Genomic DNA, 72,089 nt, shown 5'->3' with positions numbered 1-72,089 from the left:
CAGTGTATACGCATTTTAAATATAAATCTTTGTATTATATACTAACATCCATTTGGAAAATCAAGTTTACTTTTTGTCAATTCAAACATTTTAAAATTAAGATTTGAAGAAAGGTACAAAGGTATCCCATCCTGAAAGAAATAATGGATGGGGTCAGTCAGACTCAGACAATCGTTCAAGACACATGTTAGATCACATATCAACATGTTGAACACCTTTCAGGAACTGAACTTCCTGCTTGTTTGGTTCATCACACAAATATGAAACATATAAGATCAGTTTTCAACTATTTTAAGCCACTGCTGACTGCAACTTGTATTATATCTGATAAACAGGGGCCCTAGTTTTTACTACAATATGCACCCACTCACATGTTCAATCTCAGTTTATGCTTCCTGCAAGAACCTAAAACATTTAACCATAGAATGCGCGCCATGGCTCTCCACCACCACCACTTGCTGCCTTTGCTGTTGGAATCCAATTAGTTTTGGTTTCTTCTCCCTGGAAGTATGTCCCGGTGGCACTTGCCACAAGCTCGCCAATCTCACAGAGAGTCTGAAAAATAATTTCCCAGAGCTAGATTACGTATAGATCCATATTAATCTAAAAACCCCCTTAGTATGCGAAAAGAAAAAAAATGAAACCAATTAACAAGCAGAGCATGGTATGAATGAATAGGAATCTGCTTTTTAACATCATTTCTAGCTTATTCTATTCAAGCAAGCCACACTTTAAAAACCACATTTGCTTGAAATTGGAAAAAAGAATGAAAACCTGTATGTCCTCAGTTAAAGCTTGATTAAATGGGCTTTGGCTTCTTTGGCCTATGATAATAGAAGTTGGCAAGTTTGCAGCACGGACCAGGTGAAGAAAGCAGGCTAGAGGCTCGTAATGAATTTGCAAAGATGGAGATGGCTTCTGAGTTTTGGAAGCAATGACTCGACTTACATTAGTCTCTGTAACATCCCGAAAGCCGGGTCAGTGACTAAAATGTAAATTTTGGGAAATTTAGTGCTCAATTTTGAAATAAGTTAAAAGTGTTGGGATTTAAGCAAAGAATTTTGATGATGGATTGAATAGCATAGATGGATAATTAAAGGGGTAATTTAGTCTTTTCAGATTAAAGGATATTTGTATTTTTCCTTTAAATACAGGTGATATACGTGGGTTTTGGGAGAGTTCTGGAAGCCTTCTTCTTGCTCTTTTCTTCTTCTTCGTAGCCCAGCTTAAGGTAAGTTTGATTTTTAACTGTTAATTTCTGGAATTATAAGTTGGTTTGAATCTTTGGGGGTTATAAGCTTAAGGAAAGCTTGTATAAACTTAAACATCAAGAAGGGAGAATTAGAAGGGATTTCTATTAAGAGAGTAGAAATGAAGTTTTGATATAGAAAGGTTTTTGAAATTCTAAGGATGAATTTGACTTGTCATCAATCTAATAAGAAGTATAAGGTGTTAGAATTGGAATTAGAACACATTGAAAATTTGGTATGATTTTGAATCTCGTATGGAATATAGGATTTGAGGTTTAGATGAAATAAATGAATATAGATTGGTTTAGTATGTGTACTAGAGTTAAGGATGAAAAGGGGATATATATGAAGTGTTTGAGAGGAAATGAAGTAATTTTCGGGTTGAAAATATGATTTCTGGGCAAGGGGAATCGGTACCCATTCAAGGGGAACCGATACCCTTCAACGAACAAGAATTTCCAGTATGTCATAGGGGAACCGATACCCCATGGGGGGGGAACCGATTCCCCTAAATGAAAATTGGGATTATGGGTTTAATAAGTTCGTTTAGTTGCTAGTATCCAATTAGAGGTGTAGGTATCTAATGATTGTCACGAAATGTACATTTATGAGATTCTACGCATAAAGAAATTCCGGAACGTTTGGCAAGTAAGATCGATCAAGGGGAAAATAAGAGATGGAATTGGCTAGTGAGGCCAGGTGAGTGCATATTAGTTAGTTGATGGTGCTAAATGGAAACAAGACTTGCGACAAGTATTTCCTATGTTAGAATGCATGAATATGATATACGTTTATGAATGACATGAATTGTATGTAGGCATGAATATATGTGTTGACATGCTTTTGAATGTAATGTTATGAAGTATGTGCTATATAAGGTATATATATACATATGTGAAACTGAACTATGTGACTGCATGAGAAAGATATGAGCCATATGACATGATATAGGTGAACATGAGCAAAGTATGAGATATAAACTATGTGAGCATAGTAAAATATAATTATATTTTTATGATAAGTGAAATAAACTGGATAATATTGATCTATAGGATGAAGTGAAATAGTACACCAACTAGGGGATTTGAACATAAATGATAAGATGAACGTTAAGATAAGTAGATGGGAAAGATTCATAGGTTTAAATAAAATATAACAATGGGTGAATGATGGAAATTTGTGAAGTTATATTAGGATAATCTTGAGGATATATATATATAGATAGATATGAATGAAATGAAATGAAATGAGTTATATGAATACCCAATTATGTGATGAAATGGTGAATTACCTGAACATGTGAAATATATGTTTAAGAGAAGGCATACGATTAAGATATAAGCAATGTGACTATAAATATATGTGCTTTAAGTGATATGACTATAAGTATTTCTATATAATGTTACATGATATTATGTATGTTAAAGGAATTATGTGATGGTATAAGAATTGATAGGAATATATATATGTGAAAACAAGTATATGTTACGAGACAAAACTTATGACTATAAGCTACGGGAAAGGGTTCTAGGTGTTTCGATATATTATATGAAGTATATGATCTTATGTGAACAAGATATGATAAGTATGTTTATATGAATAAAGGTGATGGGTGAGAAATGATAGAAATTATATGAAAACATGACATATGTGACATGTGAATTATATGGAAATGATCTACGGTTAAGTGAACTACGTGACTATGTGACCATATGAAAAGAAGCTATGTGATACGTGATATGTGAAAGTGAATTACAAGTTTATGTGTATATTGAAATGAAATAAATGATAACGCCCATGTTATGTGTCATGAGAGTAGGGGTAGTGGCATGCCAAGAGCGAGGGTTTATTCGGTTCTTTAGGACATATGATATCTTTGGAACCTGTGTGAAGTCTTGAAAGACACATACTGATCATAGTATATGTATATGATTCTTAAGGAATCTACGGGTCCTTATGGACATCATTTACGGGCACTACGGGTGCAATTCTACGGGCACTTCGGTGCAATTCTACGGGGCACTTCGGTGCATTTATACGAGCTGTGGTGACAGCATAGTGCACAACCTCTATAGACTCACATATCGATAGTTCTCACATATATACATGGGTTAATCCAGAGATATGAACAAATATAAGTTAGTGGTATGATAAATGCTATAGAAATTATATGATGTTGTGTGTATAGTGTTTGATTGAAAAAGTATGTGATTATATGATAACATGTGAATGATGAATTATGTGTATGTATGAATTACTGCGATTAATCTGATATGATTCTATACGATATGAAAAATGCCTGGAATTGCTTATAACATGATAGAAAGAACATGCATGTATCAATATATGTTTAAAGTGCATTATAAGTGGTTATGCCTCACTAAGTCTTCGACTTTAGCGTGTGATTGTTTCACACGAGGTTTCGAGAAGAGTAAGGAGTGATGCAGAGCAAGACAGGTCAGTTTCCTTACAAAAGATCAGATCAGAAATATTTGATAAGTAGTTTTTTTATGTATAAAGTGTTGGCATGTAATAAGTCATTAAGTACGAGCACTCTGATAAAGTCTTTTGTTTTAAATAAAGTTTTAAATTTCTCGGGATTTTCTTAAGAGTCAAGGTTTGAAAAGTCAAGTGACACTTCGGACTCGTATCAGGGTCGGATACGGGTTGGGGGGTGTTACATTTAATGGTAGAGCTATGGTTTAGCGATTCTTGGCATAAACGAAGTCCAAAAGGTCAAAAGGTGTACATGCAACATAGCTTGAAAAAAAAATTTCTGATCTGATAGTGTAAGGAATACGTTGTCTTGCTAATAAAATAAGAATAGTTTAAACACAGTAGAATCCGATCGTGATAATTTCGAAGTAAGTGAAAGGTGATATTCTGATTGTGATAGCTATTCACTTGCCCTGGCCAGGCAGGATGAAGAGCGGACACCTCAGGAAATGCCTAGTAAGATCAAAAGTTGATTTCAGAAAGCTGAAATCATATTGAATAATGATAGAAAATTTTCAGTGTTGGAATTGGAAAAACGATGTAGAGTAGTTTTGCTATTATGTGAATAAGATAGAAGATGGTGAACGGGTGTCACCATAAGAATGTTAAAAAGATCTAATGACGTGATGATTACGTATAGAAGAATTCAAGGATAAGTGCATCAGTGACAAGCGTATAAGATATATATGTCAGAGCTTATGAGTTCGAAATGAAGGAATAACATTGTGTATAAGCCAGAGCGTTTATATGATAAGGATTTGCAGTTAAGACGGAAAAGTTAGCGTTAGCTAACAAAAATATGCGATGGAAATGTACTGGAATTATAAGATATAAAATATTGTCAGGATATGATAACCAGATCTGCAATGGATCTGGATACAGTTGCATATTTGGATCATAGTAATGTGGTATAGTAAAGGAAAAAGGAAGTAAGAATTGGTATCTTTAAATAAAGCTGAGGATGATAGAAGAGTTGAGAATGTGTATATCGATGATCAGATTATAAGACACAGGAAGTCAGAATGTTGAGTTGAGCAAAAGAAATTTCAGGATGTATGAGAATAGGGGTGAAATTGATAAGTTGAGTAAGCGAATTTTTAAGATAATTTCGATTTGAAAGGATGTATGTGTTTAGTTGATTAGGGTTTTGTACCCTAGATTGAACATATGTTATTGACTAGCTGTCAGAGTAAAGGTGATAGAGTTATAAGACTGAAGGAAAAGACAAAGTGGAGTTAATTGATTATGAGTGAATTTGAATATGATTGTATATTCTGAGCAGATAGCTATGATGTAAAAACTGAGATAAGTATTTGCATGGAATCTTCAGGAAGGAAAATACAAGTATAAGAAATGATAAATAATGAAGTTATGTATAAGAAATAGGTTATTAAAGTAATGAGGATGCAATGAAGATTGGTACATAAAGATGAGTATAAGTAATAAGACAAGAGTATGTGAACATGAAAGGAAATATATGATTAATGTATAAGGAATAAGGAATAAGAAATGAAAGGGATTGATTTAAAGGATCATATCGATAAATATGGAAGTACAGAGGACAATTTTGATATGGAATAAGACCAGTGTGCAAGGTGATGTGAAAATATTGTTTGACTCCTTAAAGTATATGTTTAATCACATTGAAGAAGTTTAAAGTTGAGTTTTGGTCAAATGATGACGAAATACAAGTTTGGTATGGTTATAAGGTAATTAGAGAGTTATGAAGAAATAGATGGATTTATGATAGAGATGGATGTTACTGTCAATGTGATGAGTGACATTATATGGAATTTTAGAAAGGTCAAAGGAAAATGCATAGTCGAATGAGAGAAGACAACAATGGATTGGTATTACTGGTTATTGTTTATATGATAAGCAACAGAGATGATTGTATAAACGAAAAAGATAGTTGAAAACTTAAGGATTGAAAAGTAAGTTTCGATGATGACGAGAAAGAATAAGTCAGGGAAGCAACATAAGAACATTGGAAGATATGTTCTACTAAGATGTTCAGTGAAATTCGAGGGCGAATTTTCTATAAGGAGGGAGATTTGTAACATCGAAAGCCGGGTCAGTGACTAAAATGTAAATTTGGGAAATTAGTGCTCAATTTGAAATAAGTTAAAAGTGTGGGATTTAAGTAAAGAATTTTGATGATGGATGAATAGCATAGATGGATAATTAAAGGGGTAATTTAGTCTTTTCAGATTAAAGGATATTTTGTTTTCCTTTAAATACAGGTGATATAGTGGGTTTTGGGAGAGTTCTGGAAGCCTTTTCTTGCTCTTTCTTCTTCTCTCGTAGCCCAGCTTAAAGGTAAGTTTGATTTTTAACTGTTAATTTCTGGAATTTATAAGTTTGGTTTGAATCTTTGGGGGTTATATAAGCTTAAGGAAAGCTTGTATAACTTAAACATCAAGAAGGGAGAATTAGAAAGGGATTTCTATTAAGAGAGTAGAAATGAAGTTTTGATATAGAAAGGTTTTTGAAATTCTAAGGATGAATTTGACTTGTCATCAATCTAATTAAGAAGTATAGGTGTTAGAATTGAATTAGAACACATTGAAAATTTGGTATGATTTTGAATCTCGTATGGATATAGGATTTTGAGGTTTAAGATGAAATAAATGAATATGATGGTTTAAGTATGTGTACTAGAGTTAAGGATGAAAGGGGATGATATATGAAGTGTTTGAGAGGAAATGAAGTAATTTTCGGGTTGAAAATATCTTTCTGGGCAAGGGGAATCGGTACCCATTCAAGGGGAACCGATACCCCTTCAAACGAACAAGAATTTCCAGTATGTCATAGGGGAACGATACCCCCATGGGGGGGAACCGATTCCCCCTAAATGAAAATTGGGATTATGGTTAATAAGTTCGTTTAGTTGCTAGTATCCAATTAGGTGTGTAGGTATCTAATGATTGTCACGAAATGTACATTTATGTAGATTCTACGCATAAAGAAATTCCGGAACGTTTGGCAAGTAAGATCGATCAAGGGGAAATATAAGAGATTGGAATTGGCTAGTGAGGCCAGGTGAGTGCATATTAGTTAGTTGATGGTGCTAAGGAAACAAGACTTGCGACAGTCTATTTCCTATGTTAGAATGCATGAATATATGATTATACGTTTATGAATGACATGAATTGTATGTAGGCATGAATATGTTGACATGCTTTTGAATGTAATGTTATGAGAAGTATGTGCTATAAAGGTTATATATATACATATGTGAAACTGAACTATGTGACGCATGAGAAAGATATGAGCCATATGACATGATATAGGTGAACATGAGAAAGCAAAGTATGAGATAAACTATGGGAGCATAGTAAAATATAATTATATTTTATATGATAAGTGAAATAAACTGGATAATATGATCTATAGGATGAAGTGAAAATAGTACACCAACTAGGGATTTTGAACATAAATGATAAGATGAACGTATAAGATAAGCTAGATGGGAAAGATTCATAGGTTTAAATAAACTATAACACATGGGTTGAATGATGGAATTTGTGAAGTTATAGGAAATTATAAGAGCTATATGAAATTGAATTAAGTAACAGATTAGATTATATATAGAAATAATGAAGTGAAATATGTTATAAGTCTGCCCTAGATGATACGAAATATAAGAGTGCTATATGATTTATATTATAATCTTGAGGATATATATATATATAGATATGAAATGAATGAAATGAAATGAGTTATATGAATACCCAATTATGTGATGAAATGGTGAATTACCTGAACATGTGAATATATAGTTAAGAGAAGGCTACGATTAGATATAAGCAATGTGACTATAAATATATGTGCTTTAAGTGATATGACTTAGAAGTATTTCTATTATAATGTTGATATTTATGTATGTTTAAAGGAATTATGTGATGGTATAAGAATGATAGGAAATATATATGTGAAACAAGTATATGTTACGAGACAAACTTATGACTATAGCTACGGGAAAGGGTTCTAGGTGTTTCGATATATTATATGAAGTATAGATCTTATGTGAACAAGATATGATAAGTATGTTTATATAATAAAGGTGATTGGGTGAGAAATGATAGAAATTATATGAAACATGACATATGTGACATGTGAATTATATGGAAATGATCTACGTTAAGTGAACTACGTGACTATGTGACCATATGAAAGAAGCTATGTGATACGTGATATGTGAAAGTGAATTACAAGTTTATGTGTATATTTGAAATGAAATAAATGATAACGCCCATGTTATGTGTCATGAGAGCTAGGGTATAGTTGGCATGCCAAGAGTCGAGGGTTTATTCGTTCTTTAGGACATATGTATATCCTTTGGAACCTGTGTGAAGTCTTGAAAGACACATACTTGATCCATAGTATATGTATATGATTCTTAAGGAATTCTACGTGGTCCTTATGGACATTCTACGGGCACTACGTGCAATTCTACGGGCACTTCGGTGCAATTCTACGGGGCACTTCGGTGCATTTATACGAGCTGTGGTGACAGCATAGTGCACAACCTCTATAGACTCACATATCGATAGTTCTCACATATATACATGGGTTAATCCAGAGATATGAACAAATATAAGTAGTGGTATGATAAATGCTATAGAAAATTATATGATGTTGTGTATAGTGTTTGATTGAAAAAGTATGTGATTATATGATAACATGTGAATGATGAATTATGTGTATGTATGAATTACTGCGATTAATCTGATATGATTCTATACGATATGAAAAATGCCTGGAATTGCTATAACATGATAGAACAGAAATGCATGTATCAATATATGTTTAAAGTGCATTATAAGTGGTTATGCCTCACTAAGTCTTCGACTTAGCGTGTGATTGTTTCACACGTAGGTTTCGAGAAGAGTAAGGAGTGATGCAGAGCAAGACAGGTCAGTTTTCCTTACCAAAAGATCAGATCAGAAATATTTGATAAAGTATGTTTTTGTTTATGTATAAAGTGTTGGCATGTAATAAGTCATTAAGTACGAGCACTCTGATAAAGTCTGTATTTTGTTTTAAATAAAGTTTTAAATTTCCCGGGATTTTTCTTAAGAGTCAAGGTTTGAAAAGTCAATGTGACACTTCGGACTCGTATCAGGGTCGGATACGGGTTGGGGGGTGTTACACTCGGGACCTACTTGGATACCATAAAGAGGAACTTTGCCACTATTCGCTGTCAACAATCTACCTTCCAACTTAAGCTTTGATGCCGGTACAAGAAAAGGGGCTATGATAGTGGGAAAAGTAGAAGACATGTGTTCAGCATCTGCAATTTTAGTCAGCACTGAATATATAGCTTGAGGCAGTACTGGCGGCTCCAAATGATCTAACATTACCATTGTTGCCTGCAATTGAGTAAAGGGAAATATAAGTTCCACAAATATGCACTTTGACTATGTTTGGTAAGAGGGAAGGGAAATGGAGGTAAAGAAAGAAACTTTCAATGGGTTTGGTAAAGTTTCGATTAAAATTGTTTATTTATGTTGAATAGTACAAAACACAAATGCCTTCATTTACCTCCTGTCTCCTAAACTAAAGAAAGGGTGGAAAGGAAGTAGTTTTTCCTTCCATTCCTTACACTTCCCCCTCCTATCGGAGGCTTCATGCAGCAACAAGAACAATCAAGTGATATATTTTGGGGGTCATAATTCAGTGGATATGATACACCCATACTTGAAGATGAATGGCCTCAATCAAGGTCATTCTTTCACAAAGACGAGTACAAAACACCAACACAAAGAAGGAATAAATCTATTTCTATCCTAAGTTGAGATTATGTCTCCAGTTCTGCAACTCCTAAAATCACATTCTTCATCCTTGGCCAAAAAAGCTCGAAAATCTCATTCAATTTCCTTGATGAAAAATAATATGATAATATCATAACTGAGGAATATACATGGACCAGCAACTAAGAAACCATCAATCCAGTGGGAAAACCTTTTCTAAATTAGCCACAAGGGAAAATTTAAAGGCTAGACTTGATTCACAAATCGAAAATCTCATGTTTGAATATGTAGATGGTGCGGGTTCACTAGTGAAAAGAGGGTTCCATCAGGCTCCCTTCCTAATGAGCTTTTTTACCCTTTTAGATTAGTAAACAACACTATCAAAACAAGCATGTCCTCTTCTACTCTTATTTCACCAGGAACCAAACACACTGAAAATGAAGTAGCTCTACAGATTCCTCACTTAATCCACAAAACTACATTCATCAATAACAAAAGCTGTAATTCAATAAATGGGTCTCGATCTTAATGGCTAAAGGAAGGAAACAATACCTTCAAATTGTCTTTATCTCTCAATTGAGTAACAGAGCCATTCAATTTTACATCCCCCAATTCCAATTCCAATACCTCGGGGCTGAAAACGTATAAACATTGAAAATGTAACTTTCTGAATCAGGGCTTTTAGTAAAAATCAACCAAAGAGAGACTGAGAAAGAGAGAAGGAACTTACACTTTGGTATAAGGGTGGGGAGTAGGGTTGAGAGCTCGGGCAATGGCATTTCCGAACCCATCTTCGTCGTGGTAAACGAAGAACACATTCGAAGCTACCTTTAATCTCCATAACTTTCCACTTTGGGTTTCGTCCCTGTTTTCGGGTGAGAGTGATTCCAGATTTTCCCCTATATCCATGGAAACAGTAAATTGCTCGATGGCGTTGACGGGGAGAAAAGGGAATTGGCAATGGTTCTTCCCTAACTTAAGAGGGTTTTCTTGGAGAATAATAAAATAAATAGAGGAAATTGTTTTTTCTACCCTGATACGTTTCCTTCAATTCAATTTCAGCCTCTATTTTTCAAATAGTTTTGGTTCGATCCTGTATGTCACTCACATTTTGTTCTATAATGACTAATGAGTCAATTAGGATCATAATTATCATTCTAATCTTGATTTATTAACTATTAATATAACCGCGTTAGACATATATATTTGAATGTGGGTTATAATATTTTAAAATGAACATTTTGCTTCAATAACTTTCATTTTTAGAGAGTACATAATTTACAATATTTCATGAAAATTACCTGTAAAATGTATTTCTTTTTGTAAAATGGGAACTGCAATTTAAAAGAAGAAAAAAAGGCTTTCAATATCTTCACTCAATCTTCCAGGCATAAAGGAACAAGCTGAATTCCGATGTGGCGTCGACACCTAGTGTAGAATAATACTTGCTTCCGCTGTCGCTGTCTCCTCTGCCATGGCCACTTCCTTCTTTGTCACTCTCCGCTTCAGCCATCACCGGCTTGAATATAAACACACCGTGGCCGGTACCAAGGCTGCTGAACAACCAGTCATGGACATCCCACATGACTTGAACCGGTTGCTTACCGACCAGAACGGTCTGGTTCCCTCTGAATTTCCATTGCAAATTCTTGACGTGAACCAAAACTACCCCATCCATGCTGATCCACATTTCAGGGTCCTTTATTCCGGTTATTGAACTCTCAACAACAATGTCGTGTTCTCTGTTTTTTTCATCGAATCTAGCTCGTGTCGCAAAGCTTTTCTTGGCGAACACATTTTCCTTCTTGTAAATCAGGAGAGCTTCAACCAAGGCCGGTCTCGATTTCGTTCTCTTGTACGCTTTTTTCTTGTAATCCCCCAGGAGCAAAACCACCTCCTCGTCAGCAACTAGCACGATGTAGTAATCCGAGACCGGTTCGGGGCTGCTGGTGAATTTAGCGGAACGAAGATCCCAGTAAACGTCTACTTGGCTCCCTTCAACCTCAAAGGACTTATACCCTTTTTTGCTCCAGAAATGCCAAGGCTTAAGATCGATCTTGCAGGAGTATTGGAAATTCCCTTGAGTGCTATTCACCATGATGCTGAGAGAATGGTTCATAACGTTCTTGCACCACAAAACCTTGACGTTACGATAATAGCCGACCAGATTCGTTTGGTACACCAACGTGACGGTGGTCTGAGCGTTTTTATTGTTCGTCTGCGGGTGAGGTTCTTCGGTTACTCTTTCTGCATAATACGACGAGCTTCCAACTGACTGAGCTCTCAAGGGGAAATGAAATGCCATTTGTAAATGCAAATTTTATTGTTTTCTTCATGCAAAAACCTCTAATGATTCAGTTCCACTGCATCTGATCTCATCTCATCGTAAATTCTTTTTCCAGGATTGTATATACCTATATATAACCCTATATTATATATATATATATAGGGGAGAAAATAACGTTACCTTGTGTCGGAAAGTTTCATGGGATTAAAGAAAGCTGGCATCTTAGCTTGTGTCGGAAAGATCATAACAAGTTCAGCGAAAACAAAATTGTAGAAGAGAAACCCGTGAGCATGCCGGTCTGTTTTTAGCGGAAATTTTGATTTTCTTCGGGAAGAGACAAAATGAAAGAACAGACAGGGAACTTTGTCCCTCCATGGAGTGAAAATCTCCATCCAAAGGTTGTAAGCAAAAAATGGTATCCGAAACTAGGGGACGACGAGAATTTCCTCAAAACCAATTTGCTATATATATTCTAAGGTTGCCCTTTTTTAAAATATCAATGATCGTCCGAGATATAACAGCTGCCAGACAGGCTAGGTTACAATTTTCTGGCTGACATGAACATCATAATCAATGTTACAATGACCTGCAACAGTTAAAGAGTGGAATGAGGTGTCTGTAATCTGCAAATATGCCTGTTTTTCTTGTTTTACTGCAACAAACACCTTCATTGTCGTGTTTTTCTACATTTACAGAAACTGTAGATGATCCAGGAACTGATTCTAACACCTTTTGTCTAAACATTTTCACCTATATTCTACAATAAATTTAAACTATGCAAAGGTTGATTTACACTAGATCCTCATTTGAAGTAGCTTTATTCACTACTGCATCATCGTTTTCATAACTATCTTTTTTATTGCCCTTTCCAAAGGATCTCCTGCCACCATGTCTAGATTTTAGGATTCCTCCAATATGATGGGCTGAAGCATCAGCCTGAACAGCCTCTATGTACAACAGCTTCACCAAATTCCTAAACCGACGACGGAATGTTGTATCCGGGACATGGAAGCTACAATTCCCTGCAATCTGTCGAAAAACAAATATGGCATGATGACCGAAGAGTATACCAAGTTAAGTTAGAAAACTTAAAGCTCAGGTTGAGGAAAAGAAAAAATTTGGTTAGGTTGAGGAAGAAGATTGAAGAAGAAGAGTCGGTCAAAATGGTCTAGTTATGGTGGTCAACGATTCAACTCAGAATACATCGGTCCAGTTGTGATTTCCGTAATGTCTACTAACGGCTGTTAACATCGAGTCACCATTACTTCATTCCTTCTTCTCTTTCCTGTCGAAACCAAATGCTTCTCTCATTTTATGGGAAATCACAATTCTTTAATCAAATGATTAGTGCACGATCAAAGAGAAATGGGACATTTTGTGTACAAAACGAAAAATCAGTACTACAAGGGATGACTTACAGTTCAATCATCGGCTAACAGACAACACAGCATGTTGCAGACTGCAGAGGCATGTTTGGAAGAAATTTAAGCTCCATTCTCCTCTATATATCAACGCATAACTGCATGATTATATATATATGTAAGCTTGTGGGGGATTTAAAAGCGCTAAGGAAAGAGACAAGGAGAAAGTGAAGAGAAAAGACTACTATGGAGTGGTCGGCAAACAATTGGATTTTTTGTTTAACTATAATTAAAAAGGAAAAAAAACCCTAATCTTAAATGCCAAGATTATTCTGGGTTTGCAACTTCCTAAATCTTGGCCTTTTCTTTCATATATGCAAGACAGGAGAGCAGGGGTCCCAAGAGTCATACATAGCATGAGACAATTTGACAGCCTTGCATGGGTGGCTTGACGGGATTATTTGACCGTCTTTTTGTACCTTAATTTCCATCAAATAAATAAATAAACTTTTAAACCAAGGTTAGAGTGGAGCTGTGGTTAGAGGTGTTAACAAGTTAATTAATCAAATTGGTAATATTAAACAATTTTGGTTAAGATATAATAGTTATATTTAAAAGGTTAATCAATCAAATTGGTAATATTAAATAATTTTGATTAATCGAACCGTTAAAAGGAATAGTTAACGGTTAAGATTATAGTTACGAATTTTGATAAACAGTTAACCAAAGTTTAACTATTAATAAATTAAATTTATGATTATATTTCCAATTTATTATTTTTTAAATTAATAACGTAATATTTTTATTATTTTTAATAAATTTTATATGTAAATAACATAATATATATATTTTTATTATTTTTAATTTTTTATTTCTTTGAAAATATAAAAACATACTTATAAACCAATATAATTATATGTTAATTGTTAGGTACTAAGATATTGAGAGATATATATACTTACACCGGTGTAAGTATGTATTAAGTGATACATTGTTTTTATTTTATTCACTTACATCGATATAAGTATGTGTAAAGTGCTACACTTTTGTGTAGTATGAATTAAAAAAATTGACAAATAATTGTAATACGTTCACCGTAGGTCAACCTGTAACCGAACCGTTATTAATGATTAACTATTAATGGTTAATTATTTTTTTAATGCTTATGTTACGATTAGAAAAATCTCTTAACCGTCCATGAACAACCCTCTAACCGTGACAAATAAAATAAAGATGATATAAAATATAAAAATATAAAATATAAATATATATATATTTAAAATTTTATTAAAAATTTTAAAATAATGAGAAATATTATTAAGTGTTTCATTTTTATTTAATTAAAAATTGTCTAATCACAGTTATACATGTATCATGTACTGATGGAAAATATTAACATTGTCATTCTTAACTCACTTTTAAAATATACATTGAATAAGCACAAATCAAATGAATCTGGTGGTTGAAGGGATAATTGTTATCCTTAGAGATTATAAGTTCGAACACCAGATATTTTAAATTATTTGAACGTTCATTGTCAAATGGTTATTTAGAACATATACTACCACTTATAATAAATTTAAATTAATCTAAAAAATATATACATCGAATGAATTACTCACATAAATAAATTACTATAATTTTAAAAAATGAAAATATTAAAATAAAATTGCAACTATAATATGTAACTTTGTAATATACTTAAACCGGAAAAAATGTAATAATGTACACGAGTCATGAAATTATGGATGTGGCAAGTGGGATGGCATTGTTGGACCAGTGTGAACCTGAATTGGGCCGTGATGAGCTCTAGCTTCCGTTATCTAGACGATTTAACTTTCTTATATTCGGGTTTTTTAGGCCGACGCAGCCTAAAATTCAATCATTCTATTTTTTCATATTACAGATTTTTAATCTATTAATCGATTAATTCGAATAGAATACTATAAGCATGAGGATAACATTTCCAACCTAATTTACTTTTTTCGTAATTGTCAAGATTCAAACTTATAACCTCATTTAAGGGATTTAGTTTCTCGTTACACCAGACCAATCAATTGTTGGTTTCGATAGTTCTGTTACAATACAAACCGTTGGTCAGTATATGCCTGGCCTGCCTGGAATTTAATTGTGGACTTCAAACCCTTGTATATAAACCTAACACAAATAAATGATTAATGATAACAAAATACTTTATAAATAAAGCTTTATAATTATTATTTTTTATTTTTAATATAATTAAAAGATATATAACAAGCACACAATTTTATTAGCGAATAAGTTTTGTACCGCCAATACATAACATAATTAAATAAAAATGATATCCTTTTCTCACATTATTGCAGACAAACTTATATTTAATTCTACTAGTACGGTTGATCGCCTGTCCCCTGCAAACTAAATGAAAGGGAATAATTTTAGTCTTTAACAAAGAGGCTTTTTCTCAAGTACAACACAACAAGAGTACCATCATCAACTTTTCCTGAAACAAAAGCTTACATCTTCCCCCAGAAAACTCTGAAAAGATAAAAAGGGAAAAATTCTTTATATCTAATCATGGGACCTCTCATACACACAGATCTTGGCTTCAGTTGGAGAGATTTTGTGTTTCGAAATTATTGGTTTTAGAATTGTTCAAAGATAGAATGAATATATTATTTTTTTTAAAAAAATGAAATTTTGGGTTTTCTACCAAGGTTGAGATCCTATAAGAAAAAAGTGTCCACCATTCCATTAATCAAGGTGGTAACGTATCATTCTTTACATCGTCAATTAGGAATTCAGGACAATCTAAACCAAATAAAATCGAAACATTATGTGAAAGAGCTCGTCTAACTAGCACATGAGTCACTTTATTGGCCTCTCTACGTACATAAACGACTGAGCAACTGTGAAAAAGATTGCATTAAGTACGTATTGGTTGCAAGAGAACCCTTATAGTAGACTCGTCCAACTCCTCAGTATTGAATTTGTTGACCATCATTGTCGAATTAAGCTAAAAAATGATATTTTGCCACCCTTCTTCTAAGGCCAAATTAACAGCAGCATCAAGACTATGAAGTTCGACAATCCCAAAATCAAAACTGTAACACCCTAATCCGATACGATACAAGGTCGTTCGATTCGAATGTCATACGAAACCACCAGAGTGGCTAACCCAAAATTTTTCTTTAAAACCATTGTAACTATAGAAGTAATAACATTTCAAGAATAAGTAAATCAACATAATTAAAAATAAGGTTTACATCGGGAGCTCCAAAAAATAAGTATATCAAAATAATACAACTCAATATTCAAAATAAAGTTACGACTCAAGTACAAGGTCTATGAATTATACACGCCTTTTAAATAAATAACATCAAGACGCACTCTGTTATTCAGACTGTTTGGAATGTCAGCTGCGTGATATGGTCCTCATATGCTCCTTCTAAGAACCTGTGCACGAAAATAAATTCTAAACGTTGAGCTCACTAGCCCAGTGTCACACTAACAACTAAATTATACTAAAAGTGTTCATTAAATGCTAATGATATTGAGTGTAATAAGGATAGTGAGTATACTCGTATACCACACTCTGCTCTAGGGTAGACATCATGGTGTGGTTGGAGGGTTACACATCTCGGGACACACACCCCTCTAGTCTACCTAAGGTGAGGTCCGAAATCTACATTGGACACAACACCCGACTAACCACCCCTCACGAGTGTTAGGGCCTCGCACCCTAGTTAGTCATTTAAAGTGCCTCGCACTACCTAAGGATATCAGGACAATCTATTCTCCGAAGCTATTTTCAACTGCTAAAGTAACTCGGGTGTCCTGACCGTTTTCCCAAGCATCAACCAAGGCTAGTTTTATGTCGTCCTAGTTGATATTGTTTCTATCTGTATTTGCATATCAATTGTTGTTTTCACTTATAATCTTATTTGATGGTGTATTAGTGTGCTGGGGTCCCTCAACCTTTCTTCTAATTCACTTGGACTTCTTGTCCAAAAATACACGATGGTATTGATACTCACCCCTAGGTATCAATACTATAGGGTTTAAAACAAGCTGAGAAATGGTGAGTAATATCGATACTGCTGGACTAGTATTGATACTCCATAGCAAGGTTATCGATACTCTCCGGGGTAATCGATACTCCTATACTAAAGTTCCTCATTTTGATCATCACAAGAACAATATTGGTATTATTTTTTCAGTACCGATACTCAAGCCCAAAAATGTCATGTTTTAGCACGAATTTGACTCCTAAAGTTACCAAGATGTCCTATTGAGGTCCCCAAACACTATTAAAGTCTTATGTGTGATACAAGGGTCATAAAAAGGGATTTTAAACATGCCAAAAAGGTCAAAAACATGGAATCTACTACGGATACTTAATCATGCTTTATAACTTAACTCTCTAGCTATAATGCATTCTAATGACTTACAAATGGTATAAAAGAGTTGCAAATGTGTTACCTTAATCTCTTAGCTATTGAGAATGCGCTTAAATCAACCAAGGGTCAATTTCTTTTCCCTCTTGGAGCTCTCTCTCACTTCTTTCACTAATCAAGGGTAAGAAAATAAGTTACCAACTCATCTAGTAGTTTGCATTGAAGTTAAGGAATCTTCCTAGAACTTAAATCCACTAAAAACGGGTTGGAAATCAATTGGTTTCTTAAACTCCTCTAAAACCCGTTTTTGATTTCTATGGCTAAAACTTGAGGTTGGAGGCTTAAATTAAAGCTTGAGAGGTGAGGATAAGTATTTTTAGCTTTGCAAATCCAAACTAGGCTTACAAGTCTAAAAGCTCTCATCTTTGCTCAACCTTTGGAGAGGGAGAAGAAGAAGAAAGAGAGGAGACAAGGAAGAGTGTTTAGTGGGATAAAAGAAGAGAGGAACCAACGTGATATCATCCTTTATTATGGATTTTTAGTTTTTGTTTTGAAAAATGAGTTAATTGCTCCTTTAGTCCTTTAACTTCTACCTTAAGATTAAAATACCCTTTTTAATACCAATTGAGCCCTACATCAAGCCCAATCCATACTCTAATTGGGCCCGATACTCTTACAAGATGCATGGGTTTGTCTAAACTATCTCGGGTTAACCTGTACCTCCTAACCCGTGATTTGAGGAGTTACAAAAATAGTCAGGAAATGTTGCAGCAATATCGTCTCAGACAGTCCCCTAGCAATCACGCGCAATAACTCTCATTGCAGCTGTTTGGGTAACCAGATCATACTCACCATCGGCATTCACCTCGATCGCTTCTTTAGGTGGTGATGTCCACATCTCTTTCGCATTGGTGCGATGCATCATCGGGGTGGAGGAGGATTGAACTGCAATAAAATCATGATGTAGGAGTCTGATATTTGCAACAAGAATCCAGGACGATTGATAACGTCCTTCATGAACCTAAGAATTTCTCGCATTCTAAATATTCCATAACAACACTAACAAACTTACAAAGTCTGCCAAGCCAAATGAAGTCGGGGCCGATTCCAACCATTGTAACGGAGAGGCACAACGAGAATAAATAACTGAACCTGAGATGGACGTAGATTGGAGTACCTTATTCGCGAAATAGAAATCACGTACAAAATGGATAGTAGTTTCGATCTCAATGTGACAAAACGGGGCATAGACCGTCACCTAATCTTACATCCCAAACTCTAGATCCAACAGGCAATGCCCCATGTGCCAAACGCCAAGCAAAGATACGTGTTTTTGGGAGTATCTCCAGTTTTTCCATATGTTTCCAAAGCTTGGATATTACCTCTAATGTGTGCGTAGGCTTTTGAAGCCCAATAAATTGACCGTACTAAATAGGAGCCAGATTCATGATTTCCTCATACTATTATATCTGTAGAACAAGGGGCAATGGAAACTTGTAGAACAATGAGCAATGGAAACTTGTAGAACTGCCTTAGTATCTTGGTCCGTAAATGAGGCAAGAACCTTCTCTCTATCTATTTGAGGTCGGTCACACTCCAATATGGGGTTAGATTTATTTTAGTTTAAAATATGTGAAAGGATATAAAGTATGATTGGTAAATAATTGTTTTAGCATATTATTATTTTATTAATCAAATTGAGGGCCACTCAATAAATGATATATTTTTTTTATGTGAAAATGGTATTGCAGACAAGGTTGGAATACATTGTTTTCAACTTTCACTTTCGACCAGCTAGCTTTTGTATCCACCAAAGCTGGAAATGACAAAGCAACTAATTTCTTTAATTTATTTCCAGCTTTGGTGGATACAAAAGCTAGTGGCCGAGCCAACCTAATGGAACATCTTGGGGCACGTGAGCCTACCCAAAAGTCACATTAGGTCCATAATCATCGTTATCATATATCAGTGAAAACCAATAATCATATATCAGACATAGTCCATAAACCATCACCGGTAAGTCGGTGCATCATAAAACAATAACCATAGATTTTAGTATACCACATTTCAAAATAGATAAAACAATTATGTAGTACATAGGGAACACACTAGAGGATCTAAGTATTTTTCAGAGGCATTTTGTAATTATCGGTAAGGATAACATGAAACTCGTGCAATTTGATCGTATTCTAAAAACAAGGTCCTACTGGAGAGAATGATTACTAACTGATCTAATCAAACATTTAAAGTTGATACTTTAGAATTCCACTATGATTCATGTGCATCAGGAAAGCGTTCAGGAATAATCGGAGTGATTTGAGCTAATAAAAGAGATACGAAGATTCCATACATTACAATTCATGTTGATCGATCGGTTTATCAAACTATTCGAACTCGGAACTAATGTGTGCCGACCCATCAATTTATTGCCTTTCAGGTATTCACTCTTTAATACTAACAATTCTTGTACATAAATCATCTTCGTAATCATTGCTGAATAGATCTTCCTATGGTCTTTATTTCATTTCCACGTTTCAACGATATCAGAAAATACAGACGTACTTGATTCATGATTCATGACCCATAAAGACAATTCATCATGCATGTTTATCAGTGTTTCCAAACTCATCCAATCACCTATTAAATTCTCAGTCATTGAGGTTACTTAGTTCGTTTAGCAAACAAGTCTATCCCAGTTACTTCAGAATTTTCCATATTAATTCAGACACTTCTGAGTTTCGGATACATATTGTACTTCCGTTCATTTCACTTTGGTCATATACTAAAATCATTTTGGTATTCGTGATTGATTTATCTCACAAGTATCCACTTCTTAATATCAAATGCGCTCTAGCGTTGAGCTGAGATGAGTACTTCCATAATTATCATTAATCCAAACTTGAGGAGACGAACTAGCATTCAAGTGGTACCTATGCCATTCAAGTAATGATATAGCACTATCATTGTTTGACCGGCTTAAATCGTGTTTCATAACATTAAAAAATACAACATTCATGTTTATTAGAATTTCTTAATTAATCCAAGACATTTACTTAGTATAGTCTATAAGGGCATTTGGTAATTTTGATGCTCAATGTTTTTCCATTCATTTCAAAGCTTGAGGATATCTATTCATTCCTGAACTTGGTGATACTCTTGAGTCATTTTACAGATCTCACATATTTTAGTCAATTCATTCCGTCCGATCTTATTATTTAATTCAAACTTATTATCTATTATATTCTATATGAACAATTCTGACAGAAGAGCACCCTCGATAATTTATTCTTAACTCGGAGATTTTCAGGTCAAGTGTCTTCTCATAAGTTACCAACAGATTATTAGAAATTTTCTGTACAAAGACATGATCTTAACAATTAAATCTGTAATTCATTGAGTTAAGTATAAATCCTCAAAGTACTTTCTTATTCAGGGTCAACTCGAGCTATTTTTACCTTTCAAGGGCATTTTTGTAATTTCTTAACCAGATGATTTCGGTATTAACTCTTAACGAGCATACTTATAATTTAGAGATCCTATGGTTAGTTGTTTCCTCGAATATTCTCTGATCTTGAAATGATTCCTTAGCAGACTTCTAGTATCTTGCATAAACCATCTTGGGGTTAAAAACCAGATATCCAAATTTTCTAAATAAAACTAGCATTTCTTATGCACATATGAAATTTTATCAGATCAATATGTCTTTAAAATTCATTTATCCAACTTCTATGGTCAAATCTTGTCTTTTTACAACATAAGGGTATTTTCGTAATTTTACCCTACCAGAGTATTCTCATAATTTCTCATCGAAGTACCTTTGATGAAATAAAATTATATGTTACAGATCCAAGCTGATTCCTTTATCACTAAACACAGAACTGTAATTTTAATTCTAACAATCCATCAATTTCTTATAAAAGTCATCTGAACCATAATCATTTACCAAATTTTTATCGTATTCGAATCGAGTGTAGAAATTAATTAACTACACATATGAGACCAATGATATCTTATTCATGCATTTACCAATATTCACATGATCCATAAAGCATAAAGAGATAGTAAAGTATTATCTCGATTTCCGTGCAATACTGATCAACCATTAAATTCCATTTGAATGCCTCAATCTTGAAATCATCTTCCAATAATTCTTCAGATGCATATCAACAGAAATTACATAAAAAAAGGAGCTTAATTCCGAAAAAACGGATCGAATCGGGTGATTAATCAGGGAAAACAGCTTACCGGGTTTGAATTTGGTGAAACGAATCTCAAAATCGGAACATCAACAAAACACTAAAATTTTAGTCTTAAATTCCAACTCACCAACTTGATTTCTAACTTCCAATCTTTTTCTAACGAACACGGATAATTTATCGTACAAATAGGACTTCCAATAATTTTCCTTGCCATAAAAAAATAACTTATTAGAATATCAGGGTCAAAATTTGGAAACCCACTTGATAAAACTAAAAACTTATGGAGCCACTATATATATTCAATTACTAAAATCAGGGACTAAATTGATCTTATTGAAACCATTATGCCATAATCATAACAATATGGAAGCTAGAAAACAAGGTTAGCTTTTACTAAACTTGGATGATTCACTTTGTAATTTACCCCTTTTGCACTTTATCAATAATTCTCCAAAATTACGTGTGCTCTGTACAATTGCTTACTTTTCTATTTCAACACATTTAATATATTCAAATTTTCTTTAAGCTTACCGTGTTCTCAAAGTGAAGCAAGAAAGCTTTATCGACCAACAGCCAAACGCGTTGACCACCACGATGACCGCCGTCGCCGGTCGTCGGTCTAATCCGTAACTCCACCACTTAAGAATCTTGGTCTCCTTGTCAAGAATACGGACTCCAATCATCGAGAAACTCCATGAATAGTCGTAAATTTACAAGAGAAGTTTCGGCCATCGTGAGCTTCAACCTCCCCGATCTCCGTCGTTTGCCGATGGATGGAGTCACTTCTGAGATATGTTGGTCGCCTTGTTGTTGGGAACATATCCACCATTGCTATTTCTTGACGGTGGTCTAGATCATTGGAACCGAGAACCAAAACTTTCGTTAGAATTCTCTCTTGTTTGTACCTCTTGGGGTTTGATTAGGTAATCATAGGCACCGTGGTAACACCCTTCATAACATATTTTCCATCGTCTGCCGATATCCTGTATAGCAATAATATTAGGGTCAAGATTGGAAACGAAATTGGAGAACTCGGGTCAATTGTTCTTGACTCGAAGGAGTAAACTGTTAGCATTCCAGGTGAGGAACTTCAATGGCTCTTTCTTGATGTCCACTTCAAGCTGTGCATCGTTGTTTTCAACACATTGTTTTGAAGGCAAAAGCGTGGGCTTCTTTGCCGAGCCTTCCTTCTCAATTGGTTTGAAGAATCACTTCATCATGTTGCTCACAAGTTTGAGAGTCCCTACGTTCCCAACTCTCTTTTGTCATTGTTTACCTGCTCTCTTTTTTTTATGAAAATTTTAGTTCCCTTGATAATGACTTCTATATTTTTTATTATAAGAATGGAGATTGTTGTTGGGAAATGACAAAACAAATAATTTCTTTAATTTATTTACAGCTTTGGTGGATACAAAAGCTAGCTGGCCGAAATTGAAAGTTGAAAACAATGTATTCCAACCTTGTCTGCAATACCATTATCTTCACATAAAAAAATATATCATTTATTGAGTGACCCTCAATTTGATTAATAAAATAATAATATGCTAAAACAATTATTTATCAATCATACTTTATATCCTTTCACATATTTTAAACTAAAATAAATCTAACCCCATTTTGGGGGTATGACAAGGTCGGTCACGATGCATGAAATCGCCACATCGAGCATTTAGCAGTCTTTGATTTGTATATGTCCTTACAAAAAATGTAGTTTTTTTTCTACCCTATTTATCCTCAAACAGTCGCGTACAATTGTTGCACCCCACCCCAAGCATACGAACTTTTATTTTCAATTTTTGCATTTAACACATCACTATAAGGATAGTATTTGTCTCTAAAGACACAAGTAAATAAGGAATTCGATTCTTTAATGAGTCTCCACACCTGCTTGCCTAGCATTAAGTAAGTTCGCCAGCAACAAATAGCAGGACATAGCATATTGCGGTAAAGCCTATTCTACTACCTTTAGAAAGACTTCTTGTCCCCCATAGGATAACAACCTCTTAGTCTACTCATTTACTCTAGTCAAAACTTTATCACGCAAGTACTCAAATGTTCTTGTTTTACTTTTACCGATGTGTAGTGATAATCCAAAATAGTGTCTAAGAGTGTCCACTTTCTGAATGCCAAAAATGACCGTCATGCGATTCTTATGTTCAAGAATAGTGTTCGGACTAAAGTAAATGACAAACTTAGAATTCATGTGTTGTCCCGAAGATGCAGCATACAGTCCTAGCTGTTGCAAAGTCAAATTACAAAACGCGTTGCATTAATGAATTCGGTGCAAGTGGTGCAATTGGCATGACTTTTGTAATGGTAAAATAGCTCATTTACTCATTGGACTTTAGGGTATTTACAAATTAGTCCTTAAGGCTTCAACTATAAATACCCTAGCTTATTTAGCTTCAAAAACATCCCAAAGCATTCTAGCTTTCTTCCAATACTAGAGAGAATTTAGAGAGTTTCTTGAGAGTTGTTTTATCCTTTTTATCAAGAGAGAATTATCATTGTTTTCTCCTTGGTAGATCGAGAGAGGTTGTAATTCCTATTTTCTCATAGTGAAATTCTTCTACCGTTGCCCGTGGTTTTTACCCTATATTATTTAGGGGTTTTCCACGTAAATTTTGTGTCTCTTTTATCTTCAATATTTATTTTCTCAAATTATCAGTTGCATTTTTTCTCTATCCGATAGCCATCTTCCGTAACAATTGGTATCAGAGCTAGATTAGAGTGTGTAATATCTGCTTATTGTCTTTGTGGTTACCACCAAAAAGTGGATCCTCCAACATAAGAAAATAAGAAGTTATTACCCATTCTTTGAAGGTTCCAGAAAAATATTCACGATAGTGAAATAGTGGGAGTTATCCGTAAAAGAAGCTATGTCAACGAAATTTGATATTGAAAAATTCAATTGGAGAAATTTCTCATTGTGGAAATTGAAGATGAAGGCTATCCTGAGGAAAGACGGTTGTCTAGCAGCTATCAGTGAAAGGCCAGTGGATTTCACAGATGACAACAAATGGATCGAAATGGACGGGAATTCTATGGAAAACTTTCATCTAGCATTAGCAGATGAAGTATTGTCAAGCATCGAGGAAAAGAAGACAACTAAGGAGATATGGGATCATCTCACCAAATTGTACGAGGCCACATCGTTGCACAATAAAATTTTCCTTAAGAGAAAATTGTACACTCTCCGTATGCCAGAATCTACTTCAGTGACGGAACACTTAAATACACTAAACACTTTATTTTCTCAGCTTACATACTTAAGCTGTAAAATAGGAGAACAAGAACGTGTTGAACTTCTACTTCAAAGTCTACCGGATTCCTATGATCAACTCATCATCAACTTGACAAACAGTAATGTCACTAGTATAGTCTTCGATGACGTTACAACTGATGTTCTACAAGAAGAAAATCGGCGCAGGAACAATGAAGACAGACAAGTAAATATGCAACAAGCAGAAGCATTGACAACGACGACAACAATGAGAGGGAGATTAACAGAACGTAGCCAAAGCAGCAGTCACAAACATGGTAGATCAAAGTCAAGGAGCAAGAAGAATTTAAAGTGTTATAACTGTGGAAAGAAGGGTCACTTAAAGAAGGATTGTTGGAGTTTAAATAAAAACTCCAATCCACAAGGCAATACCGCAAACACTTCAGATGATGGAGATGCTCTATGCTGTGAAGCGTCAACCACCGTGGAAGGCAGAAAACGATTTGCAGATATATGGCTCATTGATTCGGGAGCAACATATCACATGACCTCAAGAAGAGAATGGTTCCATCATTATGAACCTGTCTCAGGAGGATCTGTGTATAGTTGTAATGATCATGCCTTAGAGATCGTTGGCGTTGGAACCATCAAATTGAAGATGTATGATGGAACAATTAAAGTTGTTCGAGATGTGCGGCACATGAAAGGCCTGAAGAAAAATTTATTATCCTACAGATTGTTGGATAATAATGCTAGCAAGATTGAAACACAGAAAGGAATCATGAAGGTGTTCCGTGGAGCGCTTGTGGTGCTGAAAGGCGAAAAGATAGCAGCAAACTTGTACATGCTGAAGGGAGAGACTTTGCTAGAAGCAGAAGCCTCTGTTGCCTCATGTAGTTCAGATTCTACAATGCTATGGCATCAGAAACTTGGACACATGTTAGAACAAGGAATGAAAGTCCTTGTGGAGCAAAAGCTACTTCATGGCTTAACAAATGTATCACTTCCTTTGTGTGAGCATTGCATAACAAGTAAGCAGCACCGGTTGAAATTTAACACGTCAAATTTTAGAGGCAAAAGTGTTCTAGAATTGGTTCACTCTGACGTATGGCAAGTACCAGTTACATCCCTAGGCGGAGCAAAATATTTTGTCTCATTTATTGATGACTACTCCAGGAGATGTTGGGGTGTACCCTATTAAAAAGAAGTCGGACGTGTTTTCAACTTTCAAAAACTTCAAAGCGCGGGTGGAACTTGATTCTGGAAATAAGATCAAGTGTTTCATAATAGATAATGGAGGAGAATACACAAGTGAAGAATTTGATGACTTTTGCATGAAGGAATGCATCAAAAGGCAATTCACAGTGGCGAACACTCCTCAACAAAATGGAGTGGCAGGGCAGATGAACAGAACCTTATTAGAAAGAACAAGAGCAATGTTGAGGGATGCATGCCTAGAAAAATCATTCTGGGCAGAAGTAGTCAATACCGCCTGTTATTTGGTGAATCGAGCTCCATCAACTGCAATAGAGCTAAAGACACCAATGAAGATGTGGACTGGTAAACAATCTGATTATTCAAACCTCCATGTATTTGGAAGTATTGTGTACGTGATGTACAACTCCCAAGAAATTTCAAAGTTGGATTCAAAATCCAGGAAATGCAAATTCTTGGGGTATACTGATGGTGTAAAGGGGTATCGCTTGTGGGATCTCACTGCCCGCAAAGTGATCATCAGCAGAGATGTTATCTTTGTAGAGGATAAACAACAAAGAAAAGAAGACGATGATAGCACTAAAAAGTCAGAGACTACACAGATACATGTGGAAAATGAAGTTGAACAAGGAGATTCTTCTGAAGCAGAACCATCACATGATGAACAAGAACCAGAGAGTTCTAAAGCTCCAACAATTTCGTCAATCAGATCGTGTGAGAAGACATCCCAATTGGCACTCAGATTATGTTATAGAAGGTAATATTGCATACTGCCTTTTAACAGAGGACGGTGAGCCATCAACATATCAGGAGGCAATAAACAACTCAGATGCTTCACTGTGGATGATGGCGATGCAAGAAGAAATCGAAATCCTTCATAAAAATAATACATGGGACCTTGTGCCACTACCACAAGGAAAGAAGCCAATTGGTAACAAATGGGTCTTCAAAATCAAGCGAAATTGTGAGGATCAAGTGGAGAGTATTGTAGACACTCATTTTTCGTTCGGATTTTTTTAAAAATATTTTTCTTTTTTTCCTTGAAAATGTTTTTTAAAAATATATAATATAGTTTTTTGAAAATATTTTTAAAAGTGTATAGTTTTTGAAAATATTTTTGAAAATATATATAATATATGGGTTTAAAAAATATTTTAAAAAAATATATATATTATATAGTTTAATTTTTTTTTTGAAATATATATAATATGATTTTTTTTAAAAACATTTTTAAAATATATATAATATATGGTTTTTAAAAACATTTTGAAAATGTATAATGTATAGTTTTTAAAACATTTTGAAAACTATATAATATATGATTTTGAAAACATTTTTAAAAAATATATATAATATATAATTTTAAAATATTATTTGAAAGTATGTTATATGATTTTAAATTTTTTTTAAAAACATATAGAGTATATATATTTATATATTTTTTAATTTCATTTTTATTATTTATGTATTATTTTTATTGTTTATTCATTTCTTTTTTGTTTATTTCATTTTAGGTCTGATAATGAGCCCAATAGTAAGTTAGGGTTTCCTCAAAGTCCAGCGTCGTATAGTTCTTAACCGTTGGATCAAGATGAAGATCAACGGCCAAGGTTGTAAAAGAATAGGGTTTTATTCAACCCTCATCACACCGTAAAATCAGGGAGCCAAACGGTCAACAGTGCCAACGGCCGGCCGAGATCCCCGGGACTGACCCATCCCGGGGTGACTGGCCACAACGGCCACGAGCGCCCTTATTTCGGGACCAAGCAACCAACACTGAGGCTATAAAAACCCCTGGTGAGACCAACAGGGGGGATCACCGAACAGAAAAAAGGAGAGCCACCGTAACCACGAGAGCTAACAGAGAACCCACGGGGAGGAAGTATCAACCAAACATCATCAAGCCCAGATACCAACAGAAAAAAACCATCATCAACGGTGAAAACCATAGTACCATCACGAAAAACCATCAACAGAGGGTACATAGGAGATCCATCAACACAGAAACCTCAACCGAGGCAACACCACAACAACCACAAACATAAAATACCAAAAACCAAAACCCACCACACAACCAAAGGCCAAAACAAAACTCATAAAAACACACAAAAATACAAAAAACAACAAAGAGCCAAGCAAAGCGAGAAGCAAGAACGCCGGGGAAGTGAAAGGTCTCGCCGGAAGAGGTAAAGGACGAGACTTTCGGTTTAGATCTACACTGATTGGCAAGGTTTTTGGGGTTCAGAATCATGTTTAGGGTGGCTAGAGAAGCATTTTGAGGGTAGGTTAGATTTTCCGGCCACCACCGCCGGTGGTCGGAGCGGCGGCGGGCGGTGGCCGGCTGGCGGATGTAGAGAGAAGCCAGAGAACCGGAGGTTCTCTCTTTTTGTAGAGAGAGAGCTATTGGTGAGAATGAAGAGAGTTAGGCTGTTTGGCCTTGGTATCATGTACTTATACATGAGCCAAAACTCGTCGTTTCGTTATGGGGCATCTGCGCATTTTTGGACATGGGTAAATGGCAATTTTAGTCCTCGTATGTTTGTAATCCCATTATGCAGTCACTTTTTGAAGTTTGATTTTTCTTTGATTTCGACACTTACATTTCAGAATTCATATTTAAGTCCCTAGTTCATTTATTTTACCACATTTGCTTACATTTGACTTTGATTGCATTATTCATAATTTTTTCGTTTTAGTCACTTCTTGTTATTGGGTTTAATTCATATCTGATCCTTTTCATTTTGAATTATTCAATAAATTTAGTTTCTCTTTGGTTTATTTTATTTTCTTTTTCTCCTTTTTGATTTATTTTCTTATTATTATATTTTTTTTTTTCCTTTTTATTCGTTGTTTTTATCTGTTGAGTTGTTATTATTTTTTATTATATTTTTACTTCGATTTATTTAAATATTTATTTCATTGTTTTCATTTCTAACATTTTTGTTTTTTGAAGAATTCCACCAAATCAAAGGCAAGTAATTCGGATCGAATAATTTGAATTTAAATTTTAAATTTAAATTTTCGCAACTAAGACAATCGGTAAATTAATTGGTACCAAAAGGGCGGTTCAGGGGTGCTAATTCTTCCTTGACCGTAACCGACTCCCGAACCCGACACGTTTCTGGTACAACGCATATCAGGTAAGATGGTGTCCGACCCACCTAAATTCGTTTTAAAATGGTCGGTGGCGACTCCAAATCATTTTTTCTAAGTCGAAGCCCAATTCTATGGCCCAACCGAAAGACGATTCCGACATGTATCGTGCAAGACTGGTGGTCAAAGGATATGCTCAGAAAGAAGGTATTGATTTAAATGAAATTTTTTCTCCTGTGGTTCGACTAACAACAGTTCGAGTAGTCTTGGCAATGTGTGCTACATTGAATTTACATCTATAGCAGCTAGATGTTAAAACAGCTTTTCTTCATGGAAATCTTGAAGAATAGATTTACATGCTCCAGCCTGAAGGTTTTGAAAAAAAAAGAAAAGAAGAACTTGGTTTGCAGGTTGAACAAATCTCTGTACGGTCTAAAGCAGGCGCCAAGGTGTTGGTATAAGAGATTTGATTCCTTCATTATGTGCCTTGGATACAACAAACTTAATGCAGACCCTTGTGCTTATTTCAAGAGGTCTGGTGATAACGATTTTGTTATATTATTGTTGTATGTGGATGACATGTAGGTTGTAGGACCCAACAAAGATCATATTGATGAATTGAAGGCACAACTGGCTAGGGAATTTGAAATGAAGGACTTGGGATCATCAAACAAGATTCTAGGGATGCAAATTCACCGAGACAGAAGTAATATGAAGATTTAGCTTTCACAAAAGAATTACTTGAAGAAGATCTTGTCACGATTCAGCATGCAAGATTGTAAGCCAATTTCTACCCCTATTCCTATTAACTTCAAATTATCCTCCAGTATGAGTCCTAGCAGTGAAAAAGAGAGGATGGAGATGTCTCGAGTACCGTATGCATCAGCAGTGGAAAGTTTAATGTTCGCTATGATATGCACAAGACCAGACATTGCACAAGCAGTGTGAGTGGTTAGTCGGTACATGGCGAATCCAGGCAAAGAACATTGGAATACAGTAAAGAGGATCCTGAAATACATCAAAGGGACCTCAAATGTTGCATTATGTTACGGAGGATCAAACTTACTAATCAATGGGTATGTAGATTCTGACTATGCAGGGGATTTGGATAAAAGCATATCTACAACAGGATATGTGTTTAAAGTTGCTGATGGAGCTATAAGCTGGGTTTCTAAGTTGCAGTCAGTTGTGGCTACATCCACAACAGAAGCAGAATATGTAGTAGCTACACAAGCCAGTAAAGAAGCAATTTGGCTGAAGATGCTATTGGAGGAGCTTGGGCACAATCAAGAGTATGTCTCTCTATTTTGTGACAGTCAAAGCGCCTTGCATCTAGCAAGGAATCCAGCATTTCATTCAAGGACAAAGCACATACGAGTTCAGTACCATTTCATTCATGAAAATGTGGAAGAAGGAACGGTAGATATGCAGAAGATCCATACCAAAGACAACATTGCAGATTTCATGACGAAGGCAATCAATGCTGATAAATTTACCTGGTGTCGATCCTCCTGTGGCCTGTCAGAAACGTAAGCAACATAAAGGTACAAGGTAGAAAGAATTGTGTGAAGATATGATTGTTTCAATCAAATCTTCAAGTGGGAGATTGTTGCAAAGTCAAATTGCAAAACGCGTTGCATTAATGAATTCGGTGCAAGTGGTGCAATTGGCATGACTTTCGTAATGGTAAAATAGCTCATTTACTCATTGGACTTTAGGGTATTTACAAATTAGTCCTTAAGGCTTCAATTATAAATACCCTAGCTCATTTAGCTTCAAAACCATCCCAAAGCATTCTAGCTTTCTTCCAATACTAGAGAGAATTTAGAGAGTTTCTTGAGAGTTGTTTTCTCCTTTTTATTAAGAGAGAATTATCATTGTTTTCTCCTTGGTAGATCGAGAGAGGTTGTAATTCCTATTTTCTCATAGTGAAATTCTTCTACCGTTGCCCGTGGTTTTTACCCTATATTATTTAGGGGTTTTCCACGTAAATTTTGTGTCTCTTTTATCTTCAATTTTTATTTTCTCAAATTATCAGTTGCATTTTTTCTCTATCCGATAGCCGTCTTCCGCAACACTAGCATGTCTAATATGATTAGCCTGCACTGTCGAGTTTTTAAGAAATATTAAACTATCGTCTGCAAACAATAAAGGGGAGACCTGTGGATCATTTTGAAAAGCTCGAATTCTTTTAATAACTCTTGTGGACCGTTTTTTTGACCATATACTAGGTTGTATAAACAAGTTACTTTAAATTTTTACTTATAAAAATATGGAAGACAATCCTATCTAAAATAGACAAATGGAAGGTGGTTTTAAGGCCTTTGGAATTTCTTCATGTCCATTAAAATAGTTGCTGAAAACAAATAAGCATGGGTTTTGCTCTTCCTCCAACTTCTATTCCCCATCTTCATTGTCCATTTCCTTCCATCCAAGAAAAGGGTATGAAACATTGCACTAGTTCAAGTTAGAAGTAATTTGATTGAAAAAATTTAATCGTAAAAAATAATTTTATTTAATAAAAGAATATAGACAATTTGTTAATACGGCCGACGAGAAAACAAAAACATCTTGTCCAAAGATATAAGTGTTGAAATGGCCCCAACGGACACGGCCAGCTGACTCAGACTCGAACCCTCTTGACCCCCAAACCCAAGGCCACCCTGCCCTCCCAATTTTTCTCAATTTGTCAGTTCATAATTGTCAATTATGTCATCTCCCGCATACACATTGTATACAATAAAGGTCAAAATACACTGTATACACATTATTTTTTTATATGCACATTAAAAATAAATTTAAATTCAAAATAAATCCAGTTGTCAAAGTCCACATGGCAGTGACATTTATTTATTTCTTAAATAAAGTCAACATTAAGCTTATATTATGACTGAAAATCGATACTATATGATTTTCTTTTAATAATTTCGGAAACAATATCTTAACTCCAAACTCCCTGTTCCATTCTTCTTGTTATATAAAGAAAAAGAAGCATAGAGGTGATACAGAGCAAGCAAGCAGCAGCCAATGCAAATGAGACTTTCAAATGCTACCCTTTGGTTGGTTACCTTCATTGTTTTCTCCCTCTTACAGACGCCCACATTAGCCGCCAAAAGGGTAAGCATTTTCGATTCAAGCACCATTTTTTCTTCTTCTTCTTCTTCCATTGATGTGAGATGAGATAAAGATGAAAATTTTCATATGTTTGTTTGATGTAGTCCTATGTGGTATACTTGGGAGGACATTCGCATGGAATCGAATCTTCATCAGTTGATCTGGATGCTGTCACGGATTCTTACTACGATTTTCTTCGAACATTCCTCGGAAGGTGGGATTTTCAGCTGAGTTTGTTGATCAAGTAAAACAAATTTGAAGCCTTCAGTTTTTTTTAACATCTTGAATGATTTGTTTTCAGTCATGAGCATGCTCGAGAAGCTATCTTTTACTCTTATACAAGACACATCAATGGTTTCGCTGCGAATTTAGACGATGAAGTAGCAGCTGAAATTGCAAGTAAGACTCCATTTTTATTGCTGCACTTCATTTCTCCCCAGAAGCTACTGTTTTTTTTAAAACTGTGTGAGAATGTGTTGAACTCAAATGGCAGGGCACCCTAAAGTGGTTTCAGTGTTCTTGAACAAGGGAAGAAAACTGCACACAACTCGATCCTGGGAATTCCTTGGCTTGGAGCAAAACGGTTTCGTTCCATCGAGCTCAATCTGGAACAAAACCAGATATGGTGAAGATACCATTGTCGGAAACCTTGACACTGGTGAGACACTTTTTCTCGTAATAATAATTGCATAAATTAACTAGATCAGGTCGCGGATTCTTCGGCTTCACTTTGAATCTAAGTATTTATTCAATCCAGTTTTTGTCTGTTTTATGAGTTAACTTCTTCCCCATATCACAAAACGCATAAATGAATACAGATTGGATCTAGCATAGTAATAATTTTTAATTTGAAAAGTTGAACATATTAAAATAAAAAAAGGTTTTGTTTTCAATAACGTTGGAATTAAGATAATGATGTAAAAACAACAATTTGGCCTAAAAAATAACAATTTGACTAGCCCCACCCCATGTTCATGCATGACGTTCAGTTTTCTTTTTACTTATTTTGCGAACCATGCGTCTATAATGGAGCTGTTCCATTGATAAGAATTCTTAAAAGAAAATCAAACACCTTGGCTTGGAACCCTGAAATCAGTAGGTGGATAAGGATTGAAAAGTGGTGGTGGTACAAAATAAGAAACCAAAGATGCATAGCCCATATTTGCTTGTATTTTTGTAAAGGTTTTGACTTTCATAGCCTTTAACGCATGCTGAAGAATGGGGGATTTTCTTTTTCATTCTAAGGTGTTTGGCCTGAATCAAAAAGCTTCGGCGATGGTGGGTATGGACCGATTCCTTCAAAGTGGAAGGGAATTTGTCAAAATCACGAAGATGCCGGATTTCACTGCAACAGGTCTGTTTTTTTTATTATTTGCTTTCTCCTACCCCCACCTTTACACCCACGCACATGGCCGTGGGTTTACCTTTTTCCAAGGATGATGTTGTTGATTTTGTCCTTTCACCTTGAAATTTAGTGCGGACTATGCCCAATTGCCCAGGTAACCACTTGCTTTTAAATGCTTTTAATGGGTTTTATCATGAACCCAGTTTTAAGAGGTGGTTGTGGTCTCTTTTGTTAAGCAAAATGCCCTTAACAGAAACACTTAATGAACCCTTAATTGGCCTAATGTGTCCATCGTTTTCAACCAGAAAGAATCTGTCATGTGTGCAGACTGCAGGAGTAATTTTAGGTATATAGGAATCTCCAGTTCCAATTTGGTGGTGGAGATGGACCAAAATCAGAAAATAACTATAAAAAGCATAACCATTTGGAATTTCATGCTGAGGGTACCACTTTCTCTGAGAGTTTGGGAATAAAAAATGTTATATAAATTCTAAACTTCACAGAAATAACTCAATAAGAAAAGGGTTGTCACCTTTCTCTTGGAGGCACGTAAACAGGTTTTAAAATTCCAATGACGTCATTTTCTTTTCAATCTTTTGTATGAACACTTTGGTTCAACACCTATCTAGATATGAGTACGGAATATGATCCTCCGAATGCATTAAAAAAACCTATAAAGCAAGACAGCAAAGAATTGTTTATGTTTCCATAATATATATATATATATATATATAGATATATGTATAATTTGATAACCATTGGATACTTGAGATGTGGGTTCTTGTTGTTCTACAAATCCAAAAAGAAAGACCTTTTGAGACACACAAGAGTTAAGCCAACATATTATAGATCCCTTACTATGGTTAATTTTTCCTCGTTAGAGGCGAAGTGTCACTGGCCAAGACTCAATGCTTGGGCTTGTGTAAGTGAATGGATGGGCACATGGAGCATGACACAAAGCTTCTGGCTGTTTGTATGGCACATGCATGCGTGCACTGCTACACTTGCAACTTGCAAGTGCATAAAATATTGATACAAAAACATCTTCCTCTAATTCTGAATTTCTGATATTCCCTTGCTGTCATTGGTCATATCTGTTTTCCTCTTTTTTTCTTTTGGGTTGAAATGTTACTTTTATCCTGCAACTGTCTTATTATGGTGTCTTTTCGATCCTGGAAAAAGCTATTGTCTCTTATCCTGGAGGTAGTTTAGGTTTGTGTCGGTATCTGAATTAAAATTTATTTGTTTGTAATGAAAGTATGTTTTTCCATGTATTTTTAAACCGTATTAGTGCCTAAATTGCTGGATTTTCTTTTTAAAGGAAGCTAATTGGAGCAAGGTATTTCAACAAAGGCTATGCTGCTACGGTGGCAAACTCAACTCATCTTTCGATACACCGCGCGATAAAGAAGGTCATGGAACGCATACCTTATCGACTGCTGGAGGTAACATGGTACCCGAGGCAAGTGTTTTCGGCTTTGGTAAAGGAACCGCGAAAGGCGGATCGCCTAGAGCCAGAGTAGCAGCATACAAGGTGTGCTGGCCACCGGTTTCCGGAAATGAATGCTTTGATGCAGATATATTGGCAGCTTTTGATGTGGCCATTCATGATGGTGTCGATGTGCTGTCTGTGTCACTCGGAGGAGAAGCCACTGCCTTCTTCAATGACAGTGTCGCGATCGGTTCTTTTCATGCTATTAAGCATGGGATTGTTGTGGTCTGCTCGGCTGGAAATTCAGGACCTGCTTATGGCACTGTCTCCAATATTGCACCATGGCAGATCACGGTCGGAGCCAGCACCATGGATAGGGTGTTTTCTAGTATCGTTGTCCTTGGCAACAATATGCGCTTCAAGGTTACATTCCCCCTACCTTCAAGTCTAGTTACTGAAAATCAAATGGAAATTTGAGGAAGATGATAAATATCGTTGAACATATGTCCCAATGCAGATCAGATATAAATAGAACAATGAGTAGCAACATAAGTATCCAGTGCAATACAAAATTAAACACCAAAACAGAGAGGAATCAAACTACAACTTAAGATTGTTGGTTCGTAAAATGCTTGGAACTTATCAATACTTATTTCATTTCTGAAGGGACAAAGTTTATCAGATAAAGTTTTGCCAGGCAAGTTCTTCCCACTTATTAGTGCAGTAGATGCTAAGTTGGCAAATGCATCGATTGAAAATGCGTAAGGATACAACACTTCTAAATAGTGGTACCTTGGTTTCAGTTATACCCACTGTTCTAACACACTTCAGTCTGTATTATATGTATTTTCCTGTTGATCTCTTCCGTACATGCATACAAACATGCTGATTTGCCTACATTATGCAGAACATTGTGCCAGGCTGGTTCCATTGATCCTAAAAAGGCGACAGGAAAGATCCTGGTTTGTCTTCGAGGGCTGAATGCTAGAGTGGACAAGGGTGAGCAAGCAGCTCTGGCTGGTGCTGTTGGCATGATTCTTGCTAATAACAAGCTCACAGGGAATGAAATTATCGCTGACACTCATCTCCTCCCGGCTTCGCATATCAACTACACCGATGGTCTCGCAGTTTTCGCTTACATACAATCAACAAAGTAAGTGTGAGAATCAATAAACATATGCATTCAGTGAGCTTATATGACAATAGTATCATGAATTCACGAACTACATATGAACAGGCATCCCATGGCTCATATTACGCCCGTAACCACTCAAATTGGCACAAAGCCAGCCCCCTTCATGGCAGCATTTTCATCAAAGGGTCCCAATACCATCACGCCTGAGATCCTCAAGGTACTTGCTACTAGCAGCTACAGTTTTTCATTTTTTCCCCAACTATTTCGTCGTCTTGGATCTGATACACTGTACTTTGCATTCTATATTCAGCCCGATATCACTGCACCAGGAGTGAGTATAATAGCTGCCTATACGGGAGCAGAAGGGCCAACAAATGAAGATTTCGACAAGCGCCGAGTTCAGTTCAACTCTTTATCCGGAACTTCAATGTCATGTCCTCATGTTTCAGGAATTGTTGGCCTTCTTAAATCCCTTTATCCTAAGTGGAGCCCTGCAGCAATCAAATCAGCTATTATGACCAGTGGTAAGAAACCTGTTCCTACAATACTAAACGTTCAGTTTCGGGTTCTTAAAATTTCATTCGGATTATGATTGCAGAATAATCCCTAACCGTTTCTCCCCCAATGTTGCAGCAACCATGTTGGATAACTCACACGAGCCGATTCTAAACGCATCATACATCGAAGCCGGACCATTCAGCTATGGAGCAGGACATGTACAACCAAACCGTGCTATGGATCCGGGACTCATTTACGACTTAACTGCCAAGGATTACCTAAAGTTTCTATGCACATTGGGGTACAACGAAACACTAATATCAGCGTTCTCGCAGAAACCCTACAAGTGCTACGGTTCAATCAGTCTTGCCAACTTCAACTACCCTTCAATCACCATCCCTAAACTCGTTGGATCCATTACAGTGACTAGGACTGTTAAGAATGTAGGATCACCAGGCACTTACAGAGCTCAAGTGCGGAAACCGATGGGGATATCAGTGTTTGTTAAGCCAAGAAAACTGAAGTTCAAAAAGGTTGGTGAAAAGAAGACATTCAAGGTTAGCCTGAAAGTTAAGAAAGCTGATGCAATCAAGGAATATGTATATGGGCAGCTAATATGGTCAGATGGTGTACACCATGTAAGAAGTCCTATAGTAGTGAAGGCATCCTAAATATAAAAGGTTTGTTTAAAAACTAGCTTTAAGTTTAAATCCCTGGATTCAATCCTCTTATGTATTTGCTTTTGGCATGGCCTTCAATGTGTTCTATATTATTCTTCAGGGCCCTTGCTGTAATATTTGACTAAAACAATAATTGTTGGCAAAAAAAAATGAAGTCCAGTTTGATTAATGAAACCCATATTTTATTGAAGTTTATTTTTTTTAATTTAAACACTTAACTTTCAAATTACTCATATTTTAATTATTCTAATTGATATTATTAACATTTACTCTAACTCATATCATCAATATTTTCTATGACGTGACATCTTTTAATTATTATTTTATTAAAATTATTAAAAGAAAATTAAATTAAAAGATTTGTGGTTTAGGGTTTGTGGTATAATTTTTAGCCGGCAAAATCAACGAGATAATGCGTTGAATTTTTTTTTCACGAGATAGTGCACTCGCCAGATTAATTGCTCAGATAGGGTGATCTCTACAGTCCCACGTCTCTGGGGGTAGGTCGCCATGCACGCCCAGCGACCTACCAGGTCGCCATGCACGCCCCAACACGCTGGGCATCCGAGACCATCCGACCGAGGCCATCCGAACGAGCTATGCGAGGGCATCCGAGCGAGCTATGTGAGGGAATCCGAGGGCAACCGAGCGAGGGTAGGTCGCCCGGAGTGCATGGCGACCTACCCTCGCTCGGTTGCTCGGATTCCCTCGCATAGCTCGCTCGGTTGCCCTTGGATGCCCTCGCATAGCTCGTTCGGATGGCCTCGGATGCTCTCGGATGGCCTCGGATGCTCTCGGATGGCCTCGGATGCCCAGCGTGTTGGGACGTGCATGGCGACTTTTGGGGGCTGCATGGATTGCATGGCGACTTACCTAGGTCGCTGGGCGTGCATGGCGACCTGGTAGGTCGCTGGGCGTGCATGGCGACCTATATGGGGACTGTAGAGATCACCCCATCTGAACAATTAATCTGGCGAGAACACTATCTCGTGAAAAAAAAATTTCAACACATTATCTCGTTGATTTTACCATTTTTAACCATTAGAATAACTAAATTGATATGATATTTTATATGAAAGAAAAATAAAAAATTTATTTTTTGTTTAAGTCACGAGACTTTAAATATCCATTAATTTTAATTGTACTTGTCAGTTTTTTTACTCATATGAAATAAATTAATAAAAAATTATTTATTTGTGTTGCCAGTATCGAGGTCACAAAAATGAAAAAAAAATTGATTTTTGTAATTTTAATGAAAAATAAAAAGTAAATTGAATCTAATAATAATAGACTATCATATTAATATTATAGATTATCATATTAATATCACGATCAATTATAGAAATAATCGACTAAAAGATTAAATTGAATTTTTTATAAGTTCAAAACTATATTAAATACAAATAAAATCCGAATGTGTAATTAATTTCTTTTTCAAAAGTACAACAACAATAAATAAAATTTTATCTAATAATAATAATATTTCTTTCCCATCAAGTTGACCCTTTATTTTACAATAATTGTTTCACCTTGAGGTTTCACGTGAAGTGTTGCTGTCGCTTCTTGATAAAATCTTTGGTCTCTTTCATGAACAAAGATGTCTCCGGTAGCTGAGGATAAGCATAGAATGTATGAATGGCATTCGGATACTCTACCAAATACGCTTCTTTCCCACTTTTCTTCAACCCCTCGTAATACCTCTTTTGCCAGACTTTCACCGGATCCAACCCTCCCACGACCACTATCGTCGCCGGATAATCCACGCCGCTAATATCTTCGCCGTTCGGCCCGAAAACATTCGCCGCCGGGTGGTCCCTGTCTGACCCTTCTGGCAAAAACGCCTTCCACAACCAATCGGAACGCTCCCTTGAAATGAACGGAGCTACCTCCATCACGATTTCGGATTCGGTCCTCTCTTCTCCGCCGAAAAATGGTTGTATTGCTATCATCCCAATCAGTCTCAAGTTGCGAAACTTGTGTTCATTAGCTTTGACGACTACGTGATGGGCCAAATTCCCTCCGGCGCTGTCTCCGGCGATGAAGCAGTGTTTCAGGTTTGCATTAAGACCTTCCGACCAGTGGTTCACATCGTCGATGATTTTCAATGCTTTGAGACAGTCTTCGTACTGGGTAGGGCACCGATGCTCCTGCGAAAGCCGGTAGTTGACGGAGATAACAATCGCCTTAAACTCTCCAGCAAGTCGTCGGCAGAAATCGTCGTAAGGCTTGGAATTGGGAGCCATGAATGCAAAACCCCCACCGTGGAAAAAGACAATGACTGGAAAAAGACAATGACTGGAAAAGTAGAATCGGTGCCGGTTCTGGTGGGTTTGTAGAGACGAAACCAAAGGTCGCAGGAACTGTCGACGACGATATCGGATGATTTAACGCCGTCGACGGGGTTTTGGGAAGCAGGGGATTTGGGGTCGAATAGGCTCATAAGATTTCGATTGACAGTGAAATTGGAGCGGCGACACATATTGACGCCAAATGACATTACGGAAACGAAAAGCCGAACATTCCATGGAAGCTTTGGCGAGACTTTAGATTTTTTAGACATGATGTTTCAGTAGTGTTTAGCCTCTGAATGCACTAAAGCTCCCCGCTTTCCAGATTTCCGGGATATATAGGTATGACGTGTGGGTAATATTTTAACACGTGGATTACTGCTTGTTAACTGTCAGCTGTATGGTGGAAACTTAAATTGAACTAGGGTAAATTACGTGTATCTAAATTATCAGTTATAATAGGTTTTAATATCTAATTTTTTTTAAAGTTTGATTATTAAAACGGATCAAAACTGATAGTTAAGATATTAAACACATTAAATTTTTAACGACGTGATATTAAAATAAAATAAAGATTAAACTTTAGGTATAATTTTAAAAAATTAAAAGTTTAGATATTAAAATAAACTAAAGCTGATAGTTTAAGTACTAAACATGTAATTTACCCATTAAACTACTACTTTTAATTTCGTATACCCTTAGATTATAAAAATAATTGATTTTTCATAAAGTTTTTTCTGATATAATTTTCTCTCAATGTTTTGGTATCATCATCTTCTTTTTATTTGAATTTTATTTAATAACTAGTGGCATTAATTTTAGTGTTGATTATCTACCGTTAGTGATTATTAGTTATCTTATTTCTTTTATATGGCTTAATTAAAAAATAAGTGTCTAAATTATACTATTTTTTCTAAATAGTTGCCCATATTTTTTTTTAAATCATCTAAGTATAATGTTACCGCTTTAAGTGTCTTAATTGTAACAGCGTTAAAGAATATCGTCAAGTGATAAGTGTCACGTTTATTGAATATTGAAATTTTATTTTTTTGAATGAAAATATTATTAAAAAAATAAAATAAAACTTCCCCAACCCGTGTCTCCCCTCTCCCTCCCCTGCTTTCCAATGGCCTAACGACTAACCGAAGGGCCAAATGGCCTGCTATCACAGCCAGCTAAACAACCGATTTCCACGATCGATAAAAAAGATTTAAGGGATTGAGTATTTGAGATTTTAAGGATTAGGGATTGAAGTGTAGGGGTTTGAAAATTTATGGGTTTTAAGATGATAGTAAGGGTTAGACCAGTTAGTGGGTGGTCGACGACATATGGATGGTCGTTCGTCGACGAATAGGTAGTTAGAGATGACCGATGGTTGGAGTAAAGGGGACTAAAATAAGAAATTTGAGTTATTTTTACTTTCAGATTTTAAAATTTTTAAGGTTTTTTTAAATATTAATTTTATGCTTTTTATTTTTTTTAAAATATATAAATGTAACACGAGTCACAACCGATGCACCTAAAGTGATAACGCTTGTAATGTTTGGCACTTAGATGAATCAAAAAAAGTTTTGAGCACCTATTTGGAAAAGTGGTATAGTTTATATACTTATTTTTCTGCTATTGTAACGTTTGTAATGATAGACATCTGGATGAATATATGTCATTGTCAAACATTTTTATGTTCATGCGACACGCGTTTTCTCTACTCATGGGGCACAATTCTCATGGTTTTTTGTGTGCTTTTTGCATACCTTTACGACGCTTTGGTGCTCGTACAAAAATTATTACGATATTTATTTTCTGATTGATTTATTGGTGGTCACATATAGTTAGATCCCTTTTTTGATAAAAGATTGTTTGCCAATATAATTAGAATTGTGTAGCAAAACAGCTTGACAAATTATTTGGTTCGCTTACCACTCACTTATCATTTCGTAAAGCGTCTCATTCAACAGAGACAGAGTTTTTATGAAGGTTATTATGTTCTTTTGATGTTGATTGTTATTCTCAATTGGAGATTTTGTTTTTCTTTATATCTTTAGGTTTAATATTTTATTTTTATATGAGTATTTTTGTGGCTATTGTCTATAATTTTTTCTTTATGTTTGGTTGCGTTGTAATTCTGGTTCATTCCATTATTTTTATTAATAAAATCCAGTTGTCATTTTTTCAAAAAAATTGATTTTCTTTTATATTTAATAATTTTTTTAAAAAAATTATTAGGCTTAATATAAAATAAGTGCCTAAACTATACTCAAATGCCTAAAGATTTTTTTTTTTGTTAAAAGTAGGTGTCTAACATTTTCTCCGTTACACTTTTAGGTGTCTGGATCATAATTATCGTTAAAAAGTTGTTAAGTGATATATATCACATTTATATTTTCTTATTGTTTTAAAACATAAATATTATTTTAGAAAAGATTATTTTTTAAAAAAAAAACCAACCTTGCGTCGTCCCTTTCCCCGTCCCCTGCTTTCTTCTCCCTCCCATCCTTCACCTCTGATTGTGCATGTGCATGTGCATGTGCATCACCGACTGAATTTTATTAGGAGCAAGATGAAAAAACTCAATTGTGGTGGTCATGTAACCATGGACAGTCAAAGCCGTCAAAATTGCCGACAACAACAATGGAAAACCTAAAAATTCGACGACCCTTCGCGGCGTTTTTTAAAAGGACCCGCGTAATTTCACGGTGGATGGAGGATTGGATTTTGATCGTGGTTGCAAGACAATTTTGACGGTGACAACAATGAGGACTACAAACCGGTGGCGGTCGATTGACGGTGAAGGAAATAAATTTTGGTTTTTTAAAATATAATATTAAGTGTTTTTTAATATTTTTAAAATTTTATGTGTATATACGTGTCAAATAACGTCCAAATTTAACGATGGTTATGGTCCAGACACTTAAAAATATAACGTTAATACATATTTTTAACAAAAAAATCTTTAGACGCCAAAAGTCAATTTTTTGTATAGTTTAAGTACTAATTTTTATATTAAACTAAATTAATATAATTCTTTAATCATACGAATCAATGGTACACACATCTAATTATATTTGAGACAATTTGAATGACTCTTCGTAAGTCATAATACATTGTACAATAAGTTAGCTTATAAAACCCACTAATATTAATTAGTGCTTACGAGGTTAAGAGTTTATATTTTTACGGTCTTATGTTCAAGGAATATTAAAAAAAATTGCGAAAGAGATCTTATAACCAAAAGGTTGGCGTATCCAAGTTGAATATTATTCGTACAATATTGTCAAATGTTTAAATGATAAATCTAATTAAGTGTAGGGATATTTTTTAATTTCTATTCTTTTAATAGATAAAGAATTGCAATGTTTGAGGGAAGAACACAAATGGGGAAGAAAGGGATCATTACTCTCTTTTAATTCCTTTTATTTTGATCATACCTTTACATAACCAAAGTACAGAATTTGGGTAATCGGGGTTTGTACAACTACGGTCAGAAACAATGTCGTACGCTTACCTTTTCAAGTACATTATCATCGGAGATACTGGTACGAGATCTTCCATGGTTTCCTAACTTGATAGATTTTGTTTTTATGTAAATAGAATATCTGGGTTGTTTCTCGTATGTTTTCTGATTGTTTCTTAAAAGTTCAATTTTATGCGAAATTTGAAAAGTTTGGTTTGTTAGGTTACGTCATCTGAATTTTCTGGGAAAATTTTATTGGCAGTTGTCGACTTCATTGCTAGTGAGCTTGTGCTTTCCAATTACAGAGCTAAAGGGTGCATTGTCACCATTTGTATAATCTGATTAAGCCATTAGTTCCTTTATCAATCATGACAATGTGTTAGTATTTCAAATGTTGAATGAAGAGTGAAATTGCATTTGCATCCCTCAGAATGTGTATGCAATGGCTGCTACGTGCTTCTAACATGAGTAAGCCCTTTTTTTGTTTCTGCAGCAGTTGGGAAATCATGTCTTCTTTTGCAATTCACCGACAAACGGTTTCAGCCTGTTCATGATTTAACCATCGGTGTCGAATTCGGAGCCAGAATGATCGCCATTGACAACAAGTCAATAAAGCTTCAAATCTGGGACACGGTTTGTCTTACCCCCTTTTTTCTTAGCTTCTGAATGTTTTAGTTTGAAGTAACATCCCATATAATGTGTCAGTGTGTGTTCTTGAGATCTTACTTCTCAACTTAGGTTGTTATATTGGACGGTCTTTCTCTAACAAAGTATCCAAATGGTATATCATACGTTCGGAATTTTGTATTTCCGGCTGGCCAGAGCATGATACAATTGTTTGTAGGAGTGGTTATTGCTGTCATAGAAGAAGATAGGTGTTATAATGCTCTTTAAGTAGGGTAATTTAAGATTAGTGCACCAGAACTTTCTATTCTGTAGCAAACTCCCATCGATGATTCCGAAGTTTTCGTGACATTTCTCTAATTGTTGATTGCTATATGCCTATATCCATCATAATTGATTCTCACTTAATCCATGCTTCAGCCATTTAAAATATGAAACATGTTTCTTTTCTATTGTGGATGATGAATTTTCTTTGTTTCATCAGGCAGGCCAAGAGTCATTCAGATCGATTACGAGATCTTACTATCGAGGGGCTGCTGGTGCACTTCTAGTCTACGATATTACTAGGTATATATTGTTCACCAAAACAGTTTCACATGTTCTGTTGGCTGCAATAATAGCATTCATTGCGAGCATAAATGAATAATGATCAGGAGGGAGACTTTCAATCACTTGGCTAGCTGGTTGGAGGATGCAAGGCAGCATGCAAATGCTAACATGAGCGTTATGCTTATCGGCAACAAGTGCGATTTGGATCACAGAAGGGCCGTGAGCACGGAGGAAGGCGAGCAGTTTGCCAGAGAACATGGGCTGGTATTCATGGAGGCTTCCGCGAAAACGGCTCAAAATGTTGAAGAGGTGATTATAAAATACTTTTGTCAAGCTTAGGAATGCTTGGAAATACTTTATAGACAACGAGTATAAATAAGGTTATTTTATTCCTCGCGTTTGGTCGTCCCGTTCGATATTCATAATCCGAAATTACTGCAGGCATTCATAAGCACGACTGCCAATATCTACAAGAAGATTCAGGACGGAGTCATTGACATAGCTAACGAGGTTAGTTCTGTAATGCTTACCCTGCAGTTTGTTGGAAATTGGTTTGCATTTCTTGTGATAACTGGTAAGATGTCGATAAGTTAAGTATAACGAAATCGGATTGGCCACTTTCTTTTCCGGTTTTTCGAGTGACAAATTGTTGGATGCTGGAGAAGTTTAGCTGTTTTGAAGGCGGCATTATGGGAATTGTTGAATACAAATTGAACCATTGTTAATCTTCAGTTCTGCTTTGGTGCAGTCTTATGGTATAAAACTTGGACATCAAACTGGCGGTGGTTCGTCGGGTGGTAGAGATGATTTAGCTTCTCCGGCAGGCGGTTGCTGCAGCTGATTTTTTTTCTCATCGAGTTTTGAGACAACTTTTATGTGCTTTGATTTCGGATTTCTATGTTCTTTTAGTTTTGCTGTTGGAATCTGATCATATTGGTTTCGTAGTGATCTCTCGTAGTCCGAATAAATTCACTATGATCTTTTTATATAGAGATAAAGTAACTTTTTAGTCCCTAAATTTGACTTTTTTATTTTAGTCCCTAAACTTTGTTTTGATTCATATCAGACCATAAACCACACAATCCGTAAAGTAATGAGTCCTGGTGTGGTTGAAGACGAAATCGTTTCGATGTTTCCATACATGCCATATCACGAAGGAGAATAGAAAGTTTCAAGAAAACATACCATCAAACTCAACAATTGATGAGATGCAATGTTGGTCCACAACCATTCTTCTAATGATAGGGAGAAGATGCACGTTATTTGATTCGAATAAATTATTAATTTTTTAATTTTAAATTATTCAAATTTGATTTTTTAGTTCGAAATTTAAGTTTGAGTTTGAAAATTTTAAATAACAAAAAAATTGAAAAACCAAAATACGTAGTTTTGATCTATAGTTAAATAATTTGATTGTTTTACTATTTGATCCCTCATTTATTTGTTTCTTCTATTCCTCATTCGTTTTAACTCTACTTTTGATCAAATTTGATTCCTGTGCTACTCAATTATTTAAGAATACACGTGTAACTTTAATTCTTCTTTTACATCAAATTACTTCTTTTTATAATTTAATATCTAAATTTTATGTTTTATTTAATTCAGTCCTTCACTTACAGTTCTTAACAAATTCTTTCTTCCAGTCAATTTCTTGATTTATTTATACTATCATTAATATTTTTTTGATTTTTTTAAAAAACAAAACTAAATATATGGGAAAATTGCCAAAATAATATATTTTAAAAAACTCTTAAAGATAATACACCCAAAAATTATTTCGTTAAATGGGATGATTGCTATAATAATTGTCTAAGATGCATGAAGAGTAGTGTGTCTCCAATTGAATTGAGGTGTGTCGCATGAAACGTAATGCGTCTTCACTCTCACGGGTGTATCACACCGACTGCAGTGCATTTTCGCTCCCACGAGTGTGTCACACCGACTATAGTGCATCTTAAGTTGTGCTCCTCTCACACGTGAACACGTGAAGTTGTAGCATGCATGGCATCAATAATGATACCGTTATTGGTCACCAATAATAATGTTTGATTGGTGGGTGGGTGAAAATCTTTTAATTTATGAGTGTTATAGGAGCGTGGATAACCGAGAAAATAAGAAGAAAATATTGAGCAATTGACAGAGGGAGCAGTTGTGCTCATTTATCAATCTTCTGTTCTTTCCTTCTCAAATATGTCCTCTATCAATTGCTCCCTCTTCTTTTCTTATTTTTCCAATTATCCATCCTCATATAACATTTTATATATATTACAAAATTTCCCATACACCCACCAATCAAACATTATTAATGTATTATTTGTGATCGATAATGGTACTATTATTACTTCCATGCATGTTGTAGCTTCACGGATGAAAGAAGCATGACTGACTGAAGATGAATTGTAGTCGGTGCGACACACTCATGGGAGTGAAGACGCACTGTAGTCAGTGTCATGGGAGTGAAGACGTACTGTAGTCAGTGCGATATACCCTTGAAACTTGAAAGTAAAGAAACATTACGTTTTGTGACACACCTCAGTTGAATTGCAGATGCATTGTACTTCTTATGTCTTCAATAATTATTGTAAAAATCACCTTATTTCAAAAAATAATTTTTGGAATATATTATCTTAAGAATATTTTTTAAAATATATTATTTGAATAATTTTACCAAATATATAAGTATATTTAGATGATATCTGATTTATTTAATAATATTATAAGTATTACTTATACATACAAAATGAATATATATATATATATATATATATATTTAAAATTCATTTAAATTTAGAATCATTCAATTTTTTCAATTGAATCAATATGATCAATACTTACTCTTGAGTCTAGTGCTATTAGTTATAAAACAATAAAAATGCTTTAATAAATTAAAATAGTTTGTAATCACAAGAAGTTATAATTAAAAGTTAATAATCATGTTTTAGGCAATTTATGTTGAATAAGAATTATATTAAATAAGAGAAAATAACCTCAGTGACCAAAAATGCCTTATAATATACGGTTTTAACCAACTTTTTTTGGATTTGCCAAAATGACCAACTAAATCGCAATGCGATCGATAATTCGCAACGCGATCTCCGGTATCGCAAATCAGTTTCCAGATTCGCAACGCGAACTTGAACTATCTTCTCGTTGTGATTTTCCAAATTCGTTGCGATAGTCGAAGGTCGCGTTGTGATTTATTCCAAATTCGTTGCGATAGTCCAAAATCGCAACGACTGGTGGTATTGCATTTGTTTCTTAAGAATTTTCTCTAAAAATATAGTATTCGCACGGACGTGTCGAAGATACGTATTACCACGACCACGACCACGACCCGACCACAACCCCGACCACGACCACGACCACGACCCGACCCCGACCCCGACCCGAGACGAGACGGCGGCGACGCGCGAGAGTCCCCCTTGTTCTCTATCACTCAACAAGAAAGTGGGAAAGCCAAGCCTTAAATACCATTCCCAATAGTGTTTCCAATACTATGTGGGATTGAGCATTACCAACACTTGTTTCCAATACAATGTGATTATTCAGGAAACAATTAACAATCATGCACCTTAAAACAACTGAATCAGCAAACAATTGCATTAGTATTATACGATTAAATATGTCATAATTAAAAGTCAATCTACAATCAATCGTGATTATTGCAATTTTAAGCAAAATATTCAAAAATAATATCACTATTTAAGGCTCAATCCCACATAGTATTGGGAACAAGTGTTGGTAATGCTCAATCACACATAGTATTGGAAACACTATTGGGAATGGTATTTAAGGTTTGGCTTTCCCATTTTCCTGTTGAGTGATAGAGAACAAGGGAGACTCTCGCGCGCCGCCGCCGCCACCGTCTCGTCTCGGGTCGTGGTCGTGGTCGTGGTCGTGGTCGTGGTAATGGTAATGGTAATGGTAATGGTAATACGTGTCTTCGACACGTCCGCGTGAATACTATATTTTTAGAGAAAATTCTTAAGAAACAAATGCAATACCACCAGTCGTTGCGATTTTGGACTATCGCAACGAATTTGGAATAAATCGCAACGCGAACTTGGACTATCGTAATGAATTTGGAATAAATCGCAACGCGAACTTCGACTATCGCAACGAATTTGAAAAATCGCAACGCGAACTTGGACTATCGCAATGCGAATATGTAAATTGCAATGCGATAGTCGAAGTTCGCGTTGCGAATTTGGAAACTGATTTGTGATACTGGAGATCGCGTTGCGAATTATCGATTGCATTGCGATTTAGTTGGTATTTTGGCAAATCCAAAAAATATTGATTAAAATCGTATATTATAAGATATTTTTGGTCACGAGATTATTTTCTCATTAAATAATTATAATTTTCTTTATTTGTAAAATGACAACCACCGATTATACAGATTTTTTGGTCGAAAAATACAAAATTTAATAGAAATAAAATTCCAGAAATGGAAACAGATATTCACTCCCTGACTTCCCACTCGTAATCTTACCAGTACGACTGAACAAGGTCGTTCCATTCCCTGACTTTCCATCAATTTCAGATCTTCCTTCTTGAAGGGTATTTGTTCGCATTCAATTTCAGATCCTTCTCTAAGCTAAGTAATTCCGAGCATGGCTTCAATAGTTAATTTGAAATTCCCTTCCTCTTCCTCTTCCAATGCTTGTTCCATTTCATCTTCGAGCTGTATATCTCCAGCTCCTCGTAGCTTATCATTCTCGGCTTCCGCTCTTTCTGGTGACAAGCTCGTTTCCAAAACGGTTATCTCTTCCCGTCAATTCAAACGGACACCATTGATCGTTTCACCGAAAGCCGTTTCCGATTCCCAGAACTCGCAGACATGTCTCGACCCTGACGCTAGTCGAGTAAGCTTCTGTTTATCATTCTATCACTCTCTCATACCTTTTGTCTGATTTTCTCTCATATCTTTTCGCTGTTACTCTACACGTTGTGCTTCGATAGCTCCGGTAACTGGAAACGTGCTCAAAGGGCCTTAGCTATTTGTTATACATTTTGATGAAAGGTTTGGTAAATTTGACATGTATATATTTTTGGCAGAGTGTTTTGGGCATTATTTTGGGAGGCGGAGCAGGGACAAGACTTTACCCACTAACGAAGAAGAGAGCTAAGCCGGCTGTTCCATTAGGAGCCAATTATAGGCTAATTGATATTCCTGTTAGCAACTGCTTGAACAGTAATATATCCAAAATATATGTTCTCACCCAGTTCAATTCTGCTTCTCTCAATCGCCACCTCTCCCGCGCATATGCTAGTAACATGGGTGGGTACAAGAATGAAGGGTTCGTTGAGGTTCTTGCTGCTCAGCAGAGTCCTGAGAACCCAAATTGGTTCCAGGTTAGTTGTTCCTTGTTCTTGGGTTTTGATTTCCCAAAGTTTGAGTTTGAACGTACAGGGTACTGCGGATGCGGTGAGGCAGTATCTGTGGTTGTTTGAGGAGCATGATGTTTTGGAATTATTGGTTCTTGCTGGGGACCATTTGTATAGAATGGATTATGAAAAGTTTATTCAAGGGCATAGAGAGACAGATGCTGATATCACTGTAGCTGCATTGCCCATGGATGAAAAACGAGCTACTGCATTTGGTCTGATGAAGATTGATGAAGAAGGGCGGATAATTGAATTTGCTGAGAAACCGAAAGGGGACCAACTTAAAGCTATGAAGGTAGACTACAATCTTCATTTGGATGAGATTTTCACATAATGTATTTCAATCATGAGTTATAAGCTGTTACTGTTTTCCTTGTTCTGACTTTGATGATCCTGTTTTAGGTTGATACAACAATTTTAGGTCTTGATGATGAAAGAGCAAAAGAATTGCCGTTCATTGCTAGTATGGGCATATATGTTGTTAGTAAAAATGCAATGTTGAGTCTTCTTCGTGAAAAATTTCCGGGTGCTAATGACTTTGGAAGTGAAGTCATTCCAGGTGCTACTTCCATTGGGATGAGGGTAAGTATTCTTTAAATACATCCCACCATATGTATGCCGTTGCCTTTATTAAACTAACTAATCTTATAGGAGAGCTTATACGAAAACTAAAAGAGCTTGTTTGTTTGCTTTTCAATTTATAGCAACCATTCTTGTTTTATTTGTTGGCAGAAAGCAGTCACCTTATTTAAACTTGATATGTGTGGTTTCCTATCTGGCATTTCCTTACTTATCAACATCTGCAGAACTAGCATGCATGATAAGTAGTTGAACAATCTGGAGATATCTCACCTCTTGTTTATGGCAATGAACAGTTATAGACAATAAGATTATCTCCAGCATATACATTCATGTTACGAGCAGCTTGACGGAAACTGGAGCACCACTTGCACCATACCAGAGGTTTTTAACGTATGCTAGATTGAAGCTCAGTGTTACAGTTTTATGCATGATTGAGTTTATTTATGTTGCCACCCTGATTTTTTCCTACATCACAGAGAAATACTTATTCTTGAGGTCTAATCGGTTTTAAACCGACATAGGTGCAAGCTTACTTGTATGATGGCTACTGGGAGGACATTGGTACCATTGAGGCATTTTATAATGCAAACCTGGGAATTACCAAAAAGCCAGTTCCAGATTTCAGGTTGTTTTAGTTCATCAATGCATTATTATTTTGACTAGATTGATGATAAAATTATTTACCTTTATGGTTTTGATCTTTCTTCCTAGCTTTTATGACCGTTCGTCTCCAATCTACACCCAGCCTCGATATTTGCCGCCATCCAAGATGCTTGATGCCGATGTTACAGATAGCGTTATTGGTGAAGGTTGTGTTATCAAGGTGTGTTCCTAGGGGCTAGGTCAATACCCTGCCTAGCTTTTCTGGTTGTTGACTTGGTGATGATTCTAATGTTCACGGGATAAATGGAAGTTAGATAATTTATGAGAGTTGAACATCTTGGTGTTTTGGTTTATTGCAGAATTGTAAAATCTATCATTCTGTTGTTGGTCTTCGATCTTGCATTTCCGAGGGCGCAATCATAGAAGATACCTTACTGATGGGAGCAGATTATTATGAGGTAGTAAAGCCTGAAAGTGCTTTATTTTCTACTGTTTTTGTGACTTTATACCATTGAATCCATGATAATCTGTTCTCATTTTCGTCATCCAGACTGATGCTGACAGGGAGTTACTTGCTGCGAAGGGCAGTTTTCCAATTGGTATTGGAAAGAATTCACACATCAAGAGAGCCATTATTGACAAGAATGCTCGAATTGGTGCCAATGTGAAGGTATTTTTTATTTTATTTTAGATGAATTTACTATGGTTTATTTATGGTCTCAGCATAGTAATTAAACTGTTGGAAAGAGATACGAGTTTCACTGATTACTCGTTAAATTCTCACCTTGGTATTGCTTCTCTGTTTGGAACTTTAGCCGGAATAAAAAAACTCTCTACTATGCTCTGTCCCTTGATTTGGCATTGCTTTTTACCTTTCTGATGAAATTGTTTGTCAGTAAAAAGTTCTTAATTGAATGAGTTTTATTGCTAAAACAACTTCAAGAACATTAAATCCCATGTAGTTGATCCATGTTGATTGGATTTTCATGCTTAAACAGTTGACAATTAATGTCGCTCTTTTTCAGATCATTAACAGTGACAATGTACAAGAAGCAGCAAGGGAAACTGACGGATATTTCATTAAGAGTGGGATCGTGACAGTAATCAAGGATGCCTTGATTCCCAGTGGAACTGTAATCTGAGGAAGTTTGCTGCTAAGTACTGGTAGCGTTCCATTGATTATTCTCGAGAATGTAATGCAAAGGCATGTTACTTCCACCAGCTTTACTTTTTTATTTGTAGTAATTTCCAAATGTGATGTATATTTTTAGGCAGTATATATATATATATATCCATTGGTGGTGAAGAGCTAAAAGTTTTAACTTTAGTTTTCCAAAAGTCGGTTCAGATGTCAAATTATTACACAAATCAAATAATTTTAGTGGTTAAAAGAATAGTTTGTTATCTTTTGAAGTCACGAGGGTTCCGGCCAGAGGATCTGGTTTGATCAGACTCTGCCTTAGCCATTATTCTGCAACAGTGAGGTCCACATCGGGCTACTGTTCTTTGAATCATTCCTGGAGGATGTCCTCGCCGCAAACTCCGACGTGCGGAACTTAAACGGAATAGATTATGTCATTAGGTGTTCAAAGGACAATCATCATAAACATTTGGAGGTGTTTGGATTGGAGAATGTGGGATTCCCATGGGAATGAAATTCAAATTCCTCCATTTGGTTAGCCCGAGAATCTCATTTCCGGTAATATAAGATTACCAATAGTGGATTTTTTGGGATATATTACCGGGAATGTCATTACTTCCCTTTCCTTAGGTATTGTTGGATTTTCGGCGTTTTGGACTAAAATGCCCTTAATTTTTTTTTAAATATTATTTTTCTGTCATTGAATAATAAAAATTATACGAAGGTTAAATTATAAATTTATCCTTAAATTATTTTAGATTTACAAAAAAAAAAGTTTATAATTAAACTTTTATATGAAGTTCAAGGGGTTAAAATAAAATTTTACCATTTCATTAAACTTTTTTATATTTTCAATTTTGTAAAAAAAATTATATAAATTTTATGAATTTAATTTTTTTAAAAGAAAATATTTAAATATTTTTCAACTTGTTAAAAAAAATATATAATAAGGACAATTTGGTCAAATATACATTCTAATAATATTTTATTCTTTTAACCAAACACGGTAATCTTACATTCCTGCTAAGCCAACCAAACACAAAATACAACATTCCCAGTAATCCTATTTCCTGATAATCTTACATTCTCACTGGTAATATTCCATTCCGTGAACCAAACGCACCCTTGATACATACTGAAATCGCCTCGGTTAGTCTTAATTATAAAAATATTTATTAATATTAAAAAGAAAATTATATTTTTATAACTAAATTTATGCTAAACTCTTTTAGAAATAATATAACAATTTGGACCGAATAAAAATTCAATCAAAATCCAATTTATAAGAGTTGTAATCCTTTAGTACAAGGAATTTATTAAATTTCATTACTACACTTTTTAATTGATCCATGTGTCGTAACCGGTTTTCGTCCGGGCACGAAATATTATAATTTGGCAGGGAAATTGATGTTAATAAATAATTTTGAGAATAATTTGTGAGTCGCCATCGACCTTTTGGATTAGGTAGGTCGAATACCTAAAAATTTTCTTTTAAAATAGTTTTTAAGAAAACCATATTTAAAAGATGAACTGATCTGCGTTTTATAACCAAAAATTCGTTCTTTTTAATAATAAAAAGGGATTCGTGGTCGGTTACGTTTAGGGAAGGATTAGCACCCCTACAACGCCCAAAATTGGTACTTTTTAATTATAAATTGTCTCTATTAAAATGCAAAAATATATTTAATTTATAATTCTATTAAAAAAATATTTATTTATTAAAAATATCCGAAAAGAACTTCTAGGTGCCTTAAGACAGCTCTTTTCTTTGATATTGATAAATATTAATTTAAATAATATTGTTTACTTTTTAATTTTAAAATATCAGAATAGGACATCCAGTTGTATTAAGACTGTCCTTTTCTTCGATATTAAAAAAAACAAATATTAAAAAAAATATTTTATATGTATATTTATGAATATATATAAAAATATTTAACAGTATAATAAAATAAAAATATCACTAAAACAATATATTTTAAGCAATAAAATGAAAATATATAAAATAAATAACTAAATTATGAATAAAATAAAACTAAATCTAATTCCTAATTAATTGAAATTATAGGGATTAAATATTTTTTTTCTAATTTAATAATTTAATGACCAAAATAAAATTATCTAAAATTCAAATTTTATAATAAAATAAATTAAAAGTATGAACTAGGGACTAAAGAATTATTTATTAAAGTTAAGGGATTAAATCTATCATTTATCCTAAATATATTATTTTAATTAAAAAGACTAAAATGAATAAAATTAAAATTCAAAGACCGAATTAAAATTCTTATAAATTCAGTTTAGTGACCAAAATGTAAAGTTTACAAATATGAAGGACTGTGGAAGGGATTTAACTATTTTGTAATTACGCGCATAGTCCTTCCCGAAACGACGTCGTTCGGGAAGGACTATAAAAGTCCCAAACCGGTTGGCCCGAAGGGCCAACCATTTCATTCCTCATTTCCTTCTCTCTCTCTAAACCGAGAGAGTTTAAAACTCTCTCGCCTCTCTCTAGCTTCCCTCACCGGAGGGAAGCCGGTCACCGGTCGGCCACCGTGTGCCGCCGTGTTTATCACCGCCGGCCACCGTATCCGGTGGCCGGAAAATTGTATTTTTGACACCTTTGAATAGATCGGACCGTCCTAAGGACGGTTCCGATGTTCTTTTTCTTTAAATGGCTCTCAATCGGAGCAGATCTATAAATATACCTTCGGTTTTTTTGGTTCTCCGGTGATGTTCAGTGTTTCCGTCGACGGAGGCTTCCTTGGTAAGTTTCTCCCCTCTCTTCTTCTTTCTGTTTTTGCTCTGTTGGGATCGTTGGTAGTTTTATATCTCTCTCTATTTTCCTTTTTTTTTTCTTTTTGGTTCAGTCTCTGTCTCTTCTTGCTGTCTCTCCCTTTTTTTTTTTTTCAGGTGGGTGGTGGCTTTTATAGCCACCACCGGTGTTCATCTCGGACCGGTCCGAAGAGGGGGCTTCGGTGAGTCACCGGACTACCAGTGGTGACTCACCCCGTAGCCTTGGCGTGACCAGCTGGTGTTCTAGCTTCTGGAGTCTTCGGCTGGGACGTGGCAGCGGCGGAGCGGCGAGAAGACTGTCGGCAGCCGCATGGAAGCTGGAGCGGCGCCGCGTGGCCCTAGGGTATCAAACCCTAGGGTTTCTCTCTGGAACCATGTGGACCGTTGGATCGTGCCAGATCCAACGGTTGTGATGAGGCAGCTGAGGATGATTAGGGTTAGGAAACCCTAACTGGAAACCCAAATATTTAGGGTTTCTGGTTGGATTTGGACCGGTTTCAGTTGGTTTGTAACTGGGCCGGTTTAATTGTAATCGGTTTGTAATTTATATGTATTTAATATATTTAATAATAAAAATAATAATAATAATAATAAAAATAATAATAATAATAATATTAACAATGATAATAATAATATTAATAATAATAATAATAATAATAATATTAATAATGATAATAATAATATTAATAATAATAATAATAATATGGATAAAAAAAATAGTATCTTCAGCTGCCCCTCTTTGCTCATTCTTGTGTTAACAAGAATAAGGCAAAGATGAAAAGATAATAATTTTTTTTTATCCATTTGACTTTACTTTGATCATTATGGAGATATTGAATAAATTCTTCTTTTTCTCCAAATAAGCTCTTCTTATTATGAACTTTCTGCTGGGGATGATGATGACCTCCTTTTTGTGATAGAGTCATTCAAAAGGTTGAATAAGCTCTTGATGAGTTCTTCTCGTTATGAACTTTTTCTTCCTTCTTCAGATGAGTTCTTCTCATTATGAACTTTACCTGGTAATGTTGATCCATCAACTGATGAATTCAAGCAAAAGGTTGAACAAATTCTTCTCATTATGAACTTCTTCTTCCTTCTTCAAATGAGTTCTTCTCATTATGAACCTTCTCTGGAAAAGAATAATCCATCAAGTGATGAATTTAAACAAAAGGTTGAACAAGTTCTTCTCATTATGAACTTCTTCTTCCTTCTTCAGATGAGTTCTTCTCATTATGAACTTTCTCTGGAAAAGATGATCCATCAAGTGATGAATTTAAACAAAAGGTTGAACAAGTTCTTCTCATTATGAACTTCTTCTTCCTTCTTCAGATGAGTTCTTCTCATTATGAACTTTCTCTGGAAAAGATGATCCACCAAATGATGGATTCAGGTAAAAGGTTGAACAAATTCTTCTCATTATGAACTTCTTCTTCCTTCTTCAGATGACGAGTTCTTCTCATTATGAACTCTTCTCTGGAAAAGAATGATCCATCAAGTGATGAATTTAAACAAAAGGTTGAACAAGTTCTTCTCATTATGAACTTCTTCTTCCTTCTTCAGATGAGTTCTTCTCATTATGAACTTTCTCTGGAAAAGATGATCCACCAAATGATGGATTCAGGTAAAAGGTTGAACAAATTCTTCTCATTATGAACTTCTTCTTCCTTCTTCAGATGACGAGTTCTTCTCATTATGAACTCTTCTCTGGAAAAGAATGATCCATCAAGTGATGAATTTAAACAAAAGGTTGAACAAGTTCTTCTCATTATGAACTTCTTCTTCCTTCTTCAGATGAGTTCTTCTCATTATGAACTTTCTCTGGAAAAGATGATCCACCAAATGATGGATTCAGGTAAAAGGTTGAACAAATTCTTCTCATTATGAACTTCTTCTTCCTTCTTCAGATGACGAGTTCTTCTCATTATGAACTCTTCTCTGGAAAAGAATGATCCATCAAGTGATGAATTTAAACAAAAGGTTGAACAAGTTCTTCTCATTATGAACTTCTTCTTCCTTCTTCAGATGACGAGTTCTTCTCATTATGAACTCTTCCTCTGAAAATGAATGATCCATCAATTTGATGAATTCAAATCTTTGCTAAAATCTTTGAAATTCCTGTTAAAAATTCAACATAGATGAAAATGAATGAAAATGCACCTATTTTTGTAAATACCTAAAATATGATGCATGAATGTTAAGTTATTTGATTTCAGATGAGTGAATTGAATATTTCTTCAATTGTAGAAACCCAATATATCTGTCTTCTTCAAATCAAAGAATCTATCATCTTTGATAAATGTAGATGTAGATATAAGGTCATAAAACCTCTTGAGAATAAAACTCAATAGTATAAACTCTTGAAAAGCTTGCATTCTGGCAATATGTTGATTCTGATAACAACTCATCTGATTATGAAATGACCTTTCAAGATGATTTCACAGATATCGATAGTTCTTTTAATACCAAGAAATCTTGAATTCTGATTCTGATGAGGAGAATAAACTGTTATACTTGACAAAAATGGGATTCTCAGATGCTGAAGCTTCAATATCCATGTAGAAATGTGGTCCAGATTCATCAATTGATAAATTTTATATGTGCTGCTCAAATGACTAAGGCTGCTGATGCACTTCTTCAGATCAAATAACTCAAAGAACGCTTCCAGAAGATGCTATTGGCAAATTCATCTTCCACATTCAATGCTTGATTCTATCCAATTAGATCAGATATCTCAAAGAACACTTCCAGAAAATGCTATGTTCTGTCCAACCAGATCAGATAACTCAAAGAACACTTCCAGAAGATGCTATGTTATGATCAACCAGATCAGATAACTCAAAGAACACTTCCAGAAGATGCTATGTTCTGTCCAACCAGATCAGATAACTCAAAGAACACTTCCAGAAGATGCTATGTTCTGTCCAACCAGATCAGATAACTCAAAGAACACTTCCAGAAGATGCTATGTTCTGTCCAACCAGATCAGATAACTCAAAGAACACTTCCAGAAGATGCTATGTTCTGTCCAACCAGATCAGATAACTCAAAGAACACTTCCAGAATATGCTATGTTCTGTCCAACCAGATCAGATAACTCAAAGAACACTTCCAGAAGATGCTATGTTATGATCAACCAGATCAGATAACTCAAAGAACACTTCCAGAAGATGCTATGTTCTGTCCAACCAGATCAGATAACTCAAAGAACACTTCCAGAAGATGCTATGAGCATATTCATTTGTTCCAGTTAATGTTTGAACTAGAATATCATAGTTCTTATTCGATGTAGAGCCAGAATTTGTAGATTCGTAGCATTTCCCTGCTACTACACTGAAAAGGGCTATATTCATAATTCTGCCAATTGAGAACAGATTTTCTCTTATTCTGCTTCTTCCATGTGCTGATGCTTTTCCATTGACAAAGAAATGATGGCTTTCGTGGGATCCAAGAACAAAGTCGAATTGTTTATAAACATGTACAGGAAGTGCCAAATTGACAGAAAGGATCTGTAAGGCTTTTGAAGCTTATGACAATGAGCCAACTTCGAGCGTTCAGAAGTATGTTCTTGATGAGTGCTGAAAATGGAATCTAGTATGGGTTGGAAGGAATAAAGTTGCTCCACTTGAACCTGATAAGGTGAAAATGCTTCTAGGTTTCCTTAAAAACCATATACAAGGATCTGTATAGAGACATGTTTCCCAGTGATATCAATGTCTTGTTTCTTTTTGTTGGAATCAATGCTACAAAGGTTGCCTTTTATTGTCTTAGTATATCTTTGCAAATAGATGTGCAAGAACTGAATGGTGATCGGTTGGAGCAATTGATGAGTAAATTTGTCAAATTCGACCTTGTTGTCGGTTATATCTAGCATAACAACCTTATTGTTCAAGATGGTGATGATTTGCTTATTTTGTATTCCATGTATTTAAAAGTATTAACATAAAGTGATATTCAGATATCTTTAATTTATTTCAAAATTATGTTAATTCAATAGAAAAGAATAAATTGAATTTTCAAAAATAAATTGAATCTCAAATAAATTGAACTTGAAATAGATATAATTGTATTCAAAGTTATGGCAAACATAAGAATAATAAAAATTCAAATGTCTCAACAAATTACAAGCATAAGTATTTCTAAATTAATCAAGTTGACACAATTTAGAGTAATGATGAAAGCTTTTGTCTGGAAGATCTCAAACGTTGTCAAAATGCTTGTGGATGTGAAGTTTCTCCCAAACTGTCAAAATCTTAAGAGAGTTCAATTGCCAGATGCCTAATATCAACCTGCATTTGAGCCGCCTTTTCAGGTTTTCAACTCAAATCTTTCCTTTGGTTACAAGATGCCCTTTGCGGGTTTTCACCTTGACCCCCTTTTTTTTTTTTTTTTCTATTATTTTCTTTTCTTTTTTCTTTTCTTTCTTTTCTTTTTTCTTTTCTTTTTTTTTTCTTTTTTTTTCTTCAAGCATAATATTTCTTGACAGAATCTGAGTTTATTGGATTTTTCAGAATTTTTCCATCCATTTCTGCCAAGATCAATGCTCCTCCGGAAAAGGCCTTTTTTACAACGTATGGCCCTTCCCAATTAGGCATCCATTTCCCACGGAAATCTTTATGTATAGGCAAGATCTTTTTTAATACTAGATCACCCTCTTGGAATTCTCTTGGATGTACTTTTTTGTCATGAGACTTCATCATCCGTTTCTGATACATCTGTCCATGGCAAATAGCTTTCAATCTTTTCTCCTCAATAAGGTTCAATTGATCAACTCTAGCTTGGATCCATTCAGATTCATCCAATTTTACTTCTCTCAATATTCGAAGCGATGGAATCTCAACTTCAATTGGTAAGACTGCTTCCATCCCGTAGACTAAAGAAAAAGGCGTTGCCCCAGTAGATGTCCGAACAGTAGTTCGGTATGCATATAGAGCAAAAGATAACTTCTCGTGCCAATCTTTGTAAGTTTCAGTAGTCTTTGTAATGATTCTCTTGATGTTCTTATTTGCTGCTTCAACTGCCCCATTCATCTTTGGACGATATGCCACTGAATTTGCATGTTTGATCTTAAACTGTGCACAAAGTTCGGTCATCATTTTGTTGTTCAGGTTCAAAGCATTGTCTGTAATGATCCTTTCTGGTAGGCCATATCGGCAAACTATCTCTTTCTTTATGAACTTGCAGACTGTGGACCTCTTAATATTATTGTATGAAGCAGCTTCAACCCATTTGGTAAAATAATCAATTGCCACAAGGATGAAGCAATGTCCATTCGATGCTTTTGGTGTGATTGCTCCAATGACATCTATTCCCCACATAGAAAATGGCCAGGGTGCTGTCATTACATGTAAAGGAGATGGGGGTACATGAATCTTGTCTGCATATATCTGGCATTTATGACATTTCCTAGCATAATCAATGCAATCAGTGTACATAGTAGCCCAATAGTATCCATATCTCATTATTTTTCTGGCCATAGAAAGACCATTTGCATGTGTTCCACATATTCCACTGTGTACTTCTTCAATGACATTTCGAGCTTCGCTGGTATTTAAACATCTCAATAACATTTGATCATTGCTTCTTCTATACATAATCTCTCCATCAAGAAAATATCCAGCAGCCATTCTTCTCAAGGTTCTTTTATCAATTTCCGATGCATTTGGTGGATAACTTTGATTCTTGATATATTGCAGGATATCATGATACCATGGTTTACCATCTACCTCTTCTTCCACACTATAACAATGTGCAGGAATTTCATAAACTTGCATTTTGATTGGCATCATATCAACTTTCTTAGTTGCCTGAAACATAGCAGCTAATGTAGCCAAAGCATCTGCCATTTGATTTTCTTCTCGAGGGAGATAATTGAAGGTAACTTTCTCAAATTCTTTCACTAATTTGAGTGTAAAATTTCGGTATTCTAGCAATTTGGGATCTTTTGTTTCCCATTCTCCTCGCAATTGATACACCACTAACGATGAATCTCCATATATCTTGAGAAATTTGATTTTTCTTTCTATAGCTGCTTTCAATCCCATGACACAAGCTTCATATTCCGCCATGTTATTGGTGCAAAAGAACTCCAGTCTACTCGTAAAGGGATAATAAATATTTTCTGGAGAAATTAACACTGCCCCAATTCCTCGTCCTAAAGCATTAGATGCTCCGTCAAAGTAAAGCTTCCAACATGCAAATTCATCATTTGTTTTGACTTCTTCATTCATGGATATGCATAACAAATCTTCATCAGGAAAATTGAAGTTCAAAGGCTGATAATCATTTGATACACGACTGGCCAAAAAATCAGCTATGACACTTCCTTTTATCGCTTTTTGGTTGACATATACAATATCAAACTCAGACAATAACATCTGCCATCTAGCCATTCTGCCTGTCAAAGCTGGTGATTCCATTAAGAATTTCAAAGGATCAAGTTTTGATATCAACCAAGTAGTATGGTATAACATATATTGTCTGAGTCTTCGAGTAGTCCACACCAAAGCACAACATAATTTTTGTATTGGTGGATATCGAACTTCACAATCGGTAAATTTCTTGCTCAGATAATAAATAGCTTTTTCTTTCCTTCCTGATTTATCATGCTGTCCTAGTACACATCCCATCGAATTTTCGAAGACCGTCAAATAGAGAATTAATGGTCTATCAGGCATTGGTGATACTAAAATGGGGGCTTTGGATAAATATTTCTTAATAATATCCAAAGTTTCTTGACATTCTTCATTCCAGACTTCAGGATTGTTCTTTCGAAGTAATTTGAACACTGGATCACATTTGTCAGTCAATTGAGAAATGAACCGAGATATATAATTTAATCTCCCCAAAAAGCCTCGAACTTCTTTTTTTGTGTTGGGTGGTGGAAGATCTTGAATTGCTTTTACTTTATCTGGATCAATCTCGATTCCTTTTTTACTAACCACAAATCCCAAAAGTTTTCCAGAAGTTACCCCAAAAGTGCATTTAGCGGGGTTAAGCTTTAATTGATACTTCCTCAATCTCTGGAAAAGCTTCCTCAGATTTTGAATATGTTCTTCTTCCGTTCTGGATTTGGCAATCATGTCATCTACATATACTTCAATCTCTTTATGCATCATGTCATGAAACAAAGTTACCATAGCTCTTTGATATGTTGCCCCTGCATTTTTCAATCCAAATGGCATCACTTTATAACAGAATGTGCCCCACATGGTTATAAATGTTGTTTTTTCCATGTCTTCAGGATTCATTTTTATCTGATTATATCCTGAAAATCCATCCATAAATGAAAACCATGCATGCCCTGCAGTATTGTCCACCAATGTGTCTATGTGGGGTAATGGAAAGCTATCTTTTGGACTAGCTTTGTTGAGATCTCTGTAATCCACGCACATTCGAACTTTTCCATTTTTCTTTGGTACGGGAACAATGTTGGCTACCCATTCTGGGTATTTAGATGCCTGTAGGAAACCTGCATTGATTTGTTTCATCACTTCTTCTTTGATTTGCAACAACATTTCTGGCCTCATTCTTCTGAGCTTTTGTTGGACCGGTTTATATTCTGGATTGATTGGAAGCTTGTGTATCACTATATCTGTGCTCAAACCAGGCATATCTTGATAGGACCAGGCAAATATATCTTTGAACTCTTGAAGGAGATTTATCAATTCTTGTTTTATCGGGATTGTCAGAGTAGTACCAATTTTCACCTCTTTTCTGTCTTCATCTGTTCCCAAATTCACAGTCTCAACCCTTTCCTTGTGGGGTAGAATTTGTTTGTCTTCTTTTTCTACCAATCTTAATAGTTCAGTAGGAATATCACATTCCAGTTCATCTTCACAACCATTGATTTCTTCCAGACATATAGGCTGCTCTAAATTTATCACTGGATTAAATCTAGGAATAAACATGCTATTAACACTGTGACACCTGCAAATTTAAATCGGACATATTTACGAAAGAATATAGTAAATTTATGAAAATGTAATAAAATGTAAAGAATGATTGCCATCTGAAAATTTTAAAGAAAGTTCCTTATATTTAACATAATTTCTTTTACAAGATAACAAAAAGTTTTCATATTTTTGAGCTAAACATAAAGATTAGTTCTGAATATTACTCTGCATTAATATTAAAAACTATAGGAAGATCTTCAGTGGTCCAATTGGTGAGTGTTTCTCCAGGAAGACATGGTCGAATCCTATCCAAGTACTTGCCAGTCTTGTTGTCCTTCGTGATCATGTTGATAAATAATCCATTCATAGCTTCTTCAACTATGTCTTGATCTTTCGTCAACTTTTCTTCTTTAAAGGCTTCAATAAGCTGCTGTTCCACATTAATTGTTCCCCCTGATCTAAATGTTGTCTTCAACTGTGGGAAAGACATGTGTTTCCAAAGGATTTCTCCTCCTTTCAATTTTGCCTTTCTGTCTTCACATCTTCTTTTCATCTATTTGTTCCTTTGCTGAAAATTGGGCTTAAACCCTAGCCCAAAACGGTCTTTTTTCATCTTTATACTGATAGGAACTGAAATCCCTTGAAGATTCTTTCCTAGACCTCTCCCAGCTTTAGCTCCGATGCCTAAAGTTTGTTGTACCGTCATCTTGGTGCAATCAGACAATCTGGGATATGGAATTTTCCTTCCTTCTGCAACAAAGGTTGTATTTACAAATTCAAGAGCTCGAAAAGAGCATTCAAGAGCTTCATCATTGGTGTCGATATATGGAACATCGCTTGTTACAGACGCAATGATTTCTTCTTCAGCATTGACGCATATTAGTTGTCCATCAACAACAAATTTCAATTTCTGATGTAATGAAGAAGGAACGGCTCCTGCTGAGTGAATCCATGGCCTCCCTAATAGACAATTATAGGTGGGGTGGATGTCCATCACCACAAAGTCAATATTGTACACGACTGGGCCAATTAACAAAGGTATTTCCATTTTCCCAAGCACTTCTTTTTGGGTACCATCAAAGGCTCGTACCACATTCTGATAACTCTTCATGTGTGATTGATCCAGAGGCATTCTTTGAAGTGTAACTAGAGGCATCAAATTGAGGGCAGACCCATTGTCAATCAATACTCCTGGCAACACATGACCATGACAATGTGTCGTGATGTTTAAAGCTTTTACTGACCCCATTCCGCCTTCTGGTATTTCATCATCTGTGAAGGTTATGTAATTGTCGGCGGCTATATGTCCCACAATTCTGTCAAGTTTATTGAGGGATATATCTTCGGGGATAAATGTCTGATTGAGGATTTTCATCAAAGCATTCCTATGCGCTTCTGAATTCATCAAAAGATCAAGAATAGAAATTCTCGCCTGTTGTTTGTGTAGTTGTTCAACCACACTATACTCACTATGTTTTAGGAATTTCAAAAATTCTTGAGCTTGTTTTTCTGTCACAGGCTCATTGAATGCTGGAAGGGATTCATCTTCAAATACCTTCTGAGGTATTGCCACAGCTTTTCCTTTTGCTTTCACTTGTTCTGAAGCATTGGATGTTTCGGGAGAGTAACATCTCCCACTTCTTGTAAAGAAACCGACCTCGCTCACTGCTTCAGATGTCGATGTTGTACTCAAACTCTGTTTTTTCTCTTCTGTTTTTTCTAGAGAAACAGATCCTCTTACCATTGAAACATTGGTAGTATAATTCCAAGGTACCCTGCGGGTATCTTTGTATGGAAATGGTAGAGGAGTGGTGATAACTACTTTTGGCTTTATTGGTGCAGGAATCATCGTAGATGATTTCACATTAATGATCACAGGATCATTTATTCTTTGACTCGGCTTAGAATCCTCTGATGAGCAAACCTCATTTTCTTTTTTCCCTGGTTCTTCTTCAAAGAATTCTATTTCTCTTTTGTTCATCAATTTTTGCACCAAATTTCTAAACTCAGGACATAGTTGAATTTTATGCCCTTTTTCCTGATGATATTCACAATAATTCTTGCCTTCATTCTGCTTTGGCATGAATTGTTGTGGAATTATACCGGCTAAAGAAAGTTGTTGGAATATCCAAACGAACGGAGATTTAATTTCAGAAATGTCAGTCTTTGCTTTCTTTCTGTTCTCTTCCTGAATTGCATTCACGTTTTTATCTCTATGATTTGGCAATGGATGACTTGATGCGGATGGTGTATTGAATTCCAACTTCCCAGTGTTGATCAAATTTTGAACCACCCTTTTGAAAGCTAGACAGTTTTCAATAGAATGTCCTGTAATTCCTTCATGGTAAATACAGTGTGCCTTTGTATCATACCAAGGAGGGAATGGTGGTTGCATGGGAACCAAAGGGTAGGGCCGTATAACATCTGCTTTTAACAGCGAATCATAGATCTCTGCATATGATACTGGTAAAGGTGTAAAAGATAACCTTTCATTTTCTTTTCGAGATCCTCTGGACTCTGCTCGATTAGTGTTTGTTTCCTCTTTCTTAACCCTTGGCTGTGTTATTGTAACACTTTTCGATGAATCTTTGCTGTAAGAATTGGCATTGTTGACCTCATTCTCCTTTTTCCGGTATGTAGGTCTTTTGGAACTAGACCCATCATTCGATTCAATCTTGCCACTTTTCAAAACATTTTCAATTAATTCTCCAGAAATGACCAAATCTGCAAAATTTCTGGTTGCATTCCCCATTAGATGATTTAAATAAGGGGCCTTCAATATATGTACAAACATCACTGTGGCCTCTTTTTCTGACAAAGGTGGTTGAACTTGGGCTGCAGTGTCACGCCATCTCTGGGCATACTGTCTGAATGTTTCATTATTCTTTTTCTCCAAGTTTTGGAGAGTCCATCTATCAGGGACCATGTCTGTCACATGGCGGTACTGCTCTAGAAATGCTTTAGCCAAATCTTTCCAAGACCTAATATTGGCTTTGGTCAATTGAGTATACCATTTTAAAGCCGGTCCTGTCAAACTATCCTGAAAGCAGTGAATTAACAATTTCTCGTCCTTTACATATCCTGCCATTCTTCGACAAAACATAGTGATGTGGGATGAAGGGCATGTAGTACCATTGTATTTATCAAATTCGGGAGCTTTGAACTTGATAGGGAGGATTAGATCTGGAACCAAACTCAACTCACTAGCATCAAACCCATAGAATGATTCAGTTATTTCCACGGATTTCATTCGTTCTTCTAAGCTCTTGATCTGTCTGGTCAGTTCTTCATTTGCTTTCTGTTTCTCATTCAGCTCATTTAAATCTGGGATCAACTGATCAGTATTAAGATCCCCTACTTTTACATCTGATATAAGCGGATTTTTGCTTGAAGATGCATGATCCACTTGTTGATCTTCATGTGATTTGACTTCTTGTAATGCAGATGTACGAGCATTGATTTGTATAGGGGTAGTACCAGAGTGATAAATTGATTCTGGTGGAAAACCTAGAGGATACATAGGATCTTGATCAAAAGATACAGGATTTTCTTGCATTTTTCCACTGATAGCCTGCCTTTTAAACATGTCCTCTATCTTCTTCATCATACTGTCTTGTGAATTTGCAATGCTGGCTTCAATTTTTTCCAACTTCATTCTCATTTCTTCTTGTTCTTTATGATGCTGTTCCTCAATACGCTGTATTTTATCCTCCATAACTCTCTTAGTAGCTTGTCTAGTACCGTAGTGATGTAGTATTTCTCTTTTGGCCAGAGTAACTGCGATTGAAAAATCTTTTAATATTATTTTTTTCAAATTTTAATTAATGAACTTTAACTTAATAAATAAAATAATAATTCATAGCGAAAATTATGAAATGAATGATGAATGTATGCAAAATGCATGTATGCAAAAAACATTGATCCCAAAAAGTTAACTGTCATAGAACAACTTTCATCGGCATACAAAAGTTTCTTTATAATATTTCATAACTACAGATAAGGCATAGCTTTCCTATTAAGCTCTATAATTTCCTTCATTAACCATGACACCTTCTTTCCATACTTAGAAACTGGATCAACTTGATGCTCAATTATTTTGGCTTCAACAGCTAGTTCCCCAATATATCTGGCAACCTCGCTCATTTGAACCATGGCCTCGAACACCATATTACTTCTTTCTTCACTTCTTTCGACATAGAACTCGGTTGACTTTTGCCATTGCTCATTCGTTCCTTCAAGAGTTTGCTCTAACTCAGTGATTCTGACTTGGCAATTGTGCAGAATTTTTTCAAGATCTCTAATGCGTCTTCGCAATGAAGCATTTTCCTCATTACTTTCTTTGAGATCATTAGGTCCTAGACGAACCTTTTCTTGAAACAATGATTCTTCAAGTTGCAAGATGTAAGCATTAAACTCTGAGTTTTTGTTTCTAGACTGATCCAGATCCTCTTCAAGTTTTGTTCGTGCTTCTTGCGTTCTTTGATTAAGCTTCTGGATTTGAACATCTTTGTTTCTGCATCTTTGCATCCAATTGCTAGCCACCTCCTGCTCTACCTCAAGTCTGGTGTTGAAATTTTTCCTTTCCAGCTCCCATCTTTCCTTTTCAACATAGGATTCTTCCATCTTTTGGCCTCTGACTTCAAGCTCAGCAATCAACTGGTTCATTTCAGATTCAAATCCCTTGAACATGATACTTTTCTCACTTTCAAATTTAACAAAGATGTCATTCTTCATCTTTTCTAAATCTTTGGCTCGATCTCTTTCTCTTTGCATTTCATTCATGATCTCACGGTGTTCAGCCTTGTGTTTTATAATTCGCTCTCTTCTGTCAACCTCGAAATCTTCCATTTTTTGCTTTCCTTTTTCCAGGCTTTTGAGTAGACGATTATTCTTTCCTTTCAGATCTTCAACTCGTCTTTTCTCAATGTTCAATTCTCTGGTCATCTGTACCGTCGATTGGCTGGGTCCTGATGCTTTTCGGGATTTGTATAACTCTTGGTAATCTTTCTGTAAGGCTCTGTACTCATCCTCACCTTTTTCTTTATCTTTTCTCAACATTGCACATTGTGATGAATGAAAGTCAATGTCAACCCCCAACATAGCTTTATCTTGTCTCATTTGATCTAACTCTTTCGACCAACCTTCTCTTTCTGCTTCAAACTCAGCTCTCAGGATTTCAATCTCTGATGGAACCACCTTAATGTGATCTTCCATAGGAATATCCTCATTTTGATCTGGTAGAGGAATATTTTCGTTTTTTCTGACAGATCTCCATTCTTCATAATCAGGAGTTAGCATTTCCTTTGCTGCTTTAGCTCGAATACAAAAAGTTGTTTTCCAAGCGGTAACGGCTTCCATGATATTTCTTTTATAATTTTTGCTGTGAAATGCAAACTCAGATGATTGTATTCCAGCAGTGACAGGTACAAATTGACGACCTTCATACTGTCTTATAACCAAAAGTGGTGCATATCCAATTCCTCCCCATAATCCGAGCAGCATTATCCAGTTGTAATCACCACATCTGTAAAAGAACTCCCTTTGTATTTGCCACGGGGCTCGCCAAACAACGTCATTGCTTTGCAGATTTCGAAAGGCATTAATCCACATATCTTTCTTAATTTCTTTCGGCCATTCCTGCTCCAGAAATTCCTTTAATGGTGAATAATCCGTATTAAAGCGTCGGTATGAAACCTTTTCTGTTCTCCAGAAATGACTACGGATCCAAACATATAACAACTGAGTACACCCTGAGAATCGTCCACCTCCTAACCTTCTGCAAGCATTTAATGATCTGAAGGTCTCTGCTAGGATGGCAGAAACAGGATTAATCTTCTTCGGTAGTTGTTCAAACAAGTCTACCACTGCAGCTTCAATATATCCCAATACTTTTGGGAAGATGACCATACCATATATACCCAGAGCAAATAAATCGAATCGTACTTTAATATCTGGATGGCTCTGAATAAGTTCTCTGATGTTGGTCCAAGCAATGCCTTCGCTTTCGCCTTTTTGTTTTGTACGGGATGCTACCCATTCTTCTCGTACCCCGGCAATCTTTGCTAATTTAACTCGAAAGGGTTGAGTTTTAATTGACTTTGAATATATTCGATTCTCCAAAGCACCTTCAAGATGTAACAAAGTTGTATATTCTTCAATAGTAGGGACCAAGTCCTCCTTATTGAAAGTGAAGCAATTGTACCCTGGATTCCAGAATTGAACTAGGGCTCTGAGTAATTCATCATCAACTTCAACATAGAGCAAATATGGGATGTCTCCGTAAGTCTGATAAAACTGCAATTTTTTGTTTGAATCCCAACTTTCCCAAATGCTCCGCAAATCTTGCATATCATTTCTTTTTAGTGAAACTGAAGCATAACTGGCCAAGTCAGATACATAATCATCCTGCAAACTGTCTCCTTCTTGTCTTTGTAAATCCTCAGCCCACTGTCTTACTTCTGAGTTTAGAATTACTTGACTTGAACACTTTTTATCCATAGATGAAGGCTTTCCAATGAGACAATTAACACAAGGATCAATGTCTTTTATCCTGTATGATGCAATGCAAACAGAAAAATAAATAACACACAAAAAAGAAAATAAATTAGTTTACATAATAAAGGAATTTAATAATAAAATAAATATTCTTTATTTAAACATGTTCTTCTGAATTTAAATAATTTAAATAAACATGTAATTTAAACAATAAATAAATTAACAGGAAAGACAGAATTCATTTCTCCTGTGTATACACCTATTTTGGACAAAATTTCGGCATGACTTCTGATTAGAAGAGTTTCTAAGGTTTTTTATATGCAAGGTTTCAGATCTAGGAATAAAGGTACCCGAATTGTCCTTGTTAGTGCCCCCTTGGGTTGCTAACCCTCAATCCTAGTCCATTACAGACTAAAGTGGATCGAGTTCAATTCGAGGGGATACATTTCTCTATGCCTGACACGGAGAATAAATTCTCACGAAGACATAGAGCATATGAACCCCGAAAGTTACTTGCTAGGTCTGACACGGAGAATAAATTCTCACGAAGACGTCGCTTTCACTCCCACTTAAAAGGGACAACTCAATTATAGAGCTTTATGTAATGCAATGCAAGTGTTGTGTGTGAGGAGAAATGTTAAACTTTTGACATAAAAATAAATACTGAAATAAAATACTTGCAAATAAAACATATAAATATTATAAAAATAATAAATAAATAAAAATAAAAAAAATTTGAAAAGAAAGAATTAAAAATTAAATATATAAATTTTTAATTTTTAACTAATAGAGACAATTTATAATTAATTTTTAAAAGTTTGACCAGTCCCCAGCAGAGTCGCCAAGCTGTCGTAACCGGTTTTCGTCCGGGCACGAAATATTATAATTTGGCAGGGAAATTGATGTTAATAAATAATTTTGAGAATAATTTGTGAGTCGCCATCGACCTTTTGGATTAGGTAGGTCGAATACCTAAAAATTTTCTTTTAAAATAGTTTTTAAGAAAACCATATTTAAAAGATGAACTGATCTGCGTTTTATAACCAAAAATTCGTTCTTTTTAATAATAAAAAGGGATTCGTGGTCGGTTACGTTTAGGGAAGGATTAGCACCCCTACAACGCCCAAAATTGGTACTTTTTAATTATAAATTGTCTCTATTAAAATGCAAAAATATATTTAATTTATAATTCTATTAAAAAATATTTATTTATTAAAAATATCCGAAAAGAACTTCTAGGTGCCTTAAGACAGCTCTTTTCTTTGATATTGATAAATATTAATTTAAATAATATTGTTTACTTTTTAATTTTAAAATATCAGAATATGACATCCAGTTGTATTAAGACTGTCCTTTTCTTCGATATTAAAAAAAACAAATATTAAAAAAAAATATTTTATATGTATATTTATGAATATATATAAAAATATTTAACAGTATAATAAAATAAAAATATCACTAAAACAATATTTTAAGCAATAAAATGAAAATATAAAATAAATAACTAAATTATGAATAAAATAAAACTAAATCTAATTCCTAATTAATTGAAATTATAGGGATTAAATATTTTTTTTCTAATTTAATAATTTAATGACCAAAATAAAATTATCTAAAATTCAAATTTTATAATAAAATAAATTAAAAGTATGAACTAGGGACTAAAGAATTATTTATTAAAGTTAAGGGATTAAATCTATCATTTATCCTAAATATATTATTTTAATTAAAAAGACTAAAATGAATAAAATTAAAATTCAAAGACCGAATTAAAATTCTTATAAATTCAGTTTAGTGACCAAAATGTAAAGTTTACAAATATGAAGGACTGCGGAAGGGATTTAACTATTTTGTAATTACGCGCATAGTCCTTCCCGAAACGACGTCGTTCGGGAAGGACTATAAAAGTCCCAAACCGGTTGGCCCGAAGGGCCAACCATTTCATTCCTCATTTCCTTCTCTCTCTCTAAACCGAGAGAGTTTAAAACTCTCTCGCCTCTCTCTAGCTTCCCTCACCGGAGGGAAGCCGGTCACCGGTCGGCCACCGTGTGCCGCCGTGTTTATCACCGCCGGCCACCGTATCCGGTGGCCGGAAAATTGTATTTTTGACACCTTTGAATAGATCGGACCGTCCTAAGGACGGTTCCGATGTTCTTTTTCTTTAAATGGCTCTCAATCGGAGCAGATCTATAAATATACCTTCGGTTTTTTTGGTTCTCCGGTGATGTTCAGTGTTTCCGTCGACGGAGGCTTCCTTGGTAAGTTTCTCCCCTCTCTTCTTCTTTCTGTTTTTGCTCTGTTGGGATCGTTGGTAGTTTTATATCTCTCTCTATTTTCCTTTTTTTTTTTTTTTCTTTTTGGTTCAGTCTCTGTCTCTTCTTGCTGTCTCTCCCTTTTTTTTTTTTTTCAGGTGGGTGGTGGCTTTTATAGCCACCACCGGTGTTCATCTCGGACCGGTCCGAAGAGGGGGCTTCGGTGAGTCACCGGACTACCAGTGGTGACTCACCCCGTAGCCTTGGCGTGACCAGCTGGTGTTCTAGCTTCTGGAGTCTTCGGCTGGGACGTGGCAGCGGCGGAGCGGCGAGAAGACTGTCGGCAGCCGCATGGAAGCTGGAGCGGCGCCGCGTGGCCCTAGGGTATCAAACCCTAGGGTTTCTCTCTGGAACCATGTGGACCGTTGGATCGTGCCAGATCCAACGGTTGTGATGAGGCGGCTGAGGATGATTAGGGTTAGGAAACCCTAACTGGAAACCCAAATATTTAGGGTTTCTGGTTGGATTTGGACCGGTTTCAGTTGGTTTGTAACTAGGCCGG

The 72,089-nt window shown here is 35.4% G+C and overlaps 4 protein-coding genes and 2 pseudogenes across 4 annotated transcripts; 3 read left to right on the top strand and 3 right to left on the bottom strand.

Annotated features, from left to right (window-relative positions):
* Positions 1–154: 154 nt before the first annotated feature.
* On the bottom strand, positions 155–10,411 carry LOC120152339. The gene is made up of 6 exons (XM_039164583.1): positions 10,233–10,411; positions 10,055–10,136; positions 9,919–9,978; positions 8,923–9,121; positions 775–956; positions 155–555 (listed from the first exon to the last, which is right to left on the bottom strand). Exons 1-6 carry the CDS (start codon positions 10,409–10,411, stop codon positions 415–417), a joined length of 843 nt encoding a protein of 280 aa, XP_039020514.1. The 3' UTR covers positions 155–414.
* A 361-nt stretch (positions 10,412–10,772) lies between these two features.
* On the bottom strand, positions 10,773–11,860 carry LOC120152272. The gene has a single exon (XM_039164529.1). The coding sequence runs from the start codon at positions 11,805–11,807 to the stop codon at positions 10,875–10,877; it is 933 nt and encodes a 310-aa protein (XP_039020460.1). The 5' UTR covers positions 11,808–11,860; the 3' UTR covers positions 10,773–10,874.
* Positions 11,861–32,289: 20,429 nt separating this feature from the next.
* On the top strand, positions 32,290–37,630 carry LOC120152338 (annotated as a pseudogene).
* Positions 37,631–38,983: 1,353 nt separating this feature from the next.
* Positions 38,984–40,043, bottom strand: LOC120152235 (annotated as a pseudogene).
* Positions 40,044–43,129: 3,086 nt separating this feature from the next.
* On the top strand, positions 43,130–45,267 carry LOC120152243 (ras-related protein RABB1c-like). Its single transcript, XM_039164505.1, has 6 exons — positions 43,130–43,284; positions 43,696–43,835; positions 44,311–44,393; positions 44,480–44,684; positions 44,817–44,885; positions 45,124–45,267. Exons 1-6 carry the CDS (start codon positions 43,239–43,241, stop codon positions 45,214–45,216), a joined length of 636 nt encoding a protein of 211 aa, XP_039020436.1. The 5' UTR covers positions 43,130–43,238; the 3' UTR covers positions 45,217–45,267.
* A 3,709-nt stretch (positions 45,268–48,976) lies between these two features.
* On the top strand, positions 48,977–52,114 carry LOC120152245 (glucose-1-phosphate adenylyltransferase small subunit, chloroplastic-like). The gene is made up of 9 exons (XM_039164507.1): positions 48,977–49,243; positions 49,437–49,733; positions 49,792–50,061; positions 50,169–50,348; positions 50,870–50,973; positions 51,060–51,171; positions 51,311–51,409; positions 51,502–51,621; positions 51,977–52,114. Exons 1-9 carry the CDS (start codon positions 48,992–48,994, stop codon positions 52,091–52,093), a joined length of 1,551 nt encoding a protein of 516 aa, XP_039020438.1. The 5' UTR covers positions 48,977–48,991; the 3' UTR covers positions 52,094–52,114.
* Positions 52,115–72,089: the final 19,975 nt, after the last annotated feature.

Source organism: Hibiscus syriacus, unplaced genomic scaffold (assembly GCF_006381635.1).
Source record: "Hibiscus syriacus cultivar Baekdansim isolate YM2019G1 unplaced genomic scaffold, ASM638163v2 tig00111088_pilon, whole genome shotgun sequence".
Taxonomy (NCBI): Eukaryota; Viridiplantae; Streptophyta; class Magnoliopsida; order Malvales; family Malvaceae; genus Hibiscus; species Hibiscus syriacus.
Note: the sequence above shows the minus strand (reverse complement) of the source record. Positions and strands in the feature narration are given on the sequence as shown.

Bases quoted from the DNA above. Each gene is read 5' to 3' on its own strand.
- LOC120152339 (XM_039164583.1), bottom strand. From the start codon at position 10,411: ATGGATATAGGGGAAAATCTGGAATCACTCTCACCCGAAAACAGGGAC. The intron at 9,122-9,918 runs GTGAAATAAGAG...ACTCAATTGCAG, and splicing joins TTCAGTGTGTTTGGTTCCTG to GCAACAATGGTAATGTTAGA. The intron at 556-774 runs GTTTTCATTCTT...ATTATTTTTCAG, and splicing joins CTTTAACTGAGGACATACAG to ACTCTCTGTGAGATTGGCGA.
- LOC120152245 (XM_039164507.1), top strand. From the start codon at position 48,992: ATGGCTTCAATAGTTAATTTGAAATTCCCTTCCTCTTCCTCTTCCAAT. The intron at 50,062-50,168 runs GTAGACTACAAT...ATCCTGTTTTAG, and splicing joins ACCAACTTAAAGCTATGAAG to GTTGATACAACAATTTTAGG. The intron at 50,974-51,059 runs GTTGTTTTAGTT...CTTTCTTCCTAG, and splicing joins AAGCCAGTTCCAGATTTCAG to CTTTTATGACCGTTCGTCTC.
- LOC120152243 (XM_039164505.1), top strand. From the start codon at position 43,239: ATGTCGTACGCTTACCTTTTCAAGTACATTATCATCGGAGATACTG. The intron at 43,285-43,695 runs GTACGAGATCTT...TTGTTTCTGCAG, and splicing joins CATTATCATCGGAGATACTG to CAGTTGGGAAATCATGTCTT. The intron at 44,886-45,123 runs GTTAGTTCTGTA...GCTTTGGTGCAG, and splicing joins TCATTGACATAGCTAACGAG to TCTTATGGTATAAAACTTGG.
- LOC120152272 (XM_039164529.1), bottom strand. From the start codon at position 11,807: ATGGCATTTCATTTCCCCTTGAGAGCTCAGTCAGTTGGAAGCTCGTCG.